General features: G+C 43.2%; 1 protein-coding gene across 1 annotated transcript; it reads left to right on the top strand.

The window, feature by feature from the left end:
* Positions 1 to 2,744: 2,744 nt before the first annotated feature.
* FSTL1 (follistatin like 1) lies at positions 2,745 to 56,083 on the top strand. The gene is made up of 11 exons (XM_039248906.1): positions 2,745 to 2,856; positions 3,018 to 3,074; positions 36,970 to 37,074; positions 39,120 to 39,249; positions 40,090 to 40,122; positions 41,433 to 41,563; positions 46,010 to 46,128; positions 47,482 to 47,594; positions 47,927 to 48,037; positions 50,390 to 50,466; positions 53,549 to 56,083. Exons 1-11 carry the CDS (start codon positions 2,854 to 2,856, stop codon positions 53,591 to 53,593), a joined length of 924 nt encoding a protein of 307 aa, XP_039104837.1. The 5' UTR covers positions 2,745 to 2,853; the 3' UTR covers positions 53,594 to 56,083.
* Positions 56,084 to 72,089: the final 16,006 nt, after the last annotated feature.

Genomic DNA, 72,089 nt, shown 5'->3' on the forward strand with positions numbered 1-72,089 from the left:
AATTCATCGATTATGCCTCAAACACAGAATAAAGATATAAAAAAAGAAAACCTGTTTATGCCCTAAGCATCTTAAAATCTAGCTGGAGAATCAAGAACAATAACCATGTGAACAAGTGTTAAACATCGCATAACAGTAAGCAATAAAATGCCAAGTTGTAAGGCTGTATAACCAACTGTTAACCTTGGAAAAGCATCCAAGTTTCTGAGCTTCAGTTTCCTTATTTGGAAAATGGAAGCAATAAAAAATACCTTTCAGTTTGTTGTGATAATTAAATAAGATATGTTGAATGGCTTTGTAGTACCTAGTATACAGTACGAACTGCAGGTCAGATACAAAGCAAATCAAGGAAATAATAATGGCTACCATCTATAGAGGTTTACTACCTGCCAGGCACTTTCCAAAGCATTCCACATTTGCATTGCTATCTGTCAGAGAAAGAAACCTAGATTCCGAGCTTAAGTAATTTGAGGTCATGCAGCTAGTAATGACCGCATGGAAAGCCAGGTTTGTTAGACATCAAACCTCATATGCTTTTCCCTATGCCAAGCTATTGTCAGAAAGGGTGCTAAAGAAGCAAAGAAACTTCACTTGGGTCCTGGGGAGAGAGAGAGACAGACTTTGAATAGACACAAGGAGAAAGAGAGGAAAGGAGATCATGCCAGATTCTGGGGGGTACAGAGCCTGTGCAAGGGTAAAAATTATTGTGAGTTATTAGAGGGAGGCAAAACCTTTTACTTCACAGTTCCCTTCAATCCTAGCACAGAGCCTGGGACAGAGGGTGGGGGAGACATCTATTCCCTACTTCTTTTTTCCATATCAAGGAAGCAGGAATGAGTTGTCTGACTGGTGAGCTTCAAAGAGGAATGAAATATGTGTCGCTGTGATCCCTCAAGTTTGGGGAGCTTGCCTGCCCTAGAAATCGTGTGTTTTCTGCTTTTCCAGAAAGTGTACAACTGCAGTCATTTTTACAAAAGCAGGTTTTCACAAGAGGGGTCCCTCTGCATGTCTGGCCCTCTATCAGTCATGGGGGTTGGGGAACAGTTCTGGCTTCCTAAGGTTACACAAGCAAATTGTCCAATTCTGCTTATGACTCCCAGATACTAAGAGAGCCATTTAACATGTCCTATTTTATTTAACAAGACATTTTATTTAATTCTGGGGTGACGTACATGCAGGTCCATTGTCCTGGTAGATCTAAACCCATAGCCAATATTCTAGTACCTGCCTGGGACAAAGTTGATATTTTCTTTCCTTCAGTCTGACTCCAGCAGCTATCAATGGATTGTGAACCTGCATGGGGAATATAGGTGTTATATGAAACCCCCTAAAACCACAACAGTAGGCACTCAACAAACCATGATAGAAGAAAGAACTTGAAGTTCAGAGGACAATGAGAAGACTGGCCTGATTGGAGCAAAGGGAGTATAAGGAGTAGTTGAAGTAAGGTTACATAAATATGTTGGCCCCAGTAATGGAAGACCTACATGAAAGGGAGAAAGCTTGGATGTGATGTGGGCAAAGAGGGCTGAGAGTTTCTGAAGAGGTCAAGAGCCCAAGGAAGACAGCGTTTAAATCAGGTAGTGAAAATATGGCAGTGCATTGCAGTGGAAACTAGGGGAGGAGAGCCTGGAACTGGAAAGCAACAGAGGTGGTTTCCAGATTTCCCCAGCGAGGGAAGAGGAGGTCTGACCTAGGGAGGCGGCAATGTGAGTGGCAGTCAAGAGATGCACGTGAGGTCTCAAAGGGAAAACTGCCAGAGCACGGTGAAACGGTGGGTCTGTGCACTCCTCTGAAAGAGAGGAGTGAGCAGGCCTGGGAGCTGATAGGAAGTGGGGCTCAGCGTTGGGCATGTTAAAGCTGAGGTGTCAAGTGGATTTGTTCTCAGCACCAGGGACGCCAGACACAAGGTGGGAAGGGGCCACAGCTGGAAGTTTGGGGAGTCAACACCTTCAAGGAGGCGGCGTACATTTGAGGACCCTTTGGAAGAAGTTGGTGGAATATGAACAGGGAGGGCACTTGGGATGACGAGGCTGGGAACAGGGCACAGGTGTGGGAGGGGACCCCACTCCTGGACCAAAGGGAAGGACAGGACGAGGCTGTTGGCAAACGCTGATTAAGGATCTTTTTGGCAGAGGAGGGAGGCTGCCACCTCTCCCCCAGAAAATCCACAGTTGAACCCCAAGCAGCCTTCCCCAGGCTGACCAGTCTTCCGGGCCCTGCGCCCCCTTCCTCGCACTCTGCCTGCCGCAAAGAGTCCCTGGATCCCGGGCCGTGAGGGTCCCTCCGCATCTCCGGCTCTCTCTCCATCAGTCTTGGGGGGCGGCTCCGGCTCCCCAGGCCGCAGGGCGCCTTTTCCTCCAGGTTCCCGCCCTGGACCCGGCAGCGAGCGCTCCGCAGCACCGCCCACCTGGCCACCGCCGCAGCCGGCGCCCACGGCCCCGCCGGAGCTGCCGCAAGCCAACAGCCCCTCCCGGGGGTGGGGTTTCGAGCCCCCACCCCTCTCCGCCTTTGTTGCAGCTCCCCCCCGGACACCCCCCTCTCTGCCTCTGCCCCCACGTCCTGGGGGCGGAGTGGGAGAGGGGTTCGGGTGGCGCCCGGACGCACGCGGGCTCCCCGGAGCGAGGGGCGGGGAGGGCCGAGCGGAGCCGCGAGCCGCGGGGGCCGCTGCAGCAGAAGGGGAGGAGAATGGGGAGGAGCTGGGGGGCAGGCAGTCGGGGAAGGAGGGGTCTTAAGGGGCGGCGAGCGCAGGTCGGATTTCCTCCGAGGCTGCCGATCGGCGGAGCTCCCACCTTCCCTTAGAGCTCGCTGCAGCCGCCCTGCCCCGCGCCCTCCGGAGACCCGGACAGGACCATGGTGAGAGCTGGGCGCGCGGCGGGGCGCGGGGCGCGGTGGCCGGACCCCGCCGGGCGCCCGAGGGTGGACGGGCGGAGGGGGCGAGTCTGTGGGACCCGGCGAAGTTTCCGGGGTGGGCGCGGGGCCCGGCGCCTTCAGTCTCGCTCTTCTCTCTTGCACAGATGTGGACACGCTGGCTCGCGCTCGCGCTGGTGGCGGTCGCCTGGGTCCACGCCGAGGTGGGTGAGCGGCCGAGGAGGTCCGAACTCGGGCTGCGGGGCCGCTTGGTGTGCGCGCCGGGCGAGCGGGGAGTGCGTCCTGGGGATGTTCTCCCGGGCTGGGACTGGGAGTTTCCAGGCCTGGGGTGAGGGGGGCGCTCCGAGCAGAAATGCTACTTAGGAAACTTAAACCTCCAAATCAGGAAAAGTAGTTGGGCCGTAAGCGGGAGCCCCACCGCGGCTAATATGGAGGGAGAGTGGGGAGGGGGGGAGAGGACAAGCTGGGTGGATTGGGACGGAGGCGGCGACTAGAAAAGCAGCCGAGTTCAAAAAGGCGCCTTTGAGTTCTTTCCTTCAGTTAAGAGGAAATTGAGAATAGTTGGGGGCTTTTTGCTTCCAAGGCTGACTCCTCGGGGAAAGGGTCGGGGGGGAATCTCCAAAGATTCTTCTTTTAGGGCGGAGAGCTCTTTTTTTTTTCTTTTTTATAAAGCTTATGATTCCCAGCATTTTTTTTCTTTCTTTGTAAAGTTCTCTCCGATTTTGTGTTCATATCAGGGCTATATAACAGCCTTTAAAAATCTCAATTTTCCCTTAATCCAGCGTTGCGCAAGTGTAAGAGATCCATTGCTCTGCTCTTTGGGGACTCTGCGTTTCCAGTCAAAGTATTTCAGCACTTTTTTGGTAATGTTTTCCTTTCAACTCCAGTGACCTTCCTGAGACACTACAAACAAACCAACAAACCCTTCACTCAAAGCCCCTCCATTAACTCAAAGGTTTATGGACAGAAAATAAACAATTCCAAATTCCCTGGGCTCTAGTCTCTAGAACAGTGAGGTCAGAAACCAAACATTTGATAATTATGGCAGGAAATGTGGAAGGAATTAAAAAGCATGAGGGAGAAGAAATGGAATGTACATTACAAAAGAAATAGCTCCCTGGTGGGTGGTTATTCTCCCTCTTTGAATTTTTTTCTTCATATTACAGTTTAGCCCCACCCTTAGCATCATAGCTTGACTCTGCCCAGAAAAAAATCATAAAAGCATGCAAGGTCTTCATAATTTAAAAAAAAAATACACATACATTAAACTCTCACTTAATTCACTATAGGTTGCACTGGAAACACAAGCTATTTTTACTCAATGAAATAAAAAAAATAGCTCATATTTGCTGGATATCTACTTTGTGTTGTAATAAAACCCCATTTCAATGATGGGAAGACTGAGTCAGAGGTTACATAATTTATCCAGTGCCCTAAGCTGCTAAATGGTAGGGATAGGGATTTGAACCCAGATAGTCTGGCATCATACCCCAGGTTCTTAACCTCTGTCCCACAGAAGGAATTCCCATTTGGTGCACCTCTTACACAGCAGACATTGGGCTACATGCATCATTTCTTTTAAATCTTTCCCAACCTTATAAGGTCAGTTTTGTTAAACCCAGAGGAAGCAGGTTTGGGAGATTCGGTAACCTACTCAAGGTCGCATGGCTAGTTAGTTCTGAAGAAGGATCTAAATCCAGTTCCCTCAATGTTTGGGGGCCCATCTTGAATGCCAGATCTGCTTCTCATACATTTTGTCTTCCAGGATTTGATTTTGAGGGAGGTTCTGTCTTCACAGGCTGATTCAGCCCTAGCTAAGGAACACCCATCCCTGCTGTGGCCCTCAAAAGGCAGCTGCAGCCCAATGATGGATGAGGTGAATCCCTGGTTGGTTTTATGGCCAGGCTTAGAATTGCTGGCTAATGTGTGAAATCATTCAGTGAACTGGAATGCAGATGTGAGGTATGATGAGGCTGTTGGTTCCTGAACCACAAGGCTGAAGGCTGAAGGCTGAAGGCTGCGTGGCCCAAGGTCCAGGATCTATTCTAGGCAGCCTGTGCTACACCCCTCCCCCTCACCAGCATTGTAAGGCAAAGCTTTACTCTCATAGGAAGCTCCTCCAGTAGCAATTTCCTGCTTGAGGTGGGAGAGCAGAGAGTACTCCCCCCAAATTCCCAGCCAAAATCAAGAAGTGCTGAGGCATGAAAACCGAGAGAGTTGGTACAGAAAGTAGGCTGTGAACTCAACGTACCTGAGCAATGAGGAATAGGTATGATCCAGGTCGCATTTCATGGCTCCAGACTATTAAGGATTATCTTTTAATCAATCCAGTCTCTTGATGTCTGGCCTGAGTAACACATGGCAAGTTTTTAATCCATGTTTAATAATGATATACCTTTAATTATTAATGAAAAAGTAAATTAACCCTAGCAATTTATATATTATTTTAAGCATTTTACTGTGTGATTCTGCTTGCAGTTGATTTTTTTTCCTTGTTAGCTATAACAATATGTAGCAAACAGAGCCAAATTAATGATATTTACAGCCTTTGTTGACATGAATCCACTTTAGTAGACTTTAGGGCTAACATTGTACAAATATTGTTGAATTTTTTTTAAATGACATTTAGAAAATAAACTTAGTTTTCTTGGTACTTTTTGGTTTAATAAAAGCACAACTATTCAACTCAACATATTTTGTAAAAATGTGATTGTCTGACAAATCACGTTGCTATTAGAAGAAGCCAAGCCTTTGCAGTAGTAGACCTTCAGAACTAGACATGTCCCAAACTTGGGAAAAGGTGGTTGTCATCGTTATCAATGCCAGTCTGTAAATCCTGTTTGGCTAGCTTCAAGAAACTATTAACAAATCTCATTAAGGAAAGTGTTATATTTTGAATGTCTTCCATGGTCTCTTACTTACTTGGCACTGTTTTTTTTTTTGATTGCTTCCTCTCATTCTGACTTTCTCTTTGTCTTAATATTCTTATTCCTTTTAGCAGCCTCCCACAATATTCTGCCCCATCCACATAAGCTCACTTCTATGCCCCTTTATATTCTATGCTTGAGGGGATGGTGGGGAGTACTTCACAAGTCTGTTGGAGAATATATGTTAACATCTGTATAGATGAGGAATGGGGGGTCTCAGCAGCTTGAGGAAGTGCTTCAACTGACAATTACATAGCTACCCCTTTTTTAGATTCTGTTGAAAGGGGGCTGTGTGGGCTCATTCATTCTCCCTCACCCATCCCCCTCTCACTGAGAATTATAGCAGCTCAGAAAGGTGTTGATGGAGACTAGGAAAGTTTGACAATCCAGACATTAGAGCATGTGCCCTTGACTCTGAGTAGGTGGATCTGAGTCTACTCTAACAGGCAGGCTGGAGGGGGCCCTGTGGCCCAACTGCCAGCTTCTGAAAGACGGCCTTGGTGAGCACCTATGCATACCTCCACTTTCCCTTGGTGGTTTCTCTGCCTGCACTCTGATTGCCAGCGTTCTGGTCTATAAATTGATCATGATAAGTCACATGTACAGAGGACTGATTCACAAATCAGAATGCTCATTTCAGTTAGGAAAAACTTGACTCATGAATTGTGAGTACATCACTTAAGATAATAAGAAGAATAATAACAATTACACAGATAGATGAAAAGCCTATTAAGTTATTGACCCTCTGATTACAGATTTCTCATTTATACCCTATTATCAAAATGTAAGTGAATCAACCCACTAGGGGTTTTATTGGCTGATTGGGATCTCCTCTGAAATCCTTCAGAATTATCCTAATAGTGGATTTAGGGAGGCCTACAGTCTGACCTATATCCTCTCTGACTGCTTCTTGGAGCTGCAGCAGAACTACGATTTTAATATCCATCTTGCACATGAAGCACTAAAATAGTACCTTGTTTGTTTATCCATTGGCAAATAAACTATTTACTGTGATTCTAAAGACCTCTGTTAGAAATTAGAATGTTAAAACCTAGCAGGGACTCTGCTTAGCCAAAACAGATGGGCAAGCACCCTGCAAACTGAGGCCCTGGCCACTGAAAATGTCTTTAGAAGGAGGACATATTCAATTCCCATAGAAGTCTCTGGATTGGGTGATGGAAAGCAGGCATCCATTCCCAGGCTCAGAGGAGCTAATTGAGGAGGAGCTGTGAGGTAGAGATCAGGGGGCATGGGCTGCAGTGGATGTAATGTCCCAGTGAAGAAAATGAAGTCTTCAAAGTCAGCGAGTCAGAAAGATGTGTTTCTAGGAGAACACAGAGAGTAAAGGATGAATTGTAAATACCAACAGTCGCACATCATGAATTGAAAATGTCAGTATCGTTTTCCTACTCCTCTTCAAATAACTGAACATCGAGACAAAATTTCTAGCAGCCACAAATAGAGTTAACACAATGACACCAAATATTGTAGGGTTGAAGAAAACCTTACACTTAGATGGATTCATTTTGTAAAGCTAGGTGATTAATGTCATGTAGGTCAAATGCATAATTTTCTCTAAGGTGCCATCTTCTGGTTCCTGTAACTTTGTCGTAGGGGGTCTTCTCATAGGGGGGTTGAGTCATTGACAGCATGGGCCTTCTCTTCACAGGGCCCATCAGGTAGTATCCCCACAGGCTGAGCATGCCTACACACAGGGCAGAGTCATGCATGAAGTGCAAGACATCATCTCTGCCCTCATTACAATCTAATGATGGGCCAAAGCCTTAAACTGTGGCAGTTGTAATATTATTATAACTATATGATATAAACAAGTATCTGTACAATTATAATGATTGTTTTTATATTAACATAGGCTTCCCTTAATTTTAAGAATTTTTTTTTTACATTAGTACAATGCACAAATCTTTAACGTAGAGCTTGATGAACTCTTACATATGGATATAACCATATAGCCAGCGCCCAATTCAGGCTTATCGGGAGTTGGTGCAGAAAGGAGGGTATGAACTCCTGGTGTGTGGAAGTAGTTACAATGAAAAAAGTGAGGAGTAGATATGATCAGAGTTACATTTTATCACTCAAGGATCATCATCTAATTAGTGCATTCTCTTCATGTTTGGCCCTAGTAACATTTGGCAAGCTTTTAATTTATATTGTAACGATAACCCTTTAATAAGTAATGAAAAGGTAAATTAACCCTCTCCATATGATGGTTGCAATTTGGATCTTATTTTAAGTGTTTTAGCTTGTAGTTAACAGTGTTTATAGTAAAAAAAATTGTTTTTCTTGTTAACCACAAGGACATATAGCAAACACAGTTAAGTACAGTCTTTTTTGACATGAATCCATTTTAGCAGACTTTGGATCAGTTTGGGGGGAGCTGACTTGACTGTTTTGCAGATGGATATTCCAGGACTCAATAGTGTCTACACTGAGAAACTAAATCAAGGGAAGAAACTCAAATAGTTCTTTTTGATCACTTTGCCCTGGCTGTTATTACTTTCAAAGGGACTACATAAGATGTCTGTTACATTATTTGTGATGAGTAAAACTTAAAATTTACTACATATACAGCAATAGGGGAAGAGTTAAGAGTTAACAACAATATGTGCCACTAAAAGTTCTGTTTACAAAAATGTTTAAAGCTCTGGCAAATGATTATGATTCAATTTATAAAGCAGAACACCCTCCACTCTGTGTCTTATTCTCACAACTGTGTACAGATTTGTAGAGAAGTATAACAAAATCCTTTTTAAAAACTTTTTTTCAATGTTTTTATTTTATTTTTGAGAGGGAGAGAGAGAGAGAAAGCATGCGCGGGGGAGAGGCAGAGAGAGAGAGGGAAACACAGAACACAAAGCAGGATCCAGGCTCTGGGCTGTCAACACAGAGCCCAGTGGGCCTCAAACTCATGAACCATGAGATCATGACCTGAGCTGAAGTCAGATGCTCAACCGACTGAGCCACCCAGACACCCCAGGGAAGTGTAATGAAATCTTAAATTCCATCTTGAGGATTCTTGTGATCCCTTTACTTTTTTCAGGAGGAATTTACCATCCTAATATATGCTCTTTTATTTAAATAAAAAGTTAAGCTATTTTCTGATAAAATATGAAAATATAATATGCTCATAAAAGCTAAGTGAATATAGTAGAAGAGACAAGAGCAAAGAATAAAATTAACCATAATTCCACCACCTAAAGATAAATCAGCCCTTCATCCCTCCTTTCAGAGAAACTATCAAATTCAATCAACAGATGTATGTGGTGAGCCTACTAAACACTGTAGGCAATAAAAATAAGTATGAGATAACACTATGAGATAAACGGCATGCAGTGATGGCACAAGCATGGCATCCACACCACCACCACCACCCACTCTTTTCACCATGACAGACATTGCCAATCAATCATAGAATTCAGTCCTTGAGTCTGGAGGAGGTTTGAAAATCCTCAGCAATGTTCTAGGTAGCCACTAGCAATTAGTTTGCATGTGAGATAAAGATATTTGCCACTACTTCTGAAAAAGTCTATCCCATCTGACAAACACTGGTATATCTTTAAACAAAATTAAGGTGATTAAAAGACAGAGGTCGGGACTATGTGAAACAAAGACAACATGGGGTAATAGGTGGTATGACTAGGGTAGGGAATAGATGAAAATTTCATGTCAACACACACACACACACACACACACACACACACACACACACACGCACAGCCAGCGTTTTATTCCGGGCCCACGCTTTTAACTTCTTTAGACAAATTTGAACACCTTAAAGTGAGCCAAACCCTCTAATGTTGGCCATCAACAAGAATATGATAATGAGAATTTTCTTGGCTGTTCTGATGGAATAAACAGTTGTTCTTGCTGAGGCTCTCTAAGAGCTGCTGCTGTCATAGATAACAGCTCTGCATTAGCAGCCATCTGGCAGTAACTTGCTAATAGAAAGCTCTTTGGGTAGTTGGAGTACAAAATATATCCTATAAATCTGCATTTTCTGCTGTGGTTGGAGGATTTCAATGAAATCTCTTCACAGACTTTTTATGTGCTCATTTGGAAGCCATTACCAATAAGCCATTCCCAGGATTAAGTCTGAATTTATGACCCTTCAAATGTTCCCTGAATAATCCTGGACACTATTTTTGACCAGCTAAACTGTTACCAAAACAAGTTATGTGACATATGGCAAAAACCATGACATGTTGCAGGCCCAGGTTTATACATATGTGTGTCATGGGATATTGGCTTAAATTGATAGAAGGAAGCTGCCTCTTTGTCTTTACTTTTTATCTTGTTCAAGACTTGAAATTTTTGTGTCTGAGGCAAAATTTGTCTTTTCCTCACAGTCTTTTATTCTGCCCCTCAGTGATAGTAAATGAGTATAATTTATTGATCTACAGAAGTTCCAGACATTATGCCAATCCCTTTGCACATATGCTGCTATTCAGAATAGTGTGGAACTAAAAGGCAATACCAGGAGGTCCCTCTTTTGAAGGAGTCATTGCCACCATATCGCCTGTGCAGTTCAAATGGACCTGGCCAAATTTGGGGGGCCAGAGATTTCACAGAAATTACCACTCCCTTCCGCACTTCTTGCCGCTGGTTCAGAAAACCCCAAAATGCATCATAGGGATGGATGCCTTCTCAGAACTTGAGAGGCTTCGTTTGGGTTGCTGGGGCCATTTTGAGCCTGTCTGCCTTGACCACTCGACCAGCCTGTCCAGTAGGTGGCAGCTTTTTTGTGGAAATTGTGTCTTTTTTTTTGGAGTGCTGATGCTTTTCCTTATTTCCCATATTCATGTCACTCAAACCTTCCACTGAGTTCCTTCATTTTCTTCTCTTGTTCGTCATATCTGGGTGTTACCAAGTCTTATCTTTTACACAGACGCTGTTACAGCACCTTCTCATTATTAAGAAAGACATTATAAAATAATGAGAGTCCTTGACTTCAAATTCCTGCTCTATCTCTTTCTTGATGATGTTAACTTTTTTAAGCCACCTACTATTTCTGATTTGCAGCTTCAGTTAAGAGCAAGGGCTTTGGGTAACGAGCTAGGTTTGAATTCTGCCCTTGTCTAGTTTTGAGGCCTTATGCAAGTAAATTAACCACCCTGAGCTCATTTTCCTCACCTGTAAAATGGGAATAATGGCCATCTCTCTGTCTGTCTATCCAATGGAAAAATGGAAAAGGTTTCCTCTACTCATGGAATGTAGTCAACACGAAACACAATAACATGCCCTTTAGCAGCCCCTACTAGGCACTGAGAAAGAATGTTTTTGACTCTAATGATTTCAACAAGAGAATTCTCAACTTACATACTAACGTCTACTAGGCGTTGTGTATATTTATACAACCTGTGTGCTGGCTCAGGCTGTTAGTGTATTTATCCTTGAGAGGAGGTATAGCATAATGGTTAAGTGCTAAGACCTTGAAGCTAGATTATCCAAATTTAAATCCTAGTACTACCCTTACTAGCGGTTTGATCTTGGGAAACTTACCTAACCTCTCTGGGCCTGTATCTTCGTCTATAAAATGGGCTTACTAAAGACTATTTACTCCATAGGTTAGTTATGAGAATTGAATAAGCTATTACATATAAAGCAGTTAGCAGAGTGGCTCAGCACAGAGAGTACAGTGTTAGCTATTATTATCATTCTAGTGGCATCTATTTATTGGAAGAACTCCAAAACCCATGGGGTGTGGGTGTGGGTATGTGCATGCATGCCCATGGCTTACAGAACTCACCTAGCCTCTTTTACTCTACAGAGATTAAAGATCACCTTTTTTTTTTTTTTTTTCCCCCTTAAAGACAGCTAGTGGGGGCACCTGGATGGCTTGAGTGTCCAACTCTTGATTTTAGTTCAGGTCATGATCTCATAGTCTTGAGATCACACCTCACTTAGGAGTCCACGCTGAATGTGGAGACTGCTTGGGATTCTTTTTCCATCTCCCTCTCTGTTCTTCTGCGTGCGCTCTCTCTCTCTCTCTCTCTCTCTATATGTGTGTGTGTGTGCCTGTGTGTGTGTGTTTGTGTGTGTGTCAAAGAAAAAAAAAGACAACTAGGCTATGGGTATTTATTTCAGTGGATGCTTTAACACTCGGAATTCGTATCAGAACTCTTGCTTCTACTGAGCCAATCTTGCTTTCATACTTGTAGATATGTTTGTTTTGTGAAGTCACAACCCTATCATTTCTGCAGGAAGAGAATTAGGTATTTGTTGAGCCCCTCCTGTGCACAGGCAGTGGGCTTTGCAAACCAGCATAAGTTCTCCCTAAAGATAGTGAATGAGGGAGAAAACCAGAAAGGAAAAAGACGGAGAAGAACAAAGAAAAGAGGGTATAAAGCTCTTGAAGGGGCACCTGGGTGGCTCAGTAGGTTAAGCCTCTGACCAGCTCAGGTCATGAACTCATGGTTTGTGGGTTCAAGCCTTGCATCCGGCTCTGTGCTGACAGCTTGGAGCCTGGAGGCTGCTTCAGATTCTGTGTCTTCCTCTCTCTCTGCTCCTTTCCTGCTCACTCACTCACACTCTCTCTCAAAAATAAATAAACATTAGCAACATGGATGGACCTTGAGGGTGTTATGCTGAGTGAAATAAGTCAGGCAGAGAAGGACAAATATCATGTTTGCACGTATAGGAGGATTAGGAGGAACTTAACTGAGGAATGAGGGGTAGAAGAAGGGGGGAAATGGTGGGGGAAAAGGAGAGAGGCAAACCATGAGAGACTCTTGAATGCTGACAAAAACTGAGGACTGATGGATGTGGGGGGGAGGGGGGATGGGCATGGAGGAGGACACTTGTGGGGATGAGCACTGGGTGTTATGTGGAAACTAATTTAACAATAAACTATTTGTAAAAAAATTAAAATAAATAAATAAATAAACATTAAAAATTTTTAATTAAAAGCTCTTGGAATTATTCCACATTCCGTTTTTCTCTCCCCTGTGTTCCTCCTTCTTAGATATGGAGGTGGCCACTGGATAGCTTGGGTTTGTTAGTGGGATGGTCATTTTTGTATATTCTTGCTGTCATCTCCATAACATGCCTGTTACCTGGCCATAAATTATAAATATGGGGTTTGGAACATACGATCACACAAAGGAATAGAACCCTTTGCTTTCGCTGTTTGAAAAGTAAAGACCTACTCTCAAGGACTGGGTAAGGAAGTATTCCGGAGCAGGCTGGGATTTGTCCCTCTGGGAACCAAGGCAACGTTCTGGGTGTTTTGCATACAACCCTTGAGTCCTCTGCTGGGCACTGCTGTGTCTGGCAGCCAGCCCTGACTGCAGCCTCCCTGGGCCATGATCCCAAGCCCCAGAGCTGGGTCTTTATTGCTCCCTGGGTTGCTCTTTGCTCTCCTCTTCATCGTTCCCTTCTACCTTCTGGTCTCTCTCAGCTTCCTCCTGCACCATTGCAGAGGGGCCATCCTGGAGTGTTCGGGCCACCTTCCAAGCTGCCAAACTCCCCACAGACCACCAGGTTCACATTTTATGTAGAGAAAAAGCTGCACAAAGTTTTCATGCAGTATTTTGCTTCACCCATGTGGGACCAAGTAAAATTTCACCAAGTTAACTCAAGGAACGAAAGTAAGAAGTATCACAAACTTATTGTCTGTCAGGCACTAAGTTAGTGCTGGTGATGAAGACATAGACCCTGTTCCAAAGGGGCCTGCCGTGCAGTGGGGGAGGCAGACAGGAGCAGAGGCTCAGAGTGAGCCAGTGTGTAAGTACCAGAACGGGCCTGAAAACCTACCCAGGCACTGGGGGGTCTGGGAAGGCCTCCACAGTCTGCGCCCTGAAAAGTGAGTAATAGCCAGACAACAGCAGGAGGAGAAGACAAGAACTTTATCTTCTTTAATTCTCACAACCTGATAAGAAGTTTTTACAATCTTCATTTTAGCAGCGAAGAACCGTAGCTGAGAGAATTCAGTTACTCAAAATCAGCTACCTAGTGAATAGTAAAGCCTGGATACAACCAGGACCTCAGCTCTCAAGCAAATGCTGTGTGTTTGAGGCCCATTATGTGTTTTATTTCTGAAAGTGACTTTGAAAACAACCCAAAAAAAAGACCAGGCCTAGTCATTTTGGCCACATAGCTAGGCGTCTGATCTCAACTTGGTTTGGGTTCAGCTGTTTCTCTGACATTACAGTACTTGCAGCTTTGTGTACAGTGACTCAGGAGATGCTTTAAGGCAGTTTTTGTTTGTCCTTCAGATGATGCATTCAGATGTTCCACACTGAGTAAAACCAGATTGGAAGACAGCTCTAAAACTCCAGCTGAGTTGCTGTGTATGGTTGTTCAGCCTGTCTACTGTACCAGTGTAGCTGGCCCGGGGGACAAGTGGGGCTGACTCCGTCCTGCACTCAGTGAGCCCTGGCATGGAGCTTGTCTGTCCAACTAGAAGAAGGGCACCTTCTTTCTAACTGAGACTCAGAGTTCCCCAAACCCAACATTTTCTCTCAGATATGTGATGCTTATTGGACCATGGTGGCCATTTCTCCGTCTGTACTTTTGTACATTGATATCATTCAGAGTCTTCTAAAATTTTCATAACAGGCCTCCATCAAAAGCCAGTTCTGTATTTTTGTGGGCTTTCCTCATGGACTTGGCTAATACAAATGGAAATTTTAAAAATCTGTTCTTTTGCACCCACAAATGTGCTACGTTGGGCTATTGCCCAACTCCAGCTAGTTTGGGAACTATGATTCCCCGGGAATTAGAAAAAGCATTCCTAGCTTCTCCATGATTGCTGGATTAGCACAACTTTCCTCAGCCCACAGCTGAATTCCAGCCCCGAGGAAGAAATGTCTTAGACTGAGTGAACTCCCAGCCTGGAGCCTGTCAGAGGCGGCGTCATGTGTTTGCATTAGCTGAACAAAAAGCAAGCAGGCTTTCCGGCCTCGCTCCCCCTCCTCCCGCACCCCCCTCTGGAGGGGCCAGTTAAAGTCTAGACAGTGTCTGCTTGGCACTATGCCTTTTTAGCACAATCTGCACGGTTCTGCAGCTCTCACTTGGGTTGCCTCTCCTCACTCACTTCCCCAGTTTTCTTAGTTGGCCTCAAACTGTCTCGGGCAGACTGGCGTGAGCCGCACACATAAGAAGCAGGTGAGTGAATTTATGAGACTGTCAGGTTTCAGCTGTCTCGAGAGGTTCGCAGTTGAGGAAATACCAGCAGTGCTGGCTGAAGCTGTAACTGAGCTTCCAGAGATCCCTGATGTGAGCTGGCTTCAAACAAGCCTCCACTTCTTGAAGGCCGGAGATGGGCTGGAGTGAACAACCCACGACAGACAGTGCCACCCAGGTTGTGAGCCTCTTGCCTTCCACTGGTAGCATGAACTTGGGCAAGTCACCAGACCTCCTCATCTTGAAAATATGGGGGTTAGAGCAGATGAGCTCTGGAACCCAGCCCAGAAATCCTATCCAGAGGAAAGGAGGCAGCCATGTTAGGTTGGATTGTCAAAATATTCTTAATGGAGTTAGGGTATTTGGTTAGCTCTTGTCTTAATTGATGACACCGAGGAGGAGCAGTCTGAAAAGAGAAGCTGGCTCAGGAATGGGAAGAGAGTGACTGAAAGCAGTCAGCATTTTGCGTGTCTCACTGCCTCTGCGTACACTGAGTGCAGTATAAATAGTTCAGCATGTGGCACCCGAACCGTCTGCATGCCCAGGAATCCTGAATGCTCTTTACTCTATAGAAAGGAGCCACTTGATTTTCCACTTCAGAAACAGCTGCTCAGCAACACTGGGCAAGAAATGAAGGATGCTGGGTCTCTTTGGGGTTGAGAGAATTGTTTAAAGGAAGACAACCCAGATTTCTAAAGTATGCAACTTGAGCTTTTATTGTACTGATTAAAAAAAAAAAGACAAAACTTTCTTCTGACCTTTGTAAATATAAATTAAAATATAAATTAAACATAATGATGCAGGGGCACCTGGGTGGTTCAGTTTGGTTTAAGTGTCTGACTCTTGATTTCTGCTCAGGTCATGATCTCATGGTTGTGAGATTGAGCCCCATGTCAGTCTCTGTCGCAGTGAATGTGGAGCCTGCTTAAGACTCACTCTCTCTCTCTGTCTCTCTCTCTCTCTCTCTCTCCCCCTCCCCCTCTCTCCCCCCCGCCCCTTCCCCACTTGTGTGCATTCTCTCTCTCTCTAAAATTAAAATAATAATGATGATGCAGTATTTTAATGGCTTATAAAAACAATTGTCTGAAAATGCTGTGTGGACCCTCATTTTGTTTTCTGGGTCACGATGCTACCTGGTCCATGACCAGGATCCTGGGTTTCCTGAAAAGGTATTGATGAAATTGCTGCCCTGGCCCCCATGCCTTTCTCCACATCAGTTCAGGGCTGTTATAGCTGAGGCCACTGCTCTTTGGCCTTGACTTCAGCAGTTAAATCAAGTGACTTGCAAGGATGAACTCAGTAAGGAAACAGAGGCCAACACAGATGTTTTAGTTCTACTTCTTGGTACCTAAATTGCACTCCATTTCCTAAATCCCACTAGCTAAGCCCAGTATGCTACATTGTACCCACTGTTAGTCCTGCATGGGGGGTGGGGGAGGGTGCCCAATGTTGCCTGTGGTTTTCCTAATAAGTCTACTTGTACACAAGTGTCAGAATTGAATTAAAATTGTCTGTGCCCCAGAATAGACTGTATACACAGACACACACATAAATTTTGCTACTTAATTGACATTACTTGAGTTAGATTTCAGTACTTGGAGAGTATGACTGTCTACCTATAGCTCAAATACACTTCCCTCACAAAAAAACTCCAAATTTCTATTGGAACTAATGAAGAGAAGCATATATGTTATTAAATTCCCTTAATGTGACTGTTTTGTTTAGTTTTTGACCACTGTTATACTGTCTGGATTCCTTTCTGAGCCAGGGCAAATAGGAAATAGTGATGAGGAGGCTTATTTTTGTGGCTGTAAAGCTTGCTTGTTAATGAGCATTAACTTAATCAATGCATATAATTCATTTGTTCCTTCATTCATTTCCTACCTCATTCAAAACCTAAGAGGTATGTTTTTCCTTTCAAATCCCGTAGCTAACATGTTCTGCTATTTTCTGTCAGCATTAGGCCATCTGTTTTCAGTTCTGGAGAAGGACCCAAGTTTGTGGCATATTTGCAACAGAGAAAAACAAAATGGATAAAGAACTCAAAGAGAAAAATTTCTAGTGATTCTCACTAGGATACTTGTCTCATCTAAACTTTAGTAAGAAATTGATGTGTAGAGTTTCTGTTAGAGCAGCTAAAAGCTATTAAACTGAGCACAGACTCAGACATACCTGAGTTTCCTTCATGGCCAAGGTCCCTATCAGCAAGACCCAGATAGGGTTTCTGGGATGGCCTGCCTCAGCTCACAAAAGCCTGCTTTGGGGTGCAGACAGGTGTCACAAATGCTCAGTATTCTTATTTGACTCCTCCAAGGGTGTTCTTATCCTCGGGTCTTCACTATATGCCAAAATTACGATACTAAAATTGGTTGGGGACAGACTGAGGTCTGTGTCAGAAGCAGGAAAATTCAACTGACTTCTTTTCCCTTAGACTCTTAAGAATCTTTTAGGAGTGTGCCCATTTGTGCTTTGTTCCCACACCCCTCCTCTAGTCTTCTGTCCTTGGCATTTTCTATTTCTTTTCTTATCCTGTGTGGCCTTGGCCTAGCCAACAGCCACATGCAGAGAAGCAGACTTCCTGGTTTAGCTATTTATTTTTGGGGTAAAGCTTTCTACTTTATGCATTAATTGGTGTGTGTATCGTGTTCAACAGAAGAGTAATTTTCTGCATGGCACTAAGGGCTGGCTAATGATCAAAGAAAACCCCAGAACAAAAACACCTACTTCAGGCGTGAGTTCACTAGAGGTTTCTCAATTTCCTTTCTTGGGATGGGACTAGAAAGGAGAATGGGGTTAGGAAGTATTTTGAGTAAAGAGGCCAGACATTGAAGTCTTTGCTGAATGTTCGGTATATTCAGTATTCATTGCAGACTTTCTTTCTTTCTTCCTTTCTTCCTTCTTTTCTTTCTTTCTTTCTTTCTTTCTTTCTTTCTTTCTTTCTTTCTTTCATAATGAACACCAATCCTTCTTTTTTTTTTTAAATGTTTATTTATTTCTCTTGAGAGAGAGAGAGAGCATGAGAGAGCATGAGCAAGGGGAGGGGCAGAGAGAAGGAGAGAGAATCCAAAGCAGGCTCCATGTTGTCAGCACAGAGCCTAATGTGCAGGGCTCCATTTCACAAATCATGAGATCATGACCTGAACCAAAATCAAGAGTCAGATGCTTAACTGAGCCACCCAGGTACCCCTAGACTTATTTCTTAATAAATTGCCTAAACTACTTGGGGGCCATATTGTTTAAAGGACACTTACCAAGTTAATAGCTTTATCGTATTGCTGCATGAGGAAATACAATGAATGATCACTGATGATCTATGCAATCAGAGAAGATATGTCTGCTCTTGCTAAGTGAACATATGGTCTATAAGCAAAACTCACAAGAACGAGTGATAATGTAAAAGCTATAAATTAAAATGGCACCTGTATATAGTGTGTATAATAAGAGTGATAATGATATAAAGTACCTTACACAAGGTAAAGTGCTCAGTAAATAGTAGCTGTTATTCTTGATGTTTTTGCTTGAATTCAGAGGCACAGTAAAACTGCAGGGAGGGACATATAGATTCTAGACCCATGTTTCTCAAACTGTATTGAGTGATGTTAAATTTTGTGCTAGGTTAAGTGGTTCTTTAGTTGAAGAATGTTTTAGAACCTTACGATGTTCATGTGCATTATTTATTTTCTTTTCTAGTAGGAAGGTATTATAAGCAGTGTTTCCCAGATATTTTCACCATTAAACACCATTTCCAGTATTCCATAAACATTTCAATGCCGCGTTCCATGGAACAGTTTGGAAACATGGGTCAGTTCTGAACAGATTTTCCTAAGCAGAGTCCTTTTAAACCTGATCCCAGGTCTTAATGGGTCCTAAGGAACTACTTCTGTAACCAATGCAGTTTCACTGAGAAGGCATGGGACCTATCTGGAGCCCAGGGCCAGTCCGAGGGAAGATCCTTCTGGGAGTGACTCCATACTGGACTACTGGTATGGCCATGTCCATATCCATCTAGAACTGGCTGGGGTATTTTTTGGTTATCAACTCAAAGTACCCAGGAGTCTTCTTCTGGAGTTTTCACTTTTCCTATCCATTCCCAGTCCATCAGCAAGTCCTGCTGGCTCTACTGTCAGAATATATTACCTCTCCTTTGACTGTTCTCAGTCTCCATTGCCACCATCCTAGTCCAAGCCACCATCATTTTGCACCTGGACTATTGCAGTAGCCTCTTAGCTGCTCACCCCTTTTTCCTTCTTGCCTCTCTCCATCTGATCTACTTCTCTACATAGCAACCTGGGTATCTTTGTAAAACATATATCTTTTTTTTAAATTTTTAACGTTTTTATTTATTTGTTGAGAGAGAGAGACAGCGTGAGCAGGGGAGGGTCAGAGAGAGAGGGAGATACAGAATCTGAAGCAGGCTCCAGGCTCTGAGGTATCCATCAGGTCAGAGCCTGACGCAGGGCTCGAACCCTCTAACTGTGAAATCATGACCTGAGCTGAAGTCGGCACTTAACCGACTGAGCCACCCATGTGCCCCCTGTAAAACACATATCTGATCACATCACTCTCCTATGTAAAACCCTCTAGTGTTCCCCATTTCATTAAGAATAAAATACCAAGTTCTTATTAGTGTGTACAAGGTTGTACATGCTCCATGTTGTGCCTGCTTTTCCCACCTAACCTCTTACCGCTTTCCCTGCTAGACACTAGGTTTCAGCCACACTGGGCTTTTACTGTTCCAGGAATATAACAACCTTTGTACTTTTTCTTCCTACTGTCTGAACAGCTCCTTTCATTCTTAGGTTTCAGCTCGAGAGAGCATTCCCTCAGTCTAAGTGGTGTCCCCTCTCCTAGATGTCTCTGTCAAACATATTCTATGTTCTAAACATTCATCACAATCTGAAATGATTGTTCATGGTGTTTATTTTCACTCTCCTCTCTCTAGAATATGTACTTCAAGATGTAGTCCTTTTCTGTCTTATTTACCAATGAATCCTAAGCATCTAAAACTAAACTTAGCATATACTAGGTGCTCAGTAAATATTTGCTGAATTGATCCACTGGTCAAATGCATTAATTAATGAATCCAAATGCTTCCTATGTAATATGAGGAGATGCATAGTATCCTGCCTGTAATTTTTGATCTGTGTGTCAGATTCTGTAAGTATTTGTGCACCTGGAAAGATGATTGATAGCATTTGCCCATCAACACTTTGCTTAACCTTGGACATGGTAGTAATGCTGGGCTTGCTTAGTCTGACACTTGGATTCTGATTCTCTCAGCTCCAGGTGAATTTGGAATGTAAGCAGAGGCTTACTGAATAGTAAATATTTTTATTCTTTCCTTCCATGATCAGCAATTCTGATCTAACTGGGCATCGTTCCCAGAATAAACTAATATCCCAAAAAATATAAAATAAAGCATTAAATTAAATTATGTTGTTGGTGGTTCTTTGCCCCAAAGCCTCTGGCCACTTTGCTTTCTGACCTCACCATTTGCTGAGACCTTTATTTTTTGGGATCCTTTCTGCTCTTGCTCTGTCTCCTGTTCATTTGAATGACAACTGTGATGTCCCCAGTACTGGCAAAACAGTATCACTGGCTTTGCACATTAGATCTCAGAGGATCTTTAATCCAGGGGAAGACCTACCAAGGGCAAGTGATCATCAGCAGATTGGGTCTTAGGTAGGGAGCAGACACCCCTACGTACCTACACCTTATTCTCTAATCCCTTGCTTTTGACCCATAGACCAGTTTCTTGACTTCCAGAGTATGTTGCACCACTTTTCAGTGCAGTCAGGGTAACCAAAAGCAGTTAAAAAGTGTGCCATTTCTCTGGTGTATAATCAGTTAAAAATGAAGAACAGAGCTTTGAGAACTAAACTGCTACATAATAGTGTTTTTACTGCAAATGGTAATCCATCTGTAGCAACTAAGCTACTAGGTTTTAGTGTAGAGTTTCTAATATGGCCCTTGGGGGAACACAAATTGAACAGAAAAGGAGGTCTTTGTGCATTGTCGGTACAGTTTGAAGGTCTCACAGGATTTTAATCTTTGCAAAAATAGGGAGCTTTGCTAGTGGAGTCAAATACCTGGCAGTCTCTCATTGGTGGGCCCCCTGATTCAGATAAGGCTTGATTGGCCTGTACAAGTAGATTTTACAACTCCTTCCCCCCAGCTGTGACTTCCCAGCTGCTCCAGGGAAAGAATGCAAGGCAGGAATGTCTCAAGAAGAATAGAATGTGCATATTTTCATTGACTTTAATCTCCAGGCACTAAAATTGTGTGTGTGTGTGTGTGTGTGTGTGTGTGTGTGTGTGTGTGTGTGTAAGTATAATATTATTGAAAGTTGGCAGCCAGAGAGTGTAGCAGTTGAGCCAAAAAACTAAAAAGAAAAAAAAAAAGCTTTGAGAAACATCCACTACATTTCCAAACTTATCCATGAACTTTTATGCAAAAATAAAAGAAAAAGAAAAAAAAGTAAGTATTAAGAGAAGTTTCAAAATACAAAGCCATACAAAGTACTAAAGGAAGTGGCACACACTTTATTTTATAAAGGAGACGGGAAGGGTTGAGTGACTCGTCCATAGGCATTAAAAGCAGAGTCAGTTAAGCTTAAGTGGCCACGACGCCTGCCTGTTTTCAAAGTACTGGCTGTTCACTACCTTAATGTCCTGGTCCCAGATGCAGCCCAGCTTGCTGCCTTACCCAGGTGTGCAAATATCCACTGACTTCAATGATATACACCACTTACAAGACATTCCTATTTAGAGTCTTATTACTCTTTCTACCTAACTCTCCTTCTCAATTCAGCCTTCAGTAATATGTCAGCACTCGAAACTTATTAGAGCCGGGTTGACCAGTAGGAAAAGCCACCAGCCACAAGTAGATGTTGTTCTCCTGCAGTGTGGCTAGTCCCATTAAGATGTACTGTAAGTATAAAATGCATGCCAGGCATCGAAGACTTCATATGAAATAAACCATGTAAAACATCTCACTAATTGGGTACATGCTAAAATGGCAATATTTTGCCTAAATTGGCTTTAGTGAAACAAATTATTAAAATATTGTTCCTCTGACTTTCTAAAAGTTTGCTAGGAATTTGTAAATCCTCTATAAGACTAATATTATAGTTCTTTGGACAGTGCTGCTTTAGACACTTGTCACTTAACCATATGTCACATTTAGCTACACCTTGCCTGGAGTTGTTCCTTATTAGATTGCGTTGTTATTTAAAATTCCATATATTTGCACCCCATCTCCTCATCTGAACTGTCAGCAGCTTAGGAACGTGGGCTGTGCTAACATGTGGCTTTCTCAGGGACATGCGGCTTTCTTCCTTGAGTCCCCAGCGTCCAACTTGATGTTTGGTATTTTGTGGCTTGATTACTTGCTTGGTTTTGTCCAATTCCACTTTGGACAATGCTAAGGAAATACAGATTAACTTGTGTTTGCAGTGTTGCTTGTTTTCAAAGGGACTGATTTCATGTAGTTCTTAATTTGTTCCAGAAAGGTTAATATTGCTCTAAACTGGACTATTAAAATCCAGGGAACCTGCAGTGGATGCCACAACTTCCCGGCACACATGCCCAGCAGAGAGCAGTGGTGTTAATTGATGATTACAGGTAGTAAGGAACCCCTATTGCTACCCAAAAATCTTGGGAAGCTCTACAGTAAGCGTAGAGACTTGCACCCTACTATCTAGGACCTGTCTGTATTTAGGTGCAGGCAAATAAGACGAGGTAGCCCCAGTGGCTCCCAGCCTTGAGCCACAATTGAGAGAAGAGGACCATTACTAGTCACAGTTGTCATGTGCCAGGAACTTTTATAAAATGGCTGTGATTCCCAAAGTCCCTGAGAAACTACTAGGAGATGCACCCTGGGTGGGCCTTACCCTCTAAACATTCCACAGTTTTGTAACTGAGCTTTTGCTGAACCACAGTCTCATAATTTCTGGGCTGGCTGTATTATGCCTAAAATATAGTCATTTCTGCTCATTCCCTGGGAGAGTCTAAGCTTTTCCTGGGTTTTGTGACCACAGAATCCTGAGCCACTATTTTTGGTTGTTGTTAAAGAATGTGTAAGAATGCACACCTGGAAACCTCCCCTCTTCAGGGGGAGATTTATGAGGTCTCTTTACTATGGAATGATCCCACTCTCTTGACCACATTATTGCCATAAATCCATAGAGAATCATCTCTCTTCAGCAACACTGTGTGAAATGAATGTTTCTCTCTTAGAGAAGCAGTTGGAAGGATTTGTAATGACCAGGATTTTGAAGGAAAGTGGTCCCATCTGCCCAGGTACCCCAGCTTTGCAGAGCAGAACCCAAGAACATCCCCATATGGCAGTTGAATCAAGGGAGATTAAGGGAGATGAGGCAGCTCATGCCCAGAGTACTACTTTCTTTGAGTTTCTCACCTTTCCTAGGTTATGTCCAAGGAAAATCAAGTCCCCAGATCTGTGGCTGGACTTCTGGGGGCTCATAGACACCAGGTTAGAATTTCCACTCCGTAAAATAAAACTAGTAATTATTCCCTTAGGTAGCCTGTTTATTAAGATGACCAGATGTCACAGTTTATGCCTATTGTCCAAGTATGTCTATTTTAAAGGTCCCCTTTTGCTTTCAAAAATGTTCCAGTTTGGCTGATAAAATGTATGGTTGCCCTACTAAGAGCAGACATTCCCCCCGCTCAAGCTCACACACCCCTGCTTATCCTGTGGTACCCACCCAGCATCCACCTCATGCAGGAGCTGGGGTCCATAGTGATATGTAAAGTGAGTGTGCAGCTTCCCCTGCTGATCCCCATACTAAGATCTAGAAGTCCCCTGGGGCCGGAGACTGCCCAAAGAACAATGTTACCTGTACACATTGTCCCTAGAATCGCCTTCTCCTTAATTCCTTCCTTCTGATGCCATCTGAAGGGAGCACCTCATATGCATTTGGAATGGCTCTAGGTGTATATCTGGGTCGTAGAAAGTGGGGACGAGGATGAATTGGATGGGGCGGGTCCTTGAGGGTAGGATTGGGCAAAGGGGAGGAACAAAGTCTGCCCATAGAGCCTGAGGATGATGACCACCACCTGCCTCCAGCATTTCCTTGGAAGACTGTATTCCTCGGACTCCAGGTTCTCCTGGCCGACAGTTGCCATGGCAACACAGTGTCTTAAGAACTTCTAATTACATCTGTCTGCTTCTCCTTGAGCCATACTGAGCCACACATATGGTGGCTTCATTTAGTGTGGAGTTTCTTGCTGGGTTTTAACCCCTTATGCATTCCACAGGCTGGAGAATAATTGCCGGGATGCTGGAAACATGACAGCTGTTTTGCAGCCACACTGCCCCCAGAGTCCCAGGGCTTTGTCTGTGTTTTTAAAGTAGAAACTCACACTGTTGTGCTCCGCTGGGTCTCTGGGTCTCTCTGCTCCATTTTGTTCCAGTCTACCCTAACTTCCCTGCTATCTTCCCTCTTGCCCCCTCCGTCTGTCAAATGGTCTAAGCTCTTGGTTGGACATCACAGTTTCTTTTAAGATGGCCCGCACCTTGGGAGATAAAACACGGGGGCACAGCAATGGCCTAGCCCTTCCCTGGCAACTCACATTTCAGTGTATTCCAGTCCACTGTAAGGTCAGCCTTGTAGATGAGCCACATGGGAATGGTTGGAGACCCCCAGAACATGCTGGCACATGGGAGAGGGGTAGAATGAGGCAACTTATTCTTTCTCATGTTTAGAGAGGCTGACCATCTACCTTCTACCTCATATGACAATGTAGGAGCAGGGTTCCCGAGAAGAGTGAACATAAAACAGCTGCCTTGCGTCATAGGCCCATTTTCACAATTTCTCTTGGCCTGTCACGCTTATCTTTGTTTCTGCTTCTCCCTTGTGTAGGTCATCAAGGTGTGAGGCTGCTCTGTGATGACCCCCACCTTACACTCTGAAGTCCCACACAATTTTGGCTTCCCACGAGGTATACTACATCGCCTCATTGCCTCCTCTTCCACCGTTCTTCCCCAACTACATTGTCATTCCCTCAGCATGTCTGCTGGATTATACATTAATTACGGACAAAGGAAATGACTGAAAGTCGTTTCAGTCCCCCATTGCTCTCCTGTTCACCTCACCAATGCACACACACACACATACAACCCAATGTCTAAGGGGTCTAAGACCATCTCATTAGGAATGCCAGCCTGAATATTTTTGGCCAGGTGCAGAAGGGTGGCGTTTGTAGGCTATTTCCCCAAAAAACCTGATCTTGAAAGCGGGCAGCCCCAAGGAGAGGAATTTGCCCAGGGGCTTTCGGTCCCTGCTCTAGGGCCTTAGGGCTGTGTGGCTCAGTCACCCTTTGATACTTTCAACAAGGTCAGTTGAGTGGCACAGGGCACTATGCCAGGACCTGCGAGAGACTTTAAAACCAAAGCCTTGTCGTCTAGGAACCCCTAGTTCAGCTGGGAAGCCAAACTATGCATAATCAGTTACATTTTCTAAAAAGTGATCAAAATGAGTTCAGAGATGGACAGAGCAATTCATACCAGTCAAAAGGGATAGGTCGCTGAAGATGGAGTTGTGGAACTTGAGCTGATCCTTGAAGGACAGGAAGAATTTGTGTAATTCAGACAATCAATCAGACTTCCCAGATGGTGACATTATTTTTTTAGCTGGTCTTGTGGGACATTCCCTGCCCATTTGAAGGTTAAAGAAGCATCTGATAATACCTCATGGTGCTGACATTTTCAAAGGATAATGAGTTTTCCTTTCAAACTGTAGGACCTCAGGTGCCCTGTACCCTTTAGTTTAGTCTGCTGCTGTTACCTGCTCTACTCACAGATAACCTCCTAAAGCTCCCTGTAGCCAGAGGACTTTAGAAGTGAGGGTTACTGGAGGTGAGGAGGTCAAGGATCTTGAGCCCAAGTAAACAATGAAATCACCCAGGAGACAGGAAGAAGACTGAGTCACTGCCAAAGACCTTGTTATATCTGGCCAAGTAGATGTTAGTAGCTGAATCAGTGCCAGCCAGGTCTTGTGAACCACCTTGGAGAGCAGTGAGTTAACTTTAGGGGGAGCCACGTGCAAAGTGGGATAATGGAAAGGAGCTGCAGATGTGGGGACTGTTCACCAGCTTGGGGAAGGAACCACGTTCTCTGCACACTGGATTCCTTCTCTAGTATGTGGTATCAGGAACTACACAGAGTCTACCTAAATTCAGTAGAGCTCAGGGCAAAAGCGGTGGAGAGGAGAACTTGTAGCTCCTACCCTATATCCATACCTCTTCTCCCTTCTACTAAAGGAGAATAAATCCTACATTCCACTCAGAAGTTCAAAGAATGTGAATCCTGCTTGGTTCAGTGCTTAGGGAACCTTGGGGAGGTGAAGGGTTGGCTTGGGATGGGGTGTCCAGAATGTGTAGGGATAGGCAGGGATGTTGGTCCATATGTGGCTAGCACTGCAGGGGACACTTCGAAAACTGGTTCTCTCGGAGCTCTCCCATAGCTGCCCTGGAGCTGTCTCCCCTCTTTAGTGGAGCGTATTGAGATGTAGGTATGGGGGTGGTTTTTTCTTTAACTTTTAATCACCCATTTGCCTTGAACTACATGTGGAAATAATTAGAGCATGGATGCTGAGTAAATGTGAGCCCTGGCAGTCCCAGACATACTTCAGTGACAGGTTCTTGGCAGGAATGAAGAATTGTGAATCTCATGTGAATTTCCTTTAGCCATTCTCTCCCTTTTCTTCTTACAAGGCAAACACAGATAGAATAAAAATGTCACTTAATGGCATTCAAAGGGAGAAGAGGGTTCAACCAGTTAACCAAGAGTGAAATCAGGCCACTCAATTGGAGTCCCATTACTACTCCTCTGATTTCTTCTGTCATGATCCAGGAGGGAATGAAAAAGCACTGCTTATGAAAATTCTTTGACTACAAAAACCAACTTTAATTCCTCCACCCAAACTGAACATAAACCCTGAAACACTCTCAAGAGGGTCTATACATCACCAGTCTGTAGTTTGAGTGTCTAGGTTAACTTCCTTGGGAGATTAAAGTTTGATACTCAGGAGCATCTGACATGGCAGATTTCTGTGATTTCTATTTAAGAGAAACTTTTTTTTTTAATGTTTGTTTATTTTTGAGAGAGAAAGATACAGAGTGTGAGCAGGGGAGTGAGGGAGGGAGACACAGAATCTGAAGCAGGCTCCAGGCACTGAGCTGTCTGCACAGAGCCCGATGCAGGGCTTGAACTCACAAACCGTGATATCATGACCTGAGCTAAAGTCAGAGGCTTTAACCAACTGAGCCACCCAGGTGCCCCTCTAGGTAAGAGAATCTTAACAGTTTAAGGGACATGGGCATCATCTACAATTCTTTCCTTTTATAGATGAAGAAACTGAGGCCCCCAGAAATCAGGCATCTTGGCCTAAGTCACACAGTGTTGGAGGCAGAGAGAGATGTGTCCAGGGCCTCTCTCCAGGTTCCTGTTATCAGTTCTCCTTACGTAGGACCTCACCACCTCTGTCTGGTCTGGCCTCTGGTTCAGGTTTCCGCAGAGGTTTAAGGTTGTTTTTTGTTTTGTTTTGTTTTGCTTTGCTTTTTGCTGTTTCATTCCAACATTTGCCAAATCATTTCTCACACGATGGCATTCATCATCCATTTCATCACCATCCAGCTCTCTAGACGTTCTGGTTTTGCTCCCAGTTTTCTGAATGTGCCTGCTTTGCTTTCTTGGCTGCTTTGCCCTCGGAGCCCTCATAACAGTTGTGCAGGCTGTTCTCTGCATGGGGAGGGGAAGGGGGGCTGAAGTCCAACCTGCACTGATTCCTGAGCCCTGTAGGCCGGTCTGGGGTCGCATCTGCCCAAAGGGGAAGGTACCTTCTCTGGCTTGCAGAGAGCCCCCATGTGGGCTGCTAGCAACCTGTTCCGCCTGCTTCTTGGCCACCCTCAGCCCTCCATTCCTACTCTTTCTTCCTGAGCTCATGTGTTCCCTTGGCCCTGTTTCTTACTCCTACATGGATCATGACCAGAGTGCTTCTCTAGTCCTTTATTGTCAACTGTCAATGGGATGTTTTAGTGTCCCCTTAGACTTAAAGTCTGTAACGGACTCCTCATCACTGACCCCTTCCAGACTTAGCCTCTGCCCAGTCTCCATCTCTGGCAGACACACCAGCAACCTTCCAGACCCTCAAAGCCAACGATCTTGGTTCCCTGGTTTCTCACCTTCCTCTCTTCTGTGTGGTGTGTGGCCAGACCTCACTGTTCTTTGGGATTTTCTCCTAAGGTCCCTTTCTCTGTATCTGTGCCACCACCATACACAAGACTTTGATCATCCCAGGCACTTGCTACATGGTTTCCTTGTGCCCCCAATTCTTCCTCACTCACTTCTTCCCATGTACCACTGCTGAACTGGGTCTTAAGACCCTCCTGCTCAAAAACCTACAGTTTTCCCATCAGATACTACCACTTTTTAGGGCACAGTTCAAGTGTCCCTCTCACCCATGAAACTGCATCTCCTGGATTCAGCCCCCTTTACTCAGGGCTGCACTGATCTGCATTTCTGAATTCCAATGCCCCGACAAGGTTTAGAAACTCCTTTGTAGGTAGAGGCTGTATCCTGTCACCTTCAGGGTTTATTACGTGGAGCTTACATCATCCTGGTCACAGGCTAGTATCATTCTTGTGTTTTCATAGGCATTTATCAAATATGCTTTCTAATGGATTTTAGTTACTTGCCCTGGCCTTTACTGAAGAAGACTGTAGGACTATCCATACCCCTGCATTGTCCTTTAAAGTGAACAAGTCTTGGGGCACCTGGGTGGCTCAGTTGGTTAAGCATCCAACTTTGATTTCAGCTCAGGTCATGATCTCACAGTTTGTAAGTTGAAGCCCCACACTGGGCTCTGTGCTGATAATGCCAAGCCTGCTTGGGATCCTCTGTCTCCCTCTGTCTCTGCTTCTCTCTCTCTCTCTCTCTGTCTCAGTCTCTCTCTCTCTCTCTCAAAAATAACATTTAAAACCATGGCACCTGGGTGGTTCAGTTGGTTAAGCATCGACTTCAGCTCAGGTCATGATCTCATGGTTCATGGGTTCAAGCCCTGTGTCGTGCTCTGTGCTGACAGCTTGGAGCCTGGAGCCTGCTTCAGATTCCATGTCTCCCTCTCTTTCTGCCTCTCCCCTGCTCGTGCTTCTGTCTCTCTGTGTCTCTCAAAAATAAATAAATGTTTTAAAAAATTAATAAATAAAGTGAACAAGTCTTAGAGGCAGATGGTTGGAGGATAGAAAATGAATACCATGATCAAACCTAACAGACTAATATGGGGCAAAAAGTGGTTTGGCTTGAAGGGTCCCACCAAGGAATTCTAAAGAAACTGAAAGGTTCAATTGTAGAACGAGGGCCCTTACAAGAGGAAGCTCCCAGGGATCACTCAGAACTATAGACAGATACTGGGAGCCTGGTAGACCCTGTCGGAGTGGAGTCCCTGGATGTGCCTCAGTTAGAGAGACAGCGTGGCGCTCCCCTGGGCCACCCCAGTGCGTCACTGTGGCCCATGCTCTGTCGGCATGAGACCAGAAGTGCCTTCCTGCGGTGCTGGAAGCAGAGCCCCCTCACTGCCAACAAAGATGAATCCTCAGACCTCATAGACTCACATGAGATTTTTCTCAGTCCTGTGTGAAAGGGCCTAACGTATTTCTAACTCCATGTTTACTAAATGCTGCTGTACTTCTGCTATGAGTAGACAGGGCCATTACAGAAAACTGAACTTACCCACATAGAATAACTATCACCTAATTTGCCATGCTGGGGCTGGACCACCTCAAGAAAGGCCTACTATTAGGGATGGGCAGCACTCCAGAGATGGTGAATGTGTGGTTGGGAAGGTGACAGGGCTCCCCTAGGAAGATGGCAATTTAGATCCTTCCCTCTGACAAGGCAAACACTTAGAGAATGTGACAGAATCTGTTAGATAATAAAGACAATGGTTAAGGTAAACAGCTCTGTCCCATTTGAAATTGGAAAGTAGTAATTTCCACACACAAAATGCATTATCACGGAATGAGAAGAAAATGTCAGGAACATGTTACCCCATAAGCTGTGATAGAAGCTAAACATAGGAATTAATACAAAGGAGAATTAGGCAATTCTTTTTTTTTTTTTTAATGCGTATTTAATTTTGAGAGAGAGAGAAGGTGTGCGTGAGCGAACAGGGGAAGGGCAGAGAGAGAGGGAGACAGAGGATCTGAAGCAGGCTCTGTTGACAACATTGAGCCCAATGTGGGGCTAGAACTCACTAACTGCGAGACCATGACCTGAGCTGAAGTTAGGCACTTAACCGATTGAGCCACCCAAGCACCCCAGAATTAGGTAATTCTTAAGTGACAGGTCCACAATAGATTTTTTTTCATCTTAAAGCTAGTCTTCCTGGGGAGATGCATTCCTTATTCTGATGTCATGAAGACCAGCCACTCCTTCTCCCAGACATCCTGAGTGCCACTGTCACTGGACACTGACATTGACACTAACTTGAGCAAACCCCCAGTGAAATTTAATGTAAAAAAACATTTACTATGGATTTTCTCAGGCAGGGCACTGTGGTGGGTGTGTCAGAAGTGCAGACACTTGGAGTTCGCTTGAGAAAAGCTATACGTGTATAAAATTTTAAAGAGGGCTCCAGGAGACTAAAAGCCCCAAAGCCTTCTTGTTTATAAAGAACATAGTAGGGTTGGTGGAGAGTCAGATTTACTGTGAGCTAATTAAGCTTTAGTTTCAGACCTTACATTCAAGGCCCCTTCCCAAGGCCCTGTGCAGACCTTACATTCAAGGCCCCTTCCCAAGGCCCTGTGCCCAGTTTTGCAGTCATAATTGTGTGTCCTTTTTCTCATGAGGGGCACCTCAAATGATTTAAGCTTTTCAGGCTCCTCAGAACCTGGATCTGGCTGTGTTGCATTAACCTTGAAATGAGGGCCTGGTTGTGAGCACAAATACACGAGGCACACCGTTCCGGAAGATGCAGAGGCCACTGCTGCGTGCATCAGAACAGCCGCTAGAAATCGCTATTCCTTCCACCTGTTTCCTTAGAATATGTGGGGTGCAGCAACATATTCCTTTTCAGAGAAGAAGAATTGGAAGAACTCAGTCACGTGGTGCTCCAGCTAGCTTTCAAGGTTCCTAAGAGGTTTGGCTTTCTCAAGCCTGTACTACTGGGTTCCATTCCAGAGCACAGCCTGGGAGCAGCCAGCGACCCGCCCGGTGCCCCACCCAGGCCTCCTCCTGCTACTCCCCAGTTCTGTGAATTCCTTTGTCCCCAGCTCCATGGTGCTCAGCATATCTGAGGGGCCCTGGTGTTCCTGTGAAGTTTCCATGACTAATTCTGGCAAAGCAAGAAGAGCCTTTCTCACGTCAACAAAGCCGCTCTGTCACAAAATAATAGCAAGTGGAGCCAAAATTCCACCTTGGCATAAGTAGGACTGGTTTTTTTTTTGGTTTTTTTTTTTTAAGAAAGTTGGGAAGGAGAAAAAGGAAAAAGGATGGGGGGTACAGAGCCGACCCAGTTCACTTTAGTGAAATAATGATATATTAAGCTGAAAGTTTTATGGTTTTGCTTACAGGCTTCCTCCCTTGCCAAAGTACAGCGTTCTTCCAGAAATGGTTTTTACTTCAGAAGAGTTTTTTTTTCTTTAAACATTCAAAGTGTAGTTTCTGTTCAGACTTAATACTTGTCAGCCCAGAGACTCAGACACACCATCACCTCTACTGGTGGTTTTGCAAATAACTTGCTTTTTTGCTCTTTGTTTGCAAGGGATCTTTTTTAATTGCAAAACTAATTTATTTTTTCAGACCTTGGATCTACGACAATACCTTTTCTAGCTTTGATTTGTAATGAGGCAAAGTGGTTTGTGGAAAGAGGGCTGGAATTAAGGTCTGGACACCTCAGGCCAGGACCCAGCTCTGCAGCTGTGAGGTCAACATGTAGCTGTGAGCCTTAGTTTCTTCTTCATTGTTGGATGTTCAGTCTGGCAGTATCTTAAGAGATAACCCTTGCCTGTCTATCCTAAAGAGTTTTGAGGATCAAAAGTGATAGTAAAAATAACAGATGAATTGAAACTGCTGTGCAAGTATAAAGTATCATTATTACTATACAATGGCTGACAGTTGCTCAGGGAGGAAGTTTTTCCCTAGTAAAGGTTAGCAATGTTCCCAGACAGTCTTTTACCATGGGGAGTTTGCACTGTGAACAGAGCATGACTTGCAACACATAACGATAACAGCACAGCAGCGGGTCAGGAAGATGATGCAGAAAGTCAAAGCTAGAAATCCAATGTTTTCTCCAGTGGAAGCAAGTATTTTGTCAGCATGTCAGTGTCCACACCCTCAGAACATGCCCCCTGATCCCATTCAGTCACATTTTCACAGGTACACTCAGACTTAGGGGTTCATACACTGTGACCTCATAGTCCTAGAGCACATCCATGTGCCACTGTGGTTGGCTATACATGGATGAAATTCTCATACAGGCTTGGGACCTTGTTCCGAAAAGAACTGCATTGTGCTGTGTAGCCTCTACCTATGCTAGTCCTTGTAGCTGTCCCCTCTCCCCATACCTTATTCCCTTGACTCTTCCTTGTACGGGAATATTGAGGCTTCTGAGTCAGGCTGACCTGTCTTCTAGTCCTGACTCGGCTCTCCCTCATCACGTGGCCTTTGTATGTCACTGAACTTTTCTGAATCTTAAATTCCTTCCTATCTATTAGATGGGAGCAAAACTACGGAAACTTGTACAGACAGAGTTGTACAAGTTGTCCTCACAACAAGAGATGTCTGTGAAGAGCTACTCGGTTGTAGGTGCTGTAATTAATATTAACATTGGACCCTGGGTCCTCGTCACCCCACTAGATCACTGTCTTTCACCTGGCGAGTTCCCCTGCCTGCAGCCTCCATCCAGGCTGCCCCACACTTTGAGTTAGAGTTTCTGAGTTGGAAGGGACCAGACACAAATTAATATTCCAAAGCACCGCATTCACCATGTCACCTGCTGCCCTGCCTCTTTTCTGCCTTACTCACCACACCCCGGCCCACCAGGCAGCCACTGTTTGCCCTGTTCCATGAGCATGTTTATGCCATGTACATGTTCTCTCAAAATGTTCTCCTGCACTCCGCAGAGGGGTAAGACCATCCTCCATGCTCAGGAACTTTCTGGGAGCCTCAGGGGTGCTCCTGACCTCCCACTCCCTGAGAAGCTAGGGCCTGCATAAGGGCTTTCAGTGCTGCACAGAGGCCACCTCTAGGTAGAAAATTTTCATTGTTGTTTTCTGCATTAAAGCACGCCTGTGAATGGGAAGAACTGGGGAAGATTGGGGGAGCTTCAGGTAGGACATTCTTTCCCAAGTCGGCAAAAATTCGGTTCTGTGTACCGCTGCCTGTGCCTGTGGGGTGCTCGCCCCCCCACACTGTCCTGCCTCCTGGGCTGGGAGGTGGAGCGTCAGGAGCCAAACTGCATCTCTGCATTGCGGCTTTGGGTTCTGCAAGACAAAGAGAGAGATTGCCACCTATTGACAGATGTGCCACCTGCAAAGAGGAATGCTTGTGTGGCTAGCGCTACCCCCTTTCTCTTTGGTCTCAAACAGGAAGGAATCCAGGTTTTTCCCATTCACTCAGCCCTTCCACTCTCAGTAGTACCATTCCTGGGTAACGAAGGCTGGATAGGGACCTGACCACCGAGGCGGTAGTGAGGAAACTGAGAATCTGTGACAATGGCAGCTTTCAGCTGTGCGGCAAGCACTCTGCTGCAGGCAGTTCATCTCCTTCAGTGCTCACACATTCCTCACGGGGAATTGCGTTCCCATTTCACACCTAAGGAAACTGAGGTTTAAAGAAAGTACCTTGGGGCACTTGGGTGGCTCAGTCGGTTAAGCATCCAACTTCGCCTCAGGTTACAATCTCACGGTTTGTGGGTTTGTGGGTTTGAGCCCCATGTCGGGCTCTATGCTCTCAGCTAGCTCAGAACCTGGAGCCTGCTTTGGATTCTGTGTCTCATTCTTTCTCAGACCCTCCCCTGCTCATGCTTGCTCGCTCTATCTCTCTCTCTCTCTCAGAAATAAATAAAACATTAAAAGAATTTAAAAAAAAAAAATAAAGTACCTTGCCCACAGCCATGGCAAGTAAGGAGCAGAGGTGGGATGTGAGAGCTCAAACCCAGCTCTCTGACTACTCTTAAGCACTTTCTCATATTTGCTAATTATGCAAATCACATTCCTGTCCTAATCTCTTTAACCTTAAATTTCTTGGATATGAAAGTAATCAAATGTAAAGGAGCTGCTTTCCTTTTGGGTGGGTAGAATCCTAGCACTATCATTTTCTAGTTATTTAACCTCAAAAGCTTAGTTCCATCATCTATAAAATGGGGAGAGTTATGATTTCTAAGTTACAGTGTTATCATAGGGCTTAAATAAGATAACATAGAATCAAAATCACTTAGAATGCCACGTATTTATTTATTTTTTTTTACAAATAGTTTATTGTCAAATTAGTTTCCACATAACACCCAGTGCTCATCCCCACAAGTGCCCTCCTCCATGCCCATTCCCCCTCCCCCCAAAATCCATCAGTCCTCAGTTTTTGTCAGCATTCAAGAGTCTCTCATGGTTTGCCTCTCTCCCTTTCCCCCACCATTTCCCCCCTTTTTCTCCCCCTTGTTCCTCCGTCAAGTTCCTCCTAATCCTCCTATACGGAATGCCACGCATTTATAAATGAGAACTTAATCGCCTATTGTCTAAAGATCCAGGTTGGAATCCTAGCTCCTCTCATTTTAGCATTAGGACCTTTGGGCAAGTTACTTGACCTTTCTGATCTTCGGTTTCCTCATCTATAAAATGAGGTTAATAATATACATGTCCTTGCAGAGTTAGTTGTACAGTAAGATGAAATCATATGTGTGAAAACATTTTGTAAATTTTAATTGTACTATTCAAATATTAGGCTTTATAGTTTAAACAGAGTGTTTCTTCAAATGATTTTTGAGAACTATTCTGAAAAATGACTAGCATTGAATTAAACCTGGAAGTGAAAGCTTTTCTTTTTAATACTTACTAAAAACAACATAAGATAAAAAGAAGTCTCTACATGCCATGGGCTTCTGTGTGGAAAGCTCTCTGCTTGGTTTTCAGTTTATGATGCCCTTCCAAATACACTATTCATCTTCACAAGGCAGGGGTGGTATTTACCCCTATTTTACAGATGAGGAAACTGAGGTTCAAAGAATTAAAGTGGCTAGTTACAGACACACAGCTAAGTTGTAAAGGTCTGCTGGTGGAGAGGTGTACTGGTGTGTTGTTTGAGTGTAGATGTATGTTAAAGCATGCCTTTTTATGAATGTATTTGTATCTCTTAGAGTGTTGTTTCATGAAGGGTAGAGGAAAGGTAGCTTATCTGAGATTTTTTTGCACTGGTCCTCAGCCTTTTCCTCTTCCTTTTTAGAGCTGCTTTCCCTTCCCAGGCTCAGTTAAGAGGGTCCTGTTCAGAAAATAAATGCTTGATTTTATCTCCACACCCAGTTTAGGAAACAGCAGGCTCTCCAGTTATCTCAGCCTTTTGGGGATTACTTCCTTTTTTTTTCCCCTGCCTGCCAGCTTTATCGAATTTTCCTTAGCAACACCCAAAAAAGAATGGGTTTAGCAACAGTATATGAGCCAATGAAATGTGAGCATGGCAAGAGTTTCTCGACCAATGGGATTCCTGCATGACAGGCAAGATGGCTCAGGAGAGAAAATAATACCCTGGAGTTTGCAAAACAGCCTCCAGGTGGCAGCAGACCAGCTGTATTGGGTGCAGTCCTCAGCTTTCAGTATCTACTTCGTTTTTTGTTTTCTTTGACCTGTTCTTAGATATGAAACATTTATGGACTACAAGAATTTTAGTATTACAAGCTTTGTGGGTGTGAGTTCTCTGCATAACATGGTAGACATGGTCTGAGAGGTGAGATCTGAGGTTCCATCTCTGCCTTTACTGATCCTGCCACAACTCTTGTCATTTTGTTGGTTTGGTCACAGCTAGTGCTACCCCCGTGGGTGGGGCCCTGGAGGCCTTTGGTGACTGCCTGCTCAGCAGTCAGACAGAGGCTGGAGGAATTACATTCTCCTTTGTTCAAGCACCACTGCTGCTGGCGTTTGTGACAAATGAGGTGGGGCTGCCTTTTAGCTACCAATTAATGTGAGGGAAGGAATGTGTCACCGACAGATTAGTGCCTACGAATGCTCTCCTTTTCAGTGGCATAGACTGGGACCATTCTCTGCCTGTAGGTTCTGCTGCACATGTTTGAACAGGAATGACTGACCTTAAGTGCTTTGAGGATAATTCTGCTGGCTCTCTGGTGGCTTGGCTCTCTTGGTCTTAAAGCCAGAGGCAGACATGGACAGGGTCTGAACGAGACCACACTGAAAAAGAGCAAATGCCTTTCCAATGGTTTAGGTATCCTTTTGCCTTTTGAAATGATTTTGGCTTTAGTATCACTCACCACTCAGTGAGATTTTGGTCCTTCAGATATCCATATTTCTCTTCATGTTTCTATCTGCCAGGCTTACTCTTCTCATCCTTTAGGAATTAGTCAAGGCAGCCTATTTTCAGAAAGTCTCATTTCAGTCTCTCCTTCCTTTCCCACTCTGGCTTCTGGTGTTCCTGTTGCTGCACTTCTCTGTTGCTTGCTAAATGTCTGTTGATTTGTGCGTTTCCTCAGAGAGTCATAGAGATTCGTGAGGACAGAGACTGTGCCTGTATAGCTATATACTGTAGTCGTATACGGTAGTGTTGACATTTAAGGGATATTTGATGACCATTTTAAAAAGAAAGGAAACACATAAGAAAGAGACTCTCGCTCTTCAAGAAACAATCTAAGGGACCCAGAGGTAGCTGGGCCTTAGCTGGAGCAGTGCCAGCAAGTCTGGTGCTGGCTGTGGGGGACAGCTTTTAGCAACTTCAGAACTCTTCAATAACTATGAGCTGCAACTCCAGACCAAGACCTGGTTTCCTTTATGATTTTGTGTTTTAGGAAGAACTAAGGAGTAAATCCAAGATCTGTGCTAATGTGTTCTGTGGAGCTGGCCGGGAATGTGCAGTCACAGAGAAGGGAGAGCCCACCTGCCTCTGCATTGAGGTAAGTCCTGAGTCCAGGTACCAGAGGACAATAGCCAAGGCTAATATAGCTAGCTGCCTTGCTGGAGCTGCTTGTCAGCAGAGCAGTGCCAACCATGTCATCATCTTTATAAAGGCCTCCCTTGTCTGTCTGAAAGACAAGGGATTCTCATCCCAGACATTAAAAACCATCTGTGAATGCAGGGATATTTTTTCTTTTTTAAAAAAGTGTTCAGTTTTATAAGATTTTTAAGTTACAAATTTAACAATTGCTTTATAGACGTCAAATAATACAGATATTTATATAAACATAAAAGTAATAATTTTCCCCATAACCTTCAAGTCCAATTAGTTTGAGATGACCAAACTAATTTGGCATATATTACTCCACTTTGTTGTGTGTGCTACTATACACGTATAGGGTTGCCGCCTATTTTATACAAAAATGGGATCATAATAAATATTTTGTGGTAGAACAACATTCATGTAATAATTTTCCCATAGATGGACATCTAGCTTGTTCATGGATCATTTACCACTGTAAAAAATAACATCCTTGTGCAAATATCCTTACATACCACTGCCTTTATTTCTAGAAGATTGATTCCCACTAGGGCTTGCCAAGTCAAAGGATATGCACGTTTTTAGAAGAATACCAGATGAAATGAAGATTTTACAAGATTGTTTTTTTAATGAATTTTAAAAGCAGTGTGAGCTTTCAAGAAATACTTCTTTTCTAAGCAGGATTCTGACACGTTCTCACTCTTCAGGCAAACATAAATACCCTGGATATGTGTCCTTCCTTTCCCTTTCTACCAAGCCAGCACAAACTTAGAAATATACATCTTTCTGCAAATAAATACACCCACTTTCGTCCCCAGGTGAAGGATCCTAATCCATTGTCTCAGAAAGGAAGTCCCCCAGCACAGAAACCTAAATACCAGATCCACTGGGACCCGTAGGTAGACCTCACTAGAGGTGTGCCTGGCCACTGTGTGGACACACGAACCTGTACTTAGAGTCAGGAGACCTAGCGTCTAGCCTTGTTTTGACCATGTGTATTTGTGTGATTTTGAGCAAATTAGTTGCCACTGGATGCTGTGAAGGCAAGGGACCATGTTTGTCCAGCATGTAGAACATTTAGTAAGAACTCAGTAATAAATATTAGTTAAATGAAGTTTGTCTATCCAGGCTTTGGTGTTCTCCTCTAAAATTGGAGAGGTAAGGCTACCTTCCAAATCCAGTGTTCTGTGTTTCTTCTCACTACATCTACTCTTTTCTTGTTGTGGTGCCTTTATTAGGGCTGAGCTGAACTTGCTTCCTCCTTCTCCCATTTCTAAAGCCACACACACACACACACACACACACACACACAAAACTAAAGAAACTGAGGGGCGCCTGGGTGGCTTAGTCAGTTGAGCATCCGACTTTCGCTTAGGTAATGATCTCGCGGTTCATGGGTTCGAGCCCCGTGTCAGGCTCTGTGCTGACTGCCAGTTCAGAGCCTGGAGCCTGTTTCAGAGTCTGTGACTCCCTCTCTCTCTGACCCTCCCCTGCTCACGCTGTCTCTCTCTCTCCTAGAAATAAATAAAACATTAAAAAAAAAAACAAAAAAAAACTAAAACTGAACTTGCCTGTGACCGTGGCCCTTTAAATAGCCAAAGTAGAACTGGGTTGCCAAGTGAACTTTAGTGTGTGTGTGTTTGCCTGCCTTTTGGTTTCCACATTCCCCACTTTCCACTTTGGCTCTTTTGTGTCATAGAATGTTGACATTTTAAGGGATCTTAGATTATCCAGAGACATTGAGTGACTTTCTCCAAAGAGACCAGAGAATCCAAATTGCTGACTTCCAATAAAATGCCCTTCGTGCTACCTTGGTAGGGTCAGGATGATCTCTTTCTTCACTGAATAGAAGAGATGACCCTGAACCAGGATCAGCACAGGGGGCCATGCAGGGCTACAAAGACCCTAGACCCTAGCAGGGAGGGACCCCACAGGATGCACGTGTGGATGCATGTGTGTGCTGGCGCCCTGACTGTACAGGCCTCCCCCTCGGGTCTGTTTCAGCAATGCAAACCTCACAAGAGGCCTGTGTGTGGCAGCAACGGCAAGACCTACCTCAACCACTGTGAGCTACATCGAGATGCCTGCCTCACTGGATCCAAAATCCAGGTTGATTATGATGGACACTGCAAAGGTAAGGAGCGCTGTTACTACTGCCTCCCAGCTCCAGCCGGAGGAGTCAGAGGACAGAGCAGTGTGGCCTGACTGCCCAGAGTCCTTTCCACTTGACCACAGCACCCAGTGACACGGAGACCACCCAGCTACTTGGAGAGACATCTTCTTCGCACTCATGAGGCTCCTGGGTTTGCCCCACATACCCGGACCTCCGCCCAGGGTTTCCTGTGTCGGCTGCCCAAGGGGGGTTTCCAGTACTGTCGGCAGCGGATAGGGGACCATATCAATAGTCCATAATAACGAGGATGTATTTAAATGAATTCTATACCTTTTTAAAAAGTAAGTGAACCTCACTTTTTAAATTTGGGCACCACTCAGCCCTGCTATCTATATTTCCTCTAGTTTGCACCCAAACCATTGCCATTCAGATAAGACTGGAGGGGGTCCCAAGCTCCTTGCTAATTAGATACCAGTTTCCTGCCAAGCAGCAGCCCTACTCAGCCCTTCTCAGCCTTGAACTGCTCTGGAGACACAAACTGTTTCCCACGTGTGGGTCTCCTCTCCATTTCCCTCTCTATAATGATCCCGTATGAATTCTCAAAGTCCCAGCAACCCAGTCCTACCCTGCAAACCTAATAGGAGGAGTTATGAGATCATAGGGCAACTCAGTGGCCTAAAAATGTGAAACAGGTCCCCATACTTAGGCCCTGGAAGAAGGAAAGGAGACAGGGCCCAGGACAAAATGATGAAAAGGTTGCAAGTGGCCCACTAAGTGTGGGATGATTTTAATCCTAGCAAGACACAGAAATGCTCTTTTCTGTTCACTCTGCATTATGCACTTTCTCCTTTTGTCTTGCAGAGAAGAAATCTGTAAGTCCATCTGCCAGCCCAGGTGAGTGCCTACAGTGTGTATTTTAGGGAAGAAATTCTTTTCATGAAGGAATTTTGTGTTTCACGTTCCCTGCTGAAGCTCCCAAGATCTGTGTGTCAGAACTTGTGACCCAGAACTGGTCACTCCTCAACACAGCTCAGAAAAGCTGCAAAACTGCATTTTTTTTTTTTTTGTGCTTGACATTTGAAGCAGCTGGTTGGGTTGGAATGTTGGCTGTGTTGTCCATGTTTGCTAAGAAGTGATTGCTTTGAAAGGACAGGAAAGCCACTGAGTCTGTCCTTCAGTGCTCTGTGAAACATGCTGATGTCACAGGACTAGCAGAATCAGAAGGCACAACTTTTTTTGAAAAGGGATCATTGGAAATTCCAGTAGGACTTTTTCCATGGTTTTCCATGAATAAAAGTTAAAATCTCATCGTTATAGTTACAGAACCTTTAGCATATGCTTTTCCTCAGATCTTTGCAATAATCTTGTGAGGCAGACCTTATTTTAATGACCTCATAGGTGAGGAAATTGATGCTCAGAGAGGTTAAGTGAATTTCCCTGAATTACACAGCTTAGAAGTGGCAGAGTGGGGAAAATTGCCCAGATTTCCATTCCCCTGGCTCAGGGCCCTTTTCACATCCCAACATGTGTTGTCTTCCAGAAACTTCCTTTTGCCAAGGCTTTCCTTTCTTTGTTCCCACATCCACCCTACTCTCAGTCCCACCTGTTATTACCACGTGCCTTACAACAGCTGTCCAGAGCAGGGTTTCAGCATGGCCCTTTCCTGACCTTGTTTTCTGTGGTTTAGAAGAAAGGATAATGCAGACAGTATAAAATTTTAAGTAGGAGAAAGATTTGAAAGACCCAGTTGGCAAAAGGAAAAAGCTATAGAGAAAGAACTTAAAATCTGGTGGCATAAAAAATTGTCATTTCACTTATTATTTCAGCTCATCTTTGAGCCAAGAGAGCTGTTTATTGATTGATTGATTTTTTTTCCCCTCAGCTTCCTTAGTTAATGAAAATGCCCTTTATTTTTCTGCTTTGCATTTTTCTCACCTAAGCAACATAGTTTCTCTGTTTCAATATTCTCAATTCTTATAAATCTTTTAGAAACATAGCTTGAATCCTGGTTTAGACACTTTCTAGTTATGTACCCTGGGTTGACTCCTGTAAAATGTGTGTGATCATCCTGTGTCCCAGGAGTGCTGTAAAAATTCAGTGGGATATCCCATGCAGAGTCCCAGCCACTGAACCTCCCATGTAGTAGATGCTGGGTGACACTGGAGTCCTCACTGCTCAGCTGACCTCACTCCCTTTTCCTGCAGTCGTTTGCTATCAGTCCAACCGGGATGAGCTCCGGCGTCGCATCATCCAGTGGCTGGAAGCAGAGATCATTCCAGATGGCTGGTTCTCTAAAGGCAGCAACTACAGTGAAATCCTAGACAAGTACTTTAAGGTAATCCAGAACTGGGGTCAAAGACTGGGTGGCTGGGTGGCTCAGTCGGTTAAGTATGTGACTCTTGATTTCAGCTCAGGTCATGATCTCGCGATTTCATGAGTTCAAGCCCCATATTGGCTCTGTGCTGACAAAGTAGAGCCTGCTTGAGATTCTTCCTCTCTCTCTGTCCCTCCCCTGCTCACACTATCTCTGTCTCAAAAACAAATAATAAAAAAAAATAAATAAAATAAACTCTTTAGCCCCAGAGAGACACTTCCTCTCCTGCTGCCAGATCACATCTCCCCATTGTTCCATGAAGCTGTGACATTTGTTTTCTGGCCAGCTTGATCAGTGGGATTCCAGCAGTAGAGCCCTTGGGATCTAATGCACATGTATGTGGCCAGGTTCTATCCCCCTACTCTGTATGTATCCCCCTTCCCTTTACCTTAGAGAGCTGGCTGTAGATAACAGTATACCTTTTAATCTCACCCAGACCTAGGCCACTTTAGCCTCTTTCCCACATGGTCTGACATTTCTCTAAATCATTAACTTGACCATCCCTGGCCTATAGAGTTCCTCACCATCTAGGAAGAGACAATGGACTGGCATTCATGGTCCCAGGATTTTTCATGAACCTAGATATTGCTTGTCCATTATTTAGTTTAAGAGATAGGTTGTTCCAGTTGGGGATGGGAGAGATACTGCTTTGAAAAGGATTAGAAATAGAATTTAGCAATGAGTGGGGCTCCCATGGCATGGATATTTCTCAGCTTGAGTAAGTTGTTGGAAGCAGTGAAGGGTGCTCCTCCAGCTGACTGACGAGAACACAGATACACACATATGTACATCATACCCAGAGATAAAAATACCACAAGCAGAAGCATGTGCGTGCACACACACATCCCACATACAGAGATGCACACCCCACACAGACACAGCTACTCGCAGACACACATTCAGATACCCACATTCCCACATAAGCAGAAAGTCCCCTTTGCTTATGGACACACATCTCTGGGTAGATGCCTTCATATGCCCATCTGCAGATATACGAGTTCCCAGGCACCTCCAGGGCCTGCTGACTCGTGCCCTAACCTGCCTGGATTCAGGAGCAACCCCAGGCACATGAAGGATTTCTTGGCAGCTCTGTGGCCACCAAATGTCAACACCAGCCTAGTCTGTGGATTCTTCTTTCTCACTGACACTATGGACCCCACGGACAGAGAAATGCTGGATTGGGTGTTTGGTCATGTCAGACTTTGTGTTATTGTCTTTAGAGAGCTCTCTCTCCTGTGGCAGAAAGTATGTCTCTCTGGGTTCCAAGTGTTTGAGTCACACATGGATGAGAAAGCACAGCCCGTCTCAGTCTTCCTCTGCGTCAACCCCCCAGTGTTACAGGGCCCTTCGGATAGGGGGTGGTTCCTCATCTACACAGAAACACATCATAGTGCTGAGACAGGATAGTTGCACAAGAGCGGAAAGTAATTTGAAGAAAGTGATTTTTCAGAAGCCGAGTGAGCAGCACCTGCCAGATCGTTGTGTGCAGTGACACTGCCGTGGCCATTAAGGCTCAGGAGGCCACTGTTTCCAAGGGGCCTCTTGGGACCTGTAATCATTCTTAGGGGCCCCTCAGTGGCACCCTGCCTCAGGCATCAGTGACACCTTCTATTTATTTGATTCTTAAGTACCTGGGCCCCACGCCCCCCTTGACACCTCTCCAACTTCTCTAATAGGCTCCTGTGTGAGACCCCTTGAGAAAGTAGCTTTCCTCTAGGGCATTCTCACTTCCGACCAATAAAGCTTCATCGTGACTGACAACACTCGCTTCTCCCAGACACTCTGGCCGTGTCTTCTGAGAAAATAGGGATTTTACTATCTACTTGATGATTATTGGTGTCCTGTGTGGTGTAGTCTTCAAAGAGAGATTCCTTCCCACTGGGCAAACAGCTGCCTGTTGATGAGAGATCTGATATCTCACAGAAACTGATTCTGAACCGGTGAACTGCCCTCTAGCCCAGCTGGCATTCCTTACATCAAAATTAGTTAAAAAGAAAATCTAATCAGAATTCAGATAAGATGAGAACCAGACTCTCACTTCACCTAGTAATTCATTAATGATTTCTTAAGGGAAAGCATAGCAGAATGAAGAGGGCAGGCCCAGGTGGAGAGAGCCTTTCATGGCCATGTCATAAACACACCCTCTCTCGGTGGCAGACTCCTGGTGGCCAGGGCCAGAACGGGAGCCAGACTTCTTATCTCCCTGACTCTGGTATCATGGCCCCCATGTCGCCGCAGATGCTGTGTGTGAGAGAGCGTCTGGCCCAGCTCATCCTCTGAAGTCTCCAAACTTGCAGTAAGCCCCAAGCACAGGTTTTGTATCACACATCTTCCTGCCTTTCTACAACCCTACATAAAAGAAAGGGTGCTACATCAGGTACAGAGCTGGGAATTGCAGGCATACAGAGGTACTATGTCTTTTGTAAGCAGTTGGCTGAACAGACGCTGAGTCAATTAGGTTGGTTCAGGGTCCAAGACCACGACCCCCTAAGCATGCTCCTCCAGGCAGTCCAGGCTGTTTCTGGGTCAGATACCAGACCTCTTTTTGTGGATTCCACATACAGGGCTGGTCTGGGGGGGTGCCTGGCTGGTCCCTCGTGAGATGAGCCGCCACACAGGCTGGCCCTCCCCCTTGGCTTCAGGCCTGGATCGTGGCCCTATGGAATATGAAGTGTGTGCACTCGATGCTGCCTTGTGGGGGCTGTCTGGGCTGTAGCCACCAGGTTCCTGGTGCCCCCAGGCACTGCCTGGCACTGGGTCTGCAGTCATGGCTGCATTGCTCCTTTTCAGACTCACTCTCTCAACAAACTGTGGTGGTGTTGGGGTCTGTGAGGGTTGTTCCTATCTGTCTGGCACTTGCAACATTTGGATTCAAGAAAGTCCTGTACTGCTAAGAATGACACCTGACCAACCTTATTTCATTTCTCTCTATTAATTAATTAAGACTTCACAAGGTGAAGGGCAGTTTCCTCAAGGTGAACATCAGAGACCTGTTCCTAGAAAACTGGGGCAAGAATGATAAAAAGGCACTAAGCAAAGGCCAACGTAGTTGTTTTGTACATACCTGTCGTTATAAATACCATGGAATGATTTACAGCCTTATAGTAGAGTACATGTGACACATGATAGGCATGGAAGGAGAGTCCCTTCAGAATCCCTTACATCATCTGGTGAGCCACCTTGAATGTAACATGGGAATGCTGATTATTTCCCAGGACAGCCAAGGGAAAGAAATTTTTTCTATAAAACATTTTTTCCCCCATTGAAACTATCCAGGAGAGCAACAACATCCAACTTAGAATTTGATAGGAACTTGAACTTGACACCCTCCTCCAGTATCTAGGGCCTGGGCATTTTGAAGGCTTCCAAATGGCTGTGGTCTACATTTAGCATCTTGTCAAGGAGGAAATAATGCCTGAGCTCACTATACCCTCACCTGTGCTCATTGGATGTCAGCTAGGTCATGAGGACAGCCCATGTTTGGTAAGCCGAGGACCCCTGCACATGTCTGTAGTGGGGCCCACAGCCCAGAGCAGAGATATTGGGGGTTTTGCACCACCTCTGCCTGCAGGTTATCAATTCGGGGACTTTGCTTGTGACTTCTCACTGCTGTGCCTGGTTAGGGGCACCAGTGTGAAGGTGAAGCGTGACAGCAGGCCAGGGAAATAAGCAGCAAGAAGTGGTCCTGTGACTTCCAGAGTGAACTCTGAGGATCGCCTGTATTATTGTTCCCAAGCAGCTTGTTAAAAATATACTTCCAGGGGCACCTGACTGGCTCAGTTGGTTAAGCATCCAACTCTTGATTTTGTCTCAGGTCATGATCTCATGGTTCATGAGATCAAGCCCCAAGTTGGGCTCTGTGTTGACAGCGTCGAGCCTACTTGGTATTCTCTTTCTTCCTCTCTGCCCCTTCCCCACTCGCATGTGCATGTGTACACACTCTCTCTGTCTCTCTCAAAATAAATAAACTTAAAAAAAAAAAAAAAAACCAAATACACGTCCTGGGTTCTGCCACTGATTCTGATTGACAGTGTTCATTAAGGTTAGAGAACAAGGTATGGTGGCTGGTTTGAACCCAGATGTTAAAGTGGAGACTGTTTATAGGACAGTGTCAAGGATAAGGCCACAGAGGGTCCTCCAGCACCCCAAGCTGCTTGGGGAATGCAGGCCTGTGTTCCCACTGCCCTTCTGAGCAGGGTCTGGGTTTGAAAGGCCCTCGGTGGCCTCTGCCCACACACTTTCAGTCTCTCACTTTGGGGCGCTGGTGCAAACCTTTGCTGCTATAGGTCTGAGAGACAAGGGCAGGGTTGAAATGGGTCAAGAGCAAGATGAGCCAAAGATGGGTCAAGCTGAGTGGGAGACAAATCTACAAAATGTTCCTGAAAGAGCTCTTCATCCTCTTTCTAGAACGTTGATAATGGAGACTCTCGCTTGGACTCCAGTGAATTACTGAAATTCGTGGAGCAGAATGAAACTGCCATCAACATCACTACCTATGCCGACCAGGAGAACAACAAGCTGCTTAGGTGAGTGGAGTTGAGGGGTCGAGGAGGGAACCACGAAGGGAAGGCCTGATAGGAAAGGGGATTTGAACTCCATCCTACCTGCAGAGGGGCCACCAGTGCCAGTGAGAAGTAAAAAGCAAAATAGGAATTCTGTCCTGGTCTATTTTGTGCACATTATGAACTAATATATTGAGCACCACTGGTATCTGATCAAATAGTTGTTTTTGGCTAGAACTTGCAAGGAATAGAAGAATGTAATTTTAAAGTAAATTATCAAGGTCACATCAGAGCAAATGTGTTTCTGAGTGTTGTGATAATGTTTTAATGGTTAATTTTCAGAAGGAATTACATCACCATATTATTTAACTGTAAGTCTAAAATAGCTTTAGTTCTCACTTTTAAGATAATTGCTGCTATTTAATATAGAGAACCCTAATTGTCACAAATGTAAGCATGTCCCTGTCCTTTTCTGATATTATTCCAGAGCAAATATTAATAAAAATTTACCCCTATGAAACTTCTGGTGTGGTTCCAGTATATCAACAAGAATTAAAAATAGGAATAGCACCTCTTTTGTTCAGAAGACATAGAAAGCATGAAGCCCAGATTCTAGAATAATTCTTTCTTAGTAAGACACCATGACCTTAGAGTATAATATCCTAAAATCCTTCATATTTTGATAACTTGAAATTAGATAATATTTTACAAGATCAATGTTTGATCTTCATAACATTCCAGTTAAAGGAGGGCTCTCTGTCCTCATTTTGTGGATGAGAAAACAGGCTCAGAAAAGTTGAAGAACTAGCTCAAGGCCATTTGGGTAATAAGTGACTGAACCAAGGCTCACATCCAAGCCAAGAGGAGAATGAGGGAACTAGGATTCCATAAAACTTTCTTAAACATTTCTCTTTCTAGATAGTGATAGTGATGATGCCTGCTTGAATTCCATATTCTTTCAGATCACACATTCCATTCCTATCATCTATCCATCTCCCTTCTGTTTTGATTGTCCTAGTTTGGTTGACTTGACCAGTACCATGGGTAAAGGCAATTGCTCACAGAAGGTGCACACGTAGTGAAAATATATGCCAATCAGAGTGAACAAAATCATTCAGAAAACTTTAGTCTTCTTGGGAGGAACATTTGAACAGTGTAAATGATCTGACATCAAGTATAACAAAGTAAAGGTCGGATGATCACAGGAGTCAGGTTGGATGATGGTTGTGGGAAGGTGTGTAGAAAGTTCCTCAGTTAACAGTTGTCCCCTTGGCCTCCTCTGGAAGTCCCAAATGTATGTGATCCCAGTGTTTTGGTACTTTCTAAATGAGTGAAGCCAGGGTCTCACTGACATATTTCTCCTGTGTTTTGTTCCAGAGGACTCTGTGTTGATGCTCTCATTGAACTGTCTGACGAAAATGCTGACTGGAAACTCAGCTTCCAAGAGTTTCTCAAGTGCCTCAACCCAACCTTCAATCCTCCAGAGAAGAGTATGCTTACCCTAAGAAATATGTGGAGTTGAAGGGAATGAGGGCATTTGGCAGGGAGCGGGGGGCAAGATAGAATTGATGGGACATTCCAGATCTTGATAAGAAAGTTCCCTTCCACAATTCTAGACTGGGCCCCAGCCCATCATCTCCATGCTGAGGTTAGGGTCCAATAATCTTTGGATCAATGGCATCATTTACTCAGATATAGTACCTCTGAAGGATAAGCAGAAGCAGGTCTTGTCTGGGAAAAGGGTAAGGTGCACAAATGTTAGCCAAGATGTCCTCTTCCACTCTCACCCTAAACTGTTGCCCCTTATTTCTGGTCCTAATAGAGTGTGCCCTGGAGGATGAGACATATGCAGATGGAGCGGAGACCGAGGTGGACTGTAACCGTTGTGTCTGTGCCTGCGGAAACTGGGTCTGCACAGCCATGACCTGTGACGGTGAGCTGTGCCTCAGGCAGAAAGAAGGAACGGCAGGGAGAAGGCTGATGAGAGAAGTCAGGGTGGGGATGATGGAAAAGAGGGCAGTAGCCAGGAGCAAGGAAACTGCAGAGCAAGTGACAGACTCCAACCTGTAGTGTTGGAGTACGCAGTAGGCAGCACTGGGGAAAAGCACCTAGGCCAGATGCAGTAAGTTTGAAAATTATTCCAGGGTCTTGGCATAAGAGAAGTTTAAGATGCCAGGCAAGATCAAATGTTGATGTGAGATTGGAATCATAATAATAATAATTGAAAGCAAATACTTAGTGAGAACTATGTGCCAGGCGCTCTGCATATTAACCCACTTAATCCTTATGACAGCTTAGGAAATCTTATATGTAAAAGATTTAGCTGGTTGGAAAACTCAGGGACTCTTGCTCGACACCTATACCCTGCAGAGAAAGGAAAAATGTTTATAGACCCTCTTTGAATTAACAGAATTGGGTTATCCCTAAAAAAAAGAAAGTTGAGACATGGTTAAGGCGAATTAGGGAGATAGAGATGTCAGGGAGTTTGGGGGACCAGTGCAACCAAATGGCATATTGGAATGATGCCAAAGATCAAAAGAGACTCTTGACTCAAAGCCAGATTATAGGGAAAAAAACAGGCACCATTCAGATTAGAGGAAAGACAGAGAAGGGTGAAATCAGGTCTAGAATGAAGAGTCACACTGGGTTTGAGAAGAAAGGTTGGTTGGTAGGATCCAAGTCCAAATTTACACCAGATGGGCTGAACTTAAAATTATATCTTAAAGAAACTGAAACAAGAAAGATTAGGATGGTTTTAGGATCATGTTCAGGAAGGTCAGGTAAGATAGAAACTAGGAGATAGAGGTCAAGGACCCAGAAAATGTTCTTTTAGATAAGAAGCCCAGGTAGCAGCAACAGTACAAATGGAACTCAGTTGTACCAGGGGATTCCTAGTCTCTTACTGCCCAGGACCAAGTCTCTTCTCAAAGTGGGAAGGCAGGAAGCCAACACAATTCCAGAGACAAATGGAAGAGTAGGAAGAGGCTGGTTAGAGACAGAAATCCTAGAAGTTTCTGGAAATCAAAACTAAGTTAGGGTAGCCAAGCCAAGCACACAGTAGCTACTGAAGCTAAGAGAACATTTCAAAATACTATCCACCCTGTCTCAGTCAGGAAGCATCCTACACTCACCTTCCCCAAACCCCTTGCAATAGCTCTCCACATCTAACTGCCCCTGGCCTGGCTTCGTACATCCATTTCTAAGATACAGGCAATTGTTAAACAGCTGGCTTACAGAATAAGCCTGGTCATCTGAATAATAAGCTGCATCACATGCACCAGACAAAACCCAAATGATTGACTCCATGGAACAGTGCCTACTTCCACAGCCACACTGGACACCTCATCCTCCCTCTTTGGATGGTCAGGTTCGGAGCCCTGTGTGGGTATAAAGAGCACTGTAGATGGTGGGGCCCCAGGGTGAGCACGTCTTGGTGTGTGGGCCATGGAGCTGAGAGGACATTGTAGAGGCAGCACTCCAGAGTCAGAACCTGAAAGTTAGTCTAGTCTTAGATCAGAAATCTCAATGGGGCAAATAAAAGGGGACATCAAGATATGAAGCCAGGTGGTGCCACAGTTGAGGAAAACTGCTATGATTAAGTCCAAACTCCAGAAGGCATGGCAGAGCAGTGTTTCCTGACAGCAAACACGATGCTTGATAAACATACAGAGTCTATCCCAAACCTACTGAATCGAATCCACAAAAGAGCAGCTTGGGAACCTCCACTTTTAAGATAGACTCTGTGATTTTTTTTAATCATCATGTAAGTTTGGGAAACATTGCCAAATGCAGTGGCTACCAACGCTGCCTGCACATTGGAATCACCTAGAGCCTTTACGAAATCCTGGTGCCCAAGAACAGTTAAATCAGAATCTAAAAATGGAATTTAAACACTTATATTTTGAAAAGTTCTCTAGGATATTTTGAGGGTGTGTGAATGGTTGAGAATCCCTGGCCCAGAGGAACCTCCTGAGTCAAGACCCAGATATTCCCCATACCTTTTACAGCAGGGCCAGTGCCTGGCATGGATGTATGTGCTGGAGCAGTTGAAGGAGACACCAGAGGCAGTGGCCAGTGGGGAATGGAAGAGATTGCTTTGGTCACAGTGCATTACTTTGGAGGTGTCAGTTAAGCTGGGACGCTTCATATTCAGAGATACACAGGCAGTTCACCTCTCCTTCCATAGGTTAAATGGGAGATGAAATTGAGAGCCTAAAAGGTAGATACTGGTGGGATCCTGGCTTCCCTCAGTGAGCACTGCTCTGAAATTTGGTTCTTCTTGCAGGAAAGAATCAGAAGGGGGCCCAGACCCAGACAGAGGAGGAGATGACCAGATATGTCCAGGAGCTCCAAAAGCACCAGGTGAGTTGCAGACTCCCTCCTGGCCACTAGACCCTTCTACCATTCAGATATCGCCTAATGCTCCAGAAGACCAAGGAGCCACTCTGTTCCGTACATTAAGTCCTGAATGATAAACCTACACTGTCAAACCATGATACAGACAGTTCCCTGATAGAGTCCTTGCAGGATCCAGTAGGTCCCAACAGTTGCAGGTTACAACTTGTTAAATTGCTTTATAAGCAAGAATTAGCCAGGTGGTGATTTGCAAATAGGTTGGAAGTGGTTTGTAAATGAGCATAGTCTACAGAAGTGTTACTGATTCCTGTCATGACCAGTACCCGGACCTGAAGACTGTCAGCTCCTTGAGGGCGATGAGCAGGAAATTAGTGAATGTGGACCACAGTAAAAAAGATTTCAGTAAATGCCAAGCTGGTTAGAAAATAGCCTGAGATTGACAAACCCGGAGAACTTAGGGTCCTGGAGACTTGAAAAGATAATAAATAAGAATTCTGTTCAGGTTCTGTGTCATTAAGTTGAAGGCGCCTCGTGGGGAAGAGGCTCTTGGCAGAATAGTGATTCACTGACGTCATTGGTAAGGGCCTGGAGAGAAAATATGGATGTGCTGGACTCCTGGGCCTGTCTTGCCCCTGATTTACCATCTGGTTAGCAAAGGACATAGTGCCTCAGATCAACTGTCTGTACACTGGGTCAGGTATACAAGCCTTCTCTCTGACTTAAGTTTTGAGAGAATATAATAGTCACAAGAACCGCTAAACTATTGAGATAAAATATTTGATTTCAAAATAATTATTAATGTTAATAATTGCTCAAAAATAATAATTGCTCATATTTATTGATAGTTTTTAATGCATTTTGTGATTATCACTGATAATGTAAAAACCTCATGTCAGGTTTTTTTTTTTTTTTAATTTATTTATTTTGAGAGAGAGAGACAGAGAGCATGAGTGGAGGAAGGACAGAGAGACACAGAATCTAAAGTAGACTCCAGGCTCTGAGCTGTCAGCACAAGCCCAGTGTGGGACTCAAACCCACGAACTGCAAGATCATGACCTCAGCTGAATTCGTACACTTAACTGACTGAGCCCCCTCATGTCAGTTTTTTAAGCAGAAGCTCCTAGCCTTTTGTTTTTCTATATTTCATCAGCTTTGAATCTCCAGGTGAGTGCAACCACATAAAAGAAAAAAAAACTTAATAGGAATTCCTTTCCTCTGGGGTGGGGAAATGATCAGAGTAGACAGTGAGGAGTGAATTATAATAGCTAACATTTTTACGTGTCTGTTTTATGTGAGGTCCCTCAGAAAGCCGACGCTAAGGCAAGGACTCAAGTATAGATAGTTTATTTGGGAAGCAGTCCTAGGAGACACCAGAGGGGGAGTTGGGAAGCCAGCCCAGGAAGGGAAGGAAGCAATAAAGAGCATCTTCCAAGGAATGTTACCACTGTGGACGTGTGGAGCTTAGTCCTACTGTGGAGCTCTGGGAACAGAGTTCCCATTCCTTACGGGGAAGGGAGCGGGCGCATTCCTACACAAACTCTCATCAGCCATTGGCGAGGACTGCCACCAGCACCATGAATTCCCTGGCATTTCTGGCCTGCCAGCATGTATGGGCAAAGCAGGCTCCAGCAGCCGGAGAAAGCCTCAGGCAGAGAGATGCAGGTGCTGGCAGTAAGAAGCCATGCCGTGTACTGAACTGCTAATGGCAAGGGGCTGTGGATGGGGAACCAGCGGTGTCTGCTAGATGCCAGGCACTGTTGTTTTTTATTTCCCAATTAATTTTTTTATTGAGATCTAATTTATATACCATAAAATTCACCCTTTTAATCCAGTGGTTTTTATGTATTCACAAGATTATCAACCATCACTACTGCCTAATTCCAGAACATTTTCATTATCCCAGAAAGAAACCCTATGCCCATTGGAAGTCATTCCTCATCCTGTCTTCTCCCAGCCCCTGGCAACCGCTCAACTACTTTCTAACTCTGTTTCAGTTTGCCTATTCTGGACGTGCAGAAACGGAATCATGCAGTATTTGGCATTTTCTGTTTGACTTCTTTCATCTAGCATAATGTTTTCAAGGTTTATCCTTGTCGTAGCATTCATCGGCACTTCATTCCTTTTTGTGACTATCATTCTGTTATATGGATATACCACATTTTGTGTATCCATTCATCAGCTAATATTTAGGTTGCTTCCCCTTTTTGGGTATGATGACTAATGCTGTTAGGAACATGCTTGTTCAAGCTTTTGTGTGGACTTATGTTTTCAGGTCTCTTGGGTATATACCTAAGAGTGCACTTGCTGGATCATATGGTAGCTCTGTGATTAATCTTTTGAGGACTGCAAGACTGTTTTCCAAAGTGACTCTACCATTTTACATCATCACCAGCAGTGTTGCTATTTTTCCACAAAATCACCCCATTTGTCATTGTCCATTATGCTTTATTTTAGCCATTGTAGTGGGTGTGAAGTGGCATCTCATGGTAGTTTTGACTTGCATTTCCCTAATTAATGACGTTGAACTTTTTATCATGTCCTTACTGGCCATAAGTAAGAATGGCTTCTTTGGAGAAATGTGACACTGTTATAAGAGGTGGCACTTTATTACCCTCATTTTGTAGTTGAAGACATTGAGACACAGAAGTTTCTATAGTGTGGCCAAAGTCGCCCAGAAAATAGCACGTCCATGATTCAAGTTCAGACAGTCTGCCTCCAGAGACTTTGCTCTTAACACTTCTCTGGACTAAGATTCAGAATATCTTGTAGCACTTCCATCTAGTATCCTTTTCTTCAGCTTTAAAATGAGGATAATCGTGTCTGACCTGTGGTTTCATAGGCGTTCAAGTGGGGTCAGCTACTAATTCAGTGACAGCCCCTATGTGACCATGTCAAAAATAAGACATAATCTTTGCCCTCAGGTTCTTCTCATCCACAGAGGAGACAGAGAAGAAAACAGAACGAAAATTTAGCACGAACACGTATCTGTCAGTGCTGTCTATATACAGTCTTGAGGACTAGATAGATGCCAGTGATTCTTTTTTTTTTTTAATAATTCACAATGCTTATTTTCTCCTGCATCTCAAAGGAAACAGCTGAAAAGACCAAAAAAGTGAGCACCAAAGAGATCTAAAGAGAAGGTATCTGGGAAGGGCATCCAGAGCCTGGCACCTTCTCTTTCACTTCAGCGCTGAGTCCAGTATATCCAAGTGTCTGCTACAATCGCCGAATCACCAGTATTTGCTTGTATAGCAATGAGTTTTATTTTGTCTATTTGTTTTGCAATAAAGGAAATGGGGGTGGCTGGCGAGGAGGGGAAGGGCCATAGCCTTCACTTCTAGGAGTGCTTTGAGAGAAACTGTAAATGGTGCTCAGGGGCTGGAGACAAGTGAGGAAACTGCATCAGGGTTGGGAGAAGAGCAGATCTGAACAACAGTCAGCCACAGCTATAAACATCCTGCAGGGAGTGCGAGCGATGCCAGAGAGAACTTTGCACGCTGCCCCAGAGGAGGGGTCTGGGAGGCCCAGTGGAGAGGAACACATTCTGCGTCCAGCCCTTCCTGTTGCCATCAGCATAGTAGACGTCCAGCGTCTGTGCTTCTCATGGCCCCAACCACTGCCTCTAGATACACAGCCACCCTTTTGTTACCCAGTGTCCCTTAGACTTGGAGTTTCTGGGAGGGTGCACACAAATGATGCAGATATTTGTATAACTTTGAGCCCCTTAGAGACCGAACCAAATTTTTAAAATACTTTTTACCAAAGGTGCTATTTTTCTGTAAAACTTTTTTTTGGCAAGTTGACTTCACTCTTCAATTATTATCATTATATTATTGTTATGTTTTAATATTTTATTTTCTTGACTAGAAATTAAGCTTCTGTAATTATTTTTCAGTAGTCCTGCCATTTCAAAGGAGGGAGAGTTTGGGGTTCTTTTCTGGTGCAGGGACTGCTATAACCCAGACTCCTCCCACCCTGCCACATACTAGATGTAGTCCAGAGTTGGGTCCCCCTGACTTCCAGTGGGTCAACAGTCTACCAGCAGGTGCCTCACACAGAAGCCAGGGGAATACCAAGCATCTCCACACAAAGCTTTTAAGATCCAAAAAGTTAATTTGTTTCCATCTATTATGATAAGTTCATGCAAATCAGTATTCCAAAGAATGGTGACAAGTGCAGCCAAGCAAGGCTTAGCTCTCTGTGCTTAGATATCAATATGCTTGTGGATCCACCACTAATTAGGAGAGCGATTTGGCCCCATCTCTTCCTATTTCTGGGCCTCGGTTTCCTCAGTGAGCAAGGAGAAATGCATTAACCTTTCAATTTGGTAAATTACAAATTCCCTGGTTCTGATCATTGGTTCAGAAGGATACAGGCTTCTGTGATTTTCCTTCTCCTTAGGATAAATGAAACCGTACTGTTACAACAAAAGAGTCAGGTGGCCAAAAACAAGATGACCAAATCTGACCTCAGTCTGCACGGCTGCACTGGTTGTGCGGTGATATAGAGCCCTCTCAGGTAATGTCTGCCCAGGAAGAGAATGGGAAGGAGATCTACTCCAGTTCATCGTCACTTTTGCATTCCATCTTTACCCTTCTTGGAAAAGGAAATAGCTTTACCTTTCAAGATGAGGACAAAAGATGGTTTCACCTTTTACAAGGGCAGAGGGAATAGAAATTGAGTTTTAAAACTGTGATTGGGGAGAAGACCATTGTTCCTGTCTTTTGGACTCCATGATGATTAACCCCACTATTTACCATGTTTAAGATGCATTTGGAATATAAAAACTCGACATAAGCTCTCATCTTCAGAAAGCAGATTACAGACTACCAGAGGAAAATTATGTAGATTGCATTGCTCTGGTGATACTGAGAATGTTGTGCTGAATGTGGAATTGGTTCTAAACAAGTTTCCTTGTTCTCCTTTGAAAGGAGAGCATTCTGTTTTGTTTAGAATTCTGACCTTTTAGATACATCCCATTTAAAAGCTCTCTTCGAGCCCTACTTGTGCACTCTGAAATGCACCTCCCTGTCCAATTGCCTTGGAGAGCTCCCACAGTACACCTTGATCAAGTTTTGCCAGCTCTTGGACACTGAGAAAGAGGGCAGGAGTGCCAGTTTGTTTAAAGCAAGAAGCCAGAGTGTCCCCTCACCAGTTAACATTTAGGACAGTGGCTGCCATTTAAGATTACCGTACCCTGCACCATGGAATTCCCAAGAGCAAATCTGCATTCCTCCTGTAAGTACAGACACTATTGTCTGCACCATAGAATCACACCATCTGATGACCATTCATGGAAAGCTGCTAAATAGCCTAGTTTGGGGAGTCTTGCATAGAGCTTCGTATGGAGCAAATAGGATTAACTCGGGTTCAGTTCCTCCAGCTCTCTACAAGCACAGGGCTTAGACTGCAAGCTTCCTTGGGCTTTCTCAATGTGTATATGATTTTATTAACATATTACAGTGTCTGTTAAGATTCAGTGTTCATGGAACCCTTCTCACATGCCATGACTCTGGACTCCATCACTGTTTGGGGAAAGCAAGGCTCCTCCACCTGCTAATAAGCCCATGTGAAAAAGTCTGAATGTCTTTCCTTTACATTTAAATTTTTAATCAAATGTCAAGAAGCAATTTGAACAGGTTTCTGTCGCCTATGTGTTTGTGAAATATATTTGTATTTAGTAGGCTTCCATAATGCATTTAACTTGTTTTTGTAACTCCTGATTCTTTTTTTCTTCCCTTTTTTTGGATACTATTGATAAATAAAGAAATTAAAATAGTAATTGTGTTGTTTTCCTTCTCCCAAATTAAGACTAAATAAAGTTGTGAGAACATTAACCATTTACCTCATAAAAGTGGAGTTAGCTTTCAGGAGCCTTAAAAGAGGTCTGAAGAGTTTCTCCTAGTAAAAATCTTGGGACTGCAGCTGGGAGGGCAAATTTACTCAAGGACTGATAGAACAAGTTTATTTAAAAGGATCCTGGAGGTGCCTGGGTGGCTCAGTTGGCTGAGCATCCAACTTCGGATTCAGGTCATAATCTGGCAGTTCGTAGGTTCGAGCCCTACAACGGGCTCTGTGCTGACAGCTCAGAATCTGAAGCCTGTTTCAGATTCTGTGTCTCCCTCCCTCTCTCTCTGCCCCTTCCCACCCTGCACTCTATTAGTCTCAAAAATAAATAAACATTAAAAATTTTTTAATATTAAAAAAATAATAAAGGGATCCTGGATGGTGGGTCTGGAGCAGGAAGTGATGAGAAGTCAGAGAGCATTCTTTTTTTTTTTTTTTTGAATGTTTATTTAGTTTTGAGAGAGAGCAGGCTTGCATGCTCGCGTGCCCGTACATAAATGGGGGGAGGAGCAGGGAGAGGGAGATACAGAATCCAAAGCAGGCTCCAGTCTCTGAGCTGTTAGTCCAGAGCCCAACACGGAGCTCCAACTCATGAACTATGAGATCATGACCTGGGCCAAAGTCAGACGTTCAGCCAACTGAGCCACCTAGATGCTCCCAAAGAATATTCTTATATGGGGAAGAGGTTAAACTAAATGGCTTTTAAAGCCGCTGAAAGTCCTATGAGACTAGAATGACGCCAGGTAAGTCTGGCTGCAGGTTAACCTGTATGAGAAGCCAAGTCAACCTGGTAATGTGCACAGGGAGCCAGGGTCTGATAGCCTTAATGGCTTTCACCTGATATATACCCCATAAGGACCAACATTTCCAAGTGAGCTGAATGTTGGCTGGTTAAAACCTATTCTGCTCCACCTTGGAGACACATAACCATTACTTGCTTTGCATCCCTATCTGAGTCTTATAGATCCCATGCACTCCACACGCCCAATGATTATATCTTCCAAAAGCGCTTATTCCAGTTGGTTGAGGTTTAAGATTTCTTCATTTTAATCTTCTGTGGAGAAGGCTTTCTTCTCTAAAATTATAGTCAGATCACTTGATTGGATTTGGGGTATTACTCAAATGCTAATCAAATATTAAAAGGCAAACTCTGGTTATGTTATTGCAGTAAACTACTGGTCTCATTAATCAGTTTGATTCTTCAAATCTTTATTCTCAGAAGAGAATTTTAAATCAAATTTGAAGAGTACCTTGTCCACAGCCACTTTTAAATTCTGGCTAGCCTTTCCCAATCTTCTGTGGTCTGGGAACACTGCTATTACAATATTTATGTGTTAAGAAGTGAAAATCAATTAAAAGTAGCCTGAAAGAAGCTTAATTCAGATGGTATGTTTCCTATAATCAAATGTGTTCTTATGAATTGTACAAATTAATACAAATTACTTTGATTAGCTTTAGTTTTAGAGACCCTGTGTCAAATTCCTGTCAGTCCTCTTGAATTATCTCTGAAATAGGAGGGAGGAAGGAAAAAGAATGAATGGGTAGATAGCTCCAAGCAGATGCCATCAGAGCCCTGGGGTGAATCTAGCATGGATGTGTGATGTGAAGAGGAAATCAGAACCACTGCTGGAGAAGGCTGTTCCATGCTGGAACACAGGAGGCATCATGTTGCTGCCCTAATGAGGGGGTCTTCCTGTCAACAGAAGGTAACTGAGTTCATTTTTAAAAATGATTTAACATTTCTTATTGAAAAAGTAATATATGCACATGATAAAAAAATGTGTCAAAGAAAATACAGTTAAAAAAATTCATCCTTTTGGGGTGCCTGTATGGCTCAGTCGGTTAAGCATCCGACTTCTGCTCAGGTCATGATCTCATGGTTCAGGTCATGAGGTTGAGCCCCGTGTTGGGTTCTGTGCTGACAGCTCAGAGCCTGGAACCAGCTTCAGATTCTGTGTGTGTCTCTCTCTCCCTCCCCTAATCTCTCTCTCTCTCTCTCTCTCTCTCAAGAATAAATAAGTATTTAAAAATGTTTTTTAAAGCCATCCTCTTAGAGGATGTGTACATTGATAAAGTTGGTTACAATTACTGATTGTCCTTCAAGGAAATTGTACCTATTTACATTCACACCAAAAGTACACAACTTAGTGTTTATTTCCCTACATTTTTAAAGAACTAAGTCCTTCAACTTTTGGGCCTCTGATAGAGGGAAAATGACTACTCATTGTTGCTTTATTTCAAATTTATTTTATTATTCCCTTTGTGAGATTGAGCATCTTTCTATAAATTACTGGTTCTTGTCATTTTATACCCTTTATTCCTTTTTCTATTGGTTGTTAATCTTTTTCTAATTGGTTTGTAATAGTTCTTCATATGTTGTTATTAGTCCTTTGTCTATCATGAGGGTGGGTAGAACTAGCAGTAGAAGCTTGGTTAGGAAGTGATTTCAGGAATGAGGTGAGAAATACGGTGATCTGAATTAAGATAATGGCAGCGGGGATTAACAGAAGGCTTAGGAGGCAGCAGGGACAGGAGTTGGCTATTGACTGGCTGTGGGAGTTAAGGAAGAGGTAACAATCCAGAATGACTCCAAGCTTCCAGCTTGGATAACTTGGTAGACAGTCATGCCATTTCCTGTGATTGGTAAGAGAATAGAAGAAGCTGCTTGGCTGGGGAAGGACAGGAAGAAGGGAGGGACGGAAGGGAGGAGGGAGGAGGAAGGAAAGAAGGAAGGAAGGAAGGAAGGAAGGAAGGAAGGAAGGAAGGAAGGAAGGAAGGAAGGAAGGTGAGAGGGAGGGAGGGAAAACGATAATTACATTTTCCACAGATTGAATCTGAGTTGCTTTAAGATATCCAAATGGAGATACTTTGTGAGCAGTTGGATAGAGAGTTTCTGAAAGAGCTCTCAGCTCTGGAGGTACAAATCTGGGAATACATGGTGTAGAGATAGTATTCCTTGTGTAGATAAGGTGGTCTATGGAAATGTATCAAATGAGGAAAAAAAGGAAAAAATGTTGAGTTGAGAAGGTCCATCATAAAAAAAGAAAACTCTTTGGAAAAACTCTGGGCTTGTATATTTCTCCTGCTACCTCATGGCATCATTAACAAAAAGTGCACACAGTTAGAAAAAAGGTATAACGGGTTGGATTCATATCTGAGATTCATATACACAGCATGTAGAGAATTCACATGGGAAATGATACTGTGGATTCTATAGAGAGGTCAAAACTTAGAGCACGTAGGGAATGGAGTAATACAACTTGTTGGAAAACAGGCTAAATGAATGTGGGAGAAAGGAACAGGAAACACATCCTGATGGTTATCACTGGAATACAAGGGTCTTACCTGACCTACTGTGGTCAGATATGAAACACCCAGAAACTGGATAAAATTAGGGCCTATAAAAAGAATGTATTGCCAGGAAAATAAGAGATTGTTAATGAGTAAGGATACAATATTTAACTGGGAAACTTGTATAAAATTGTCAAAAAGATGAAATATGCTTGGAAGGAAATTTTTGCCTTTAAAAGAAAAGGGACTTTATCCTTCTAATTCCTAGCCTAGTTTTAAATTATACAAAGTTAGCAGAATTTGTCATGTTCCAAAGAGCAGGGACAACTCAAAACAAAATGATCCAAAATTCTTCCACCAGACTCCATAGTGAGAGCTGGTAGCCAGTAATATTTATATTCTCACATATTCTTTGTGTTGTAAATGCCACTCATCCTTAGTTTTATGTTTCAACTTCTTTCTAGTCAACATGTATCATAACGACATTCTTGTGATTGATACCTCATTGAGACACAACATAATGTATGTTTAACAACCAGGCTTCCTGGGTTTAAATCCTGGCTCCGTCTGACCCTGCCCTTTATTCTTCTGGAAGTTATTTAAACTTTCTGTGTCTGGTTCCTCTTTAAAGAGGCATAATAATAGTACTTATCTCATCCTTTTTCTTTTCTTTTTTTGAGGATACCGTGAGGTAATGTATACAAATTTTTTTTAATAGTCTGTGGCACAAAGAGAGTGTCATGTGTCAAGTATTATTATTATTATCAATCACTTTCACCTATTATATATTTTTATAATTCTCACAATGAGCCTGTGAAAAAGACATTTTACAGATTAGGAACATATACATAAAATTTCAGGACCTTGTCTGAGACCACACAACTACTGAGAAACAGAGTCAGGATTCGCTGGGTCCCTCTCACACTCATTCTATCTTGCTGCAATGCTTCCCTTTATTTTAAAAATGATCACATCAGTGTGAATCACTAATTCCTAATTAGTGTTCTCTATTATGTAGTTGCTGAGCACATATGAGTAATTCATAAGCTCCTTCATTACTTCTGTCATAATTCTTGGTGTCACTATCTCCTGTACAATCCACCCATTGACCTTCTTTGGACCTGGACCTTCTTTCCTCTAAGGATTTTGTTTTCCATTTTACCTTAGTCACCATTCCAGGTTAGAGCTTAGATTTTGTTATTAGCATTAACCAAAACCATTCCATTATTTCAATTCCAAGCACTGAAACTCTCCAACCATTACCTTCTACCCCTCCCACTCACTATCTCTAGTACCTGACTCTAAGAATCTTTGGCTGCCATTAGGACCTAGACATCAGTGATCCACTGCTTTTTCACTGTCCTTTCCCCTGCTTTACGTCCCTTACCCTTTCTAACCCAGCTTAGATCCCATGATGATGAATGGTTACATCATCACTTTCTAGCACACAGCTGTCTTCCTTTGCCAAACCTACATGTCCAAACCCAAACATCTGGCTAACCCTACTCTCCTCCCATTTTGTGCCCAACTAGCAGTTGAATATGTCTGGAGAAAAACACACAACCATATTAAGTATTCCCACCTTAGATTTACCACCATAAACCCCAAATAAACCTTCCATGCTGCCCAGAAAGCCTGCTATATTTCTTTAGTTATTCTTATTTCCTCTCCTAGATGACTGTTTCATTCTTTCACTTCAAACCTCCAATAATCATCCCTAGCCTCACATTCAGCTGATAATTTGCCTCCTATTTCACTAAGAAAAGGCTTAATTGTACTTTCGCCTCTTCCATTTGGTGTGATGGCTTAGCACCTGTAGCTTCATCCATGAAATCCACATTTCTTAATAAAAGCAATAGAGTACCTTCAGAAATTTCAGCACAATCCACAGAGACTCTTCCCTCATACAGGGGGTTTGGACCCTCTAGTAGCTCTGTGTTAATATGAAACTTGTAGACCAACTTTGAGAAAACTTCAAAAAAATCATAATGCCTGAGAAAATAGTAGTATTTGTATCACCTTCTACTTCATATTCCTCTTTGATATCTTCTCTTTTCCCAAGAAAACTCAAGATTTTCTATGTCCTCCACAAAGAAGAAGTGGCAGGAGAGGGTAACATCAGTGAACGGTTGGACCCGTACTCTTCTGGAGACACTGAGAATGTCAAAGAAGAAATCAAGTTAGTAAAGTATTTATAAAGCTAGTGAATGCTGCATCAGATAGGGTTTAATAGCAGATAAAAGAATAATCCTAGCTATTTCGAGCAGAAAGGAATTTAATATAAGAATTAGATGTTTACATGGGGCGCCTTCGTGGCTCAGTCAGTTAAGTGTCCAACTTCGGCTCAGGTCATGATCTCACAGTTCGTGGGTTCGAGTCACATGTCAGGCTCTGTGCTGACAGCTAGCTCAGAGCCTGGAGCCTGTTTCAGATTCTGTGTCTCCCGCTCTCTCTGATCCTGTCCTGCTTGTGCTCTGTCTCTCTCTCTCTCAGAAATAAATAAAACATTAAAAATTAAAAAAAAAAGAATCAGATGTTTACAGAATTACTGGAAGGCTTGAAAAATAAGCCCAACGTAGGGCATAGAAGGTGAGACCTGCAGTGTATGCGTTCTGCCCTTCCTCACATTATGCGAGGCTCAGAACAATACTTAAGAGCTGGTCTACCAGAGGAGCTACTGCCTCTGCCATATGAGGAAGCTGGTAAATCAGGAAGTCATCACTGCAAGTACTGACTCTAGAGCCAAATTGTACCTGTTAGATTCACACAGGCAAAAAAAAAAAAAAAAAAAAAAAGGCTGCCTCATGCACTATCACCTCTCTCCCCACTTAAATCAGTTGGCGATTCAATCTTTGAGCAAATGTATCTGATTAGCAGAGTTTATGTCATTCCCAGAACCCAAACTGTAAAGCAGTCTTGGAAATGTAGTTTTTTGGGGGTGTTTTGTTTTGTTTTGTTTTGTTTTTACTCTCTAGTCTCAGCAAAGTAGGAAGGCAAACCAGAAAGACAGAAACAGATTTTTAGTAAGTCAGTCTATTCTACTTGCCACAAATACCTACTGGTCTGGGCAGAATTGACAACAGGAGGAGCTGAGGGCTGGGAAGAATACAGCCATACACTCTGTACAATTATTGAATCATGACATGGAATTGATTCCTGATCTGCTAGAGCTAGAAGAAGGCTTCAAGATCATCTGATTCAATCTTTTCAAACCATTTTTTCCAAAGCCCATCCCAGAAGTTGTCACTGACAGCCTAGAGAAGACCAAATCAGTGAGACCTCCTTTCTTTTACCAACTCAATCAAAATAATCCCTCTCTAATTTACTTTTATATTGGGCTTCCAAGTCAGAATTCTTCTGTCAATTATTTTGGCTACTAAAAGACAAAATTGAAACTCAGGAAGCAAATTTGCTCAGGGTCACAAAGTAAGATACTGGTAGCACTGCCGAAAGAAATGAGACCTTTCAGAGTTTAAAAAAGAAAGCTTCAGGGTGCCTGGGTGGCTCAGTCGGTTAAGTATCCAACTTCAGCTCAGGTCATGATCTCACAGATAGTGAGTTCAAGCCCCATGTTGGGCTCTGTGCTGACAGCTCAGAGCCTGGAGCCTGCTTCATATTCTGTGTCTCCCGCTCTCTCTGATCCTGTCCTGCTTGTGCTCTGTCTCTCTCTCTCTCAAAAATAAATATTTAAAAATTTAAAAAAAATTTTCAGGCCACAGTTACCACACTTTTGAGCCTGTAAGACTAAGCTCCCGGGACACCTGGGTGGCTCAGTTGATTAAGCATCCGACTTCAGCTCAGGTCATGATCTCACGGCTCGTGAGTTCGAGCCCCATGTTGGGCTCTGTGCTGACAGCTAGCTCAGAGCCTGGAGGCTGTTTCAGATTCTGTATCTCCCCCTCTCTCTGCTCCCCTGGTCGTGCTGTCTCACTCTCTCTCTCTCAGAAATAAAGAAAACATTAAAAATTAAAAAAAAAAAAAGACTAAGCTCCCAATTTGAGTAAGACAGAATAATGAAACTTAAGCATTATGAAAATGGGGACTCTAATAAGAAGGCAATCTTTTTTTCTCCTAGAGACACTGTGCAGGTAACAGCCATCAGAAAGGAGGAAGAACCAGTCTGTGTAATACATCAAGTGAGATGAAATAGAAGGAAAACATAGGGTTTCCCAGGTGGCATAGTCGGTTGAGCATCTGACTCTTGGTTTCGGCTCAGGTCAGATCTCACAGTTTAGGAGATGGAGTCCCACATTGCGCTCCACACCGACAGTGTAAGGCCTGCTTGGAATTCTCTCTCTCCCTCTCTGTTCCTTCCTCACTCACTCTATCAAAAATAAAGAAATAAACTTAAAAAAAGACAGAAGAAAAGCATAGGTGAAGCACCAAGGGAAAATACAAATTGTTAATGTTCGTAGGCAAGGAAGCTTCTGAGCCATCAGCCCAGGAAAGAGCAGCCAGAGAGATATCCAGTAGGGTACATTCCAGCTAAACAATAGTTGCAATCTGCTCATTCATCAGTGGCAATCATGTGGCTCTTGGTGGATTTGGGTATAGACTGTCCACAAAGTGCAGAGACCATATTTCAACCATCCTGTTTCCCCAGCGCTTAGCACAGGACTTGACACAGTTAAAAACTATCCAGTGTGATTGATTTTATGTGTCAACTTGACTGGGTCAAAGGGTGCCCAGGTATTTGGTCAAACATTATTCTTGGCACATCTTGGAAGGTGTTTTGGATGATATCAACATTTGAGTTGGGAAACTAAGCTGTCCGCTCTCTAATGTGGGTGGGCCTCCTCCCATTAGTTGAAAGCCTGAATAGAACAAAAAGGCTAACCTTCTTCCCTTGAGTAATAGGGAACTTCTGTCTGGCTATTTGAATGAGACTTCAACTGAAACAAAGGCTCTTTTTGGGTCTTAAACCTTCAGATTCAGACCATCACTTTCCTGGGTCTCCAGCTTGCCCACTGCAGTTCTTGGGACTCCATATTTACACGATCTCTTTATATAGTTTTGTTGGTTATTTCTCTGGAGAATTCTGATTGATATATCTGGTGACATTTATTAAGCATTTACATTGTGTTAGACATATTCTAATAGATTTTCCTGAATTTAATTCATTTAATCTGCATACTAACATGGAGGTGGTTACTATTATTATCCCCAATTCACTACTGAGAAAACCAAGGCACAACTGAGGCGAAGTTGCTCAGGGACAGACAGCTAGTAAATAGTAGAGCTATGACTCAAACCCAGGTAGTCTAGCTTCACAGCCCATCATCTGAACTGTGTTCTTCCATGTACCAGTAGACACTCATCTTAAAATTGATGAATGAATCGATGACTAATTAAATAAATGAATGAATGCAAAGGAAGACAGATGAGAATGGAAAGAAGGAGGCAAGGAGAAACAACCTGGATAACCTTTAGAAGGATAGATACACATATAAAAACTGAAAAGTTTTCTTCCTCAAATTGTTACTTGTCTAATGTGGTCATGATCAAGAAGCACTGGATTATGGTTATAAGAAAAATCCTGATCTGAAGATTTGTAAATCTAAGTTCTAGTTCTAAGCCCCCCTTACTAGTCATTTGGCAATGGGCAAGTCACTTATTCTCTCTGAGTTATAGTTTTCTAATGTATAATTACGATAAAAATGCCTGCAATGGGTTGTTACAAAATATGTTGGGATCTTAGGGGCTATATTTATATGACATGCCTCAGTCATTTTTCAGAGAGACAGAAAGAGTGGACCAGGTAGGTGGATACCTTAGTAAGCTGCCCCTCTTCCTAATTTCTTATAAAAATATGTGGCTTACTCATGAGAGGGCCTTAATTCTAGCTTCCCAGATTATACCCAGGAGGTCTTGCTACTGCTGTACCCCTTCTGGTCCCAAGGGAAAGGGTCTCAGTCTCAGGAATCTAAAGCCTCTAGCCAAAGAATCATGAAACACAACCTACTGATGAGGTAATTCGTGATGTGTCTGATGTGTCTATAGATGACCCTACTTGACTCTGAATAACTCTTTTGTCTATTTCAATCTGTGCTGTACTTCTAGCACATTGTGTCTTTAGCTTCCCAAAGCCTAAGAAATTGAGCAACAGCTCAGCAAACAGCTAATAAAGTGAGAAAACACTTTGAAAGCTGTAGAAAGATACTATGTCTGAAGCACTTATTGTATACCTAGCACACAGTATGAGGCTATCAATATTGCTATATTATTAGAACTAATACATACATCTATATGTATTATGTCTATATATACACTCTTTCCTTTATCTGGTTGGGATTTTCTTAACTGTGAGTGGATTGTCTCCCTACACACACACCACCCCCCCACCAAGCATCTAAAGAAAAGAGGCAGTAAATGTAATCTGGATGAACCAGACCTTGCACTAACTCCTGAGTGGATCTCTGGAACCTAAGGAGGCCTTCAAGCTGCTGCCACCTTTGAGACTGGCAGAATGGTTGCAAGTTCCTGAGAGATGGACTGTGTCTGAAAACTATAAATATGTTTGGTCACTTTGTGGAATATTTACATTGAAGGTTTAGGACACACGTGTTTCTATAAAGGATTTTTGCATATATACTTTTGGTTAGTTGAATTACACTAACATTTTCAACATATGTATACTGTTCATCCCAACATTTTTGAAGAATTGAGAAAAAATAATTATAAAAACCCTGCGTTGACTGCCCAATTGAATTTTTCAGGACAGGTCTGATTTAGAATATTCTGTGATACTATACCCGAAATCAACACTTGTCAGAGTCACTTGAAGTGAGGAAGAATGTCTAGATATTTTTGTTTCAGTTAGATAAGTTCAAAGCATAGGTGTAAATAAGTGTAATTATCTAATATAGACTCAAATGGACAAATCAAATTGGAAGTAGAAGTAGGGGTTCTCATTTAAAAAGTAAACAATGCTTTACAATTTTCTGTTAGATTTTCCCTCTGTTCTTCAACATTATCTGTGAAGCAAATACAGCATTGTTATTACCATCCAACAAATGAAAAGACTGAAATGCAGGGAGATTAAATCATTTGCTTGGTTTTTCTTAAATCTCCAAATCACTATTTTCCTCACTATTCCCAATGCTGTTTCAGAAATACAAGTTTTTTGAAAAGTTACTCACCTGCATCATGAACCAGCAGCAATATGTTGATGATCACCAAAAAGCAAGACATTCTTTAAGGAACAAAAAGAAAGGCAGAAAATTTGTCTCAGCCAAAAAAGAGTGTGGGCCAGCAAAGCCCAGCCACACCCTCCTGGGTCTGAAGAAGGCCTCATAAGCACCCCCTCCAGGCTGTACCCCCACTACACACACTTTAAGCAGACAGGTTTCCAGCACCTCAGCATTCTGTGTGGGATTCCCATTGAATCAAGTTCACTAAGGCTGATCCTGTGCCTATTTGTTATATGAACCTGAAACTCTGTTTCTATAATGTACAAATCTAATCTCTCTAGGTGAGTCATATTTCAATTCATTTGGATCAAAGTCAGCCCTGAGATGATATTTGAGGGGTCAGTGACAGCTTCCTGAAAAACTGTTGCTGAGCTTCTGGTTGGGGCTGGGAGAGAGTTAGCAGTGGAGGAGGTATAACAGTAGGTATGCAGACATGTCTGGGGAGTTATAAAGCAATGCTTCCCAAACAGAGAAAAATACCCAAGAGACAGTACTGTCTAGCCAGGGCTGCACTTTAACAGGAATGGAATTAACAAGCCTAGGACACCTCTGAATGAGGTAGGAGAAAGGGCTCAGGGGATGCTCAGTCCCTTTGAGAAGCCCTTACACAAATGTACATCTACATACAGGTGAAGTCGATCTTATTAGCTGGATCCAGTCTCCCTCTCTGGTCTCATCTGTCAAGACTCCCCCACACTCCAAGCTCCACCAGTACCATGCCTAAGTTATGGTGCTGTCCAGACCCTCTTCATCTGGCACATCCCCCCTCACCACCGCCCTCACCTGACCCCCTCTACCTACTTATCATTCAAAACTCTGCCTTAGAAGCACTTCTTCTCAAAGCCCTCCCAGATCCCAGTTCAGTTCATCATTCCTCCTTCTGCATCTTGAATATACCTTTATCATCACATTAGATCACATTGTGTAACAATTATTTCTTTACATGTTCTTTAGTTCCTTACTATTTCAGAGAAGGAAAGAAAGGTAAGATTATTATATCCTCTCAGCATATTTTTCTGCTTCCTCTTTTTCCTGTAATCTATTAAGGAGGAAAAAAAATCTGCCACAATCCTCCAGGCTATGATACACCATACAAATAGCAACTATATATCCAATGCCTACAAATTTAATCTTTTTTTAATGCTTATTTATTTTTGAGAGACAGAGAGCGACAGAGAACGAGCAGAGGAGGGGCAGAGAGAGAGAGGGAAACACAGAATCCAAAGTAGCTGTCCTGCTAAGCTGTCAGCACAGAGCCCAACACAGGGCTTGAACCCATGAACCATGAGATCATGACCTGAACTGAAGTTGGATGTTTAGCCAACTGAGCCACCCAGGTGCCCCCAAATTTCATCTTAAAAATAAGCCTATGAAGTAGATATTGTTTCCATTAAAAATTTTTTAATGTTTATTAATTTTTGAGAGACAGAGTGTGAGTGAGGGAGAGGCAGAGAGAGGTAGACACAGAATGTGAAGCAGGCTCCAGGCTTCAAGCTGTCAGCACAGAGCCTGATGTGGGGCTTGAACTCATAGACCATGAGATCAAGAACTGAACCAAAGTCAGAAGCTTAATCGACTGAGCCGCCCGCCCAAGCACCCCAATATTGTTTCCATTTTACAAGTGAGGAAACTAAAGCATAGAGAGGGTAAATAAATCACCTAAGGCCATACAGAATCAAAACTCACCTTTCAAGTTAGCTGAAGCCTATACCTGTCACCTAAATTCTGTTCTGACAAACCTATACAACTTCACCACACACTGTGGGAAGTCCCATCACTCAGGGCATCCAGCAACAGAACAGGAAGCTCATCAACTGATGAAGCACAGGTGGCTTATGGAATATTACAAGAAGTCTCTTTCCTAGAGGCCTATTAGACCCTGAAGAATATGCACTCTACAGGTTGACTATTTACAGATACAGAAGTCTACAGAAGAACAAGAGCATAAAAGAACAGACTTTGCCAGCCAATAACCAAATAAAACATTTCTGTGGTCAGTGAGACAAGTGGAAAAGATTCTTTGCCAAGCTTATATATTCTAACTAGGAATATGACTAGTGAATGACATAACCATTGACTCAGAAAATATCTCCCTGTGGCAAATGTAGTAAAAAATTTGAAAGACATGTCTAAAACAATATAAAATTTAAAAGGCAACTTGCCAGCTTGTGGCTACTAGAGCTATAGTCAAAAGAGAGGTGGTGGGGAGTGGTAGAGACAGAGAAAGAGAGACTGTAGTCAAATATCATAAAGAAAAAGAGTTGTAGGAATGCAATATTCCTTTTCAACTTGGTAAAATTTCATTATTTATTTCTAAGATATTTATTTCCAAGGAAAGTTTCATCATTAGGAAAGATATACATCTTAAAGCCTTCCCGATTCCCCAACCCCAGGAGATGCAATCTTTGCTCCTCCCTACTTCCACCATATTTTGTACTTTTATATACTACTCATTTAATAAAGCATATTTTTAGTGATTCTAATAGTAATACAGATTCATTGTAAAAACATGTTTGAAAAAATAAAAAAGAACATTACAATCTCTTTTTAAGTCCATTACCCAGACAAGCACTATTAGCATTTTGGAATATTCTCTTTCAGTCTTTATATGTGTACTTTTTAAGAAAACTCAGTTTGTATATAGTGCTCAGGTTAATTTTCCTCATGACATTGTTTTGTGAGCATTTCTACATCACTAAAAATATTCTTCCAACCTGGTCTACTTTATTTTATAGTTATTTGTATGCATATCTCATCACCCCTACTGGACTCCCTTAGGGCAAGGCTAGGTCCTCTTTGTCTTCCATACATCCATGATGGTGTTCCAGATGTTGTAGGCACCTGTAAGTATTTTTAACAAATTAACAAAATTGTATCAGATGCAGTGTTACAAAGTTTTACTATATAACAAGAAAGAGAAAAAAAGGAAAAAAAGAAATTTATATACTACTAAAGATGAGTATTAACTATATCAAAACAGACAACTCTAGCAGTGTATCCAGGTATTGCCTCTAGGGCTTGTACCCCTTTTACCTCATATTTACAGAAAAACTATGAGAAGTCTATGAACTAGCTCTATGCAGATGCTAGGTGTAAGGGGACCAGATACAGTTGAGATGGAATCCTAAATACTTCAGTCACATTACCTTTCACTTGGCTCTCCAGTTCACAATCATAGCCAACAATTTCTCTAAATAGTCTCTTTATTGAAAGGGCTTACCAGTATGGCAGCTGGTGCCTCTGATCAACCAGCTGAGAAGAAAAGTGAGGAGGAGTTAGCATGTCTTTGAAGGGACAGTTGTGTGGCAGTCCCCAGGGAGAAGGCTCGGTGATACTGTTATTACCAAGCTGTTGCAGCAAAAGCTCAGTAAAGAACTCCATGAGACTTAATATTTCTGATAGCTGCATCTGTTGGCTAAAAAAGGAAGTGTTTGTAAGGCATTATGGTATAAGAGCGAAACCAAAAGAACACCATAATGTCCAATATTGGGGAATCATTCTGTGCCCATTTTTTTAAATCACATTTTTGAAAAATAATTAAATGACACAGAAAGTGCTTATTATACGATTTTTAATAAAAAAAAAACCCAATATATGTTTACACATATGCATGATTTTAACCTTTTGGGGGAAAAATGTGCATATAGAAAAAGAAGGAAATATGCCAGAATGTTAGTGGTTACTTCTGGATGGTGAAATTATGTGTGATTTTAGTTGTTTACATGACATATTTCTGAATTTTCTATAGTGATTTCATATTTACATTATGATAAATATAACTCAAAAAAATAAGGAAATGGACAGACAAAACTTACATAATGTGGTACAGAGGGAGAAGGTTCAAGAGGTATCCCCTTTCTCTTAGGGATAAGTATGATTTGGATCTCCTGTTCAAAGACTTTCCCATTAACCCCAAGTTCTATAGGGCCAGCTCTTTATTAGGGTACCTTTCTCCCATAGCACATGAATTACTGGGTCTGGGTCTGAACTGGGTTGACCTCATCCCTACACTCATTACACAGCCCAAATAGACTATAAACTAGAGTTTGAAGGAAAACTTTGTTGTAAGCAGCCTTGTTAGAACAAGGCCCAGGAGGTAAAGACAGGAATTGGAGTCCACCTGCTGGGGATGGGTGCCAGAAGCAGCTTCGCCCTAGATCCTTCACCCCACCCAACTATATATGAAGCACTTAGTTCCTCGCTTTGAATCTCCAGTTCCTCTCAGTTCCTCCAATCACTTTTAGTGGCTGAGTGAAGGAAACACTTACAAAGTTTCAAAATAAACTTACAACTACATCCATTAACATGAACTGTTGACTGATGCCTTTTTTAGTTTAAGCTCCTATAACACCTAGCATAGGCTTTTATTTATATAATATGCTCAATAAAATAACTGTGAAATACAACATAATGGAATGAAATAATTGTGATCAGTTCATATCACTTCTCTAACTCGTGCTACAGGTATTGAGTCTTGACATACACTTGACTTTCACTCTGATGCAGTGGAGGAACACCCTAGTGCTACCACAGTACTGAACCATGAAGAACACTTTGTACTCAGCTATAAGGTCTTTCTACAGGTGCTACTTTCCACAGACTGCCCCAAGCCTGGCAGTCTTTCCATGAGGCAATAAGGAAATGGGATATAGAGCTTCCAGAAAGAAAAGAATCAGAGATGGTCTCCTCACCTGGTATTCATACCTCTCCCACCATGATCTAGGCCAATTTATCATTTTAAGTTTTACTCTTCCATTACACCATATCATAACAGCATACCTTAGATTTGGGGGGCAAAGCCACCATTGTAAATATCTTCTCCCATTATTCTCCAAAGTGTGGCAATACTTGGCTATCATAACCATCAGCACAAAGCACATCAGCCAAAGCAGACTCTCCACCATTTCCCAGACATGGGCTGTAATTTGCTTCTTGTTTTTGTCATTCTTTCTCAAGAAATACCTTCTTCTTTTCCTTTCCCCCAATTCCATGTGCCTCATCACATCTCTACCAAAATGCCATCATCCAATGAAAGCTTTCCTAATTGCAGCAGTGTGGAAAGGTGTCTTTACTCTGAATTTTCACAGTATTTGGTTATGCCTCTGTATGCCAGCTACCAAATGTTACTTCCTATTTTATTTTATTTTTAAGTTTTTTAACATTTATTCATTTTTAAGAGATGGAGAGAGACAAAGCATGAGAGGGAGACACAGAATCCAAAGCAGGCTCCAGGCTCTGAGCTGTCAGCACAGAGCCTGATGCGGGGCTCAAACCCATGAACCATGAGATCATGACCTGAGC

The sequence above is a fragment of the Hyaena hyaena genome, unplaced genomic scaffold (assembly GCF_003009895.1).
Source record: "Hyaena hyaena isolate Hyena2069 unplaced genomic scaffold, ASM300989v1 scaffold_321, whole genome shotgun sequence".
Lineage (NCBI taxonomy): Eukaryota > Metazoa > Chordata > Mammalia > Carnivora > Hyaenidae > Hyaena > Hyaena hyaena.

Coding starts and splice junctions, on each gene's coding strand:
- FSTL1 (XM_039248906.1), top strand. Junction 40,123..41,432: donor AAGTCCATCTGCCAGCCCAG/GTGAGTGCCTAC, acceptor CTTTTCCTGCAG/TCGTTTGCTATCAGTCCAAC. Junction 50,467..53,548: donor AGGAGCTCCAAAAGCACCAG/GTGAGTTGCAGA, acceptor TGCATCTCAAAG/GAAACAGCTGAAAAGACCAA.